A 68,966-nucleotide genomic window follows, 5' to 3' on the forward strand; every position below is an offset into this window, starting at 1 on the left:
ATTTGTCTTTTTGTGACTGGTATATTTCATTTGGCATACTGTCCTCAAGGTTTATCTATGTTGCAGCAGGTGTCAGAGTTCCGTTCCTTTTTAACGCTGAATAATACCCCATGGTGTGTATATACCTCATTTCGTTTATCCGTTCGTCTGTCGCTGGACATCCGGGCTGCTTCACCATTTGGCTGTTGTGAGTGATGCTGCTGTGACCAGTAGCCACACGGGGGGAGCTGGTGGCTGCCATATTGGACAGTGCAGATCTAGAACGTTCCATCATCACAGAAGGTTCTATCGGACGGTGCCGCTAAGGAATTTACAAGATGCATGCACACAAATATATCAGATTTTGATGGCCAATATTGGCCCTGTTTACAGGACAGCAAACTGAGGCCCGGATAGCACGGAGACTGATCTAAGTCATGCTGCCCCTGGGAGGCAGAATGGAAATCAGTCCCCCAGATTCCCGGCCAGTGTGCCATGTTCCCTCCCTGTCACTGAAAGTTCACGTGGAACATGGAGGCAGGTGGGGGGTAGGGGGAGTGAGTAGGTTATAAAGGGTACAGGCTCTGCAGCATTTTTCAGGATTTCTTTTGAAAGAGGAGTAGCATGTGTGTTCATTTCCTGTGTGCTGTGCTAACATTTCTTGCCTCATGGTTTATTAAATGTAATGGGCCAGATGTTCCAAGGATTATCGCCCTCCTAGCCTCGTGGTGCTGACAGCCTTTGGCTTTAATCCATTTCCTGACTGCAGCAGGCCCAGGAGATTTCACGACCTATGTAGCCAATTCTCTCCTCTTGCACAGCAATATGATGTCAGCCTGGCATGTGCCCATGCAGAATAAAGACTACATTTCCCAGCCTCCCTTGCAGCTAGGTGTGGCCATGTGACCAAGTTCTGGCCAATGGGATGTCAGTAGAGGGTCAACAGGGCAGCACCTCGGGGAATCTTTTTTTGACTATTATTTTTTATGTTTATTTTTGGAGAGGGAGAGAGCACAAGCTGGGGAGGGGCAGAGAGAGAGGGAGACAGAGGATCCGAAGCAGGCTCTGCTCTGTCAGAGCAAAGCCCGACGCCGGACTCGAACCCACGAGCCGTGAGATCGCGCCCTGAGCCCAAGTCAGATGCTCAACTGATTGAGACACCCAGGCGCCCCACCTGGGGATCTATTTGAAGGGATGGCTGGCAGGCCTGTGACCTCTGCCTTTCCCATTCTCCCTCATCTCTCTCTCCATACTCTTGCCTTCAGCTGTCACCTTGGTCCCTGTGGGCGAGGTCAAAGGTCAGGAATGAAGGAATGGAGCAGAGCCACCCGTGCAGCCTTGAACTGCTAACATTTGGCCTTTCGTGTGAAAGAGAACCAAGCAGCTGCCTGTTCGAGACATTGTTACTTGCAGGCAAATCCAGTCCTCACTGATGAACAAGGTAAGGACATCAGGCTCTCTCTGTAAGTTGTTACCCTGAGAATTACCTTAATAAGGTAGGGATTGTCAACTGGGGATGATTTTGCCACCAAGGGGACGTCTGGAGTCCGTTTTGATGGTCCTGATCAAAGGCGGGGGCGTGTGCTATTGATATCTAGGGGACTGAGGCTCCGGACCATCTACAAATGCATAGGACAGAATGACACCGTGCTGTGCTGCAAGAATGACGTGGCTTCGAGTGCCAGTAGGTGAGAAAGCTCTGGGTTTCGTTTGGTTTTGTTGCAAAGAAGGACGCTAAAGCCGAAGGGCTTAGGTTACTTGCCTGCAGTGACATAGCTTGTCAATGGCGGAGGCAGGATTCCGACCAGGTGAGGGGTGGGGTGTACCGTGAGCAAGGCTTGGGATGCGTTCATCGTGTCCCTCAGACGCCGCGCCTGCTCCCATCTGGCCTCCAGGAGTCAAGCAGCCCCTGTGTTCAGGTCCTGGGTCTGTCACTTCCTGGAAGATTGCCCTTGAGCTGGTTTCCTCCCCTCTGGGCACCCGTTGCTTCCCCTCGATGAACGGGCGATAGTCATGCCCACATCCCTGCTGAGTGTGTCGGTGAGCCCAGCAGCATGGCACTGGCCAATCAGGGTGGATCCAGGGGGCCGTAGGGTCCCAGAGGCTCCTGCTCCCTGGGGTGAGCCCCTCAGTTCCCCTGGGGAATCTGAGGGGAGGCGTCATGGAGGCTGGTGGGGGGGACACTTGGGGTGGAGGGAGGATGGGCTGTTTGCTAACTGACGTGGCAAGATTTCTATACGTGCACCTCCCGTACGGCCATTCTGGGATGCGTGGGCCACATGCTGGCCTGAGCGGACAGACGTAGAAATTGTTCATGCTGGGAAGGTTCGGAGGAATGGTCCACAGAGCCAGTCTCCCTTAACCTGCAAGCTCTACCCCTGCTGTGGGTTTAAAGAAATAAAACACAGCGACCACTCAGATGAAGGGTTAAGGGGGGGAGGTGATGTCTGTTGAGCTCCGCCTTAGACCAGGGGCTTTGTTTGCTGTTCCTCACGTACTTTCCGCAGCTTTCCCAGGGCGTGTGTGTGTGTGTGTGTGTGTGTGTGTGTGTGTGTGTGTGTGGATTGTTTGCTCTCATGTTACAGATGAGGAAACAGCGACCCAGAGGGACGGGTCCCACTTTGAGGGTTTTGCAGGCATTTAACAACCACCCTGTCAGAGGGCAGGGGCGTGCGATTTGGGGTCTGAGGCCATCTCAGGTTTGTGCAGTCAGGCAGACTCTACCACTCCAGAGAAATGGGGACAGCATCCGGTGTCAGTGCACGTTTGGTTCTGTAAGATTGTTCGGTGGGCCCGGCTCCTGGAGTTCACCAGGGGAGAGCCAGACGCCTCAGGACCTTGACCCCAGGGACCCGCCTGCCCTATTTGCACTCCCAGGCTGGCTCCCTGGGTCAGCACCCACCCTAGGGTCTTTGTGCCCCTTTTCCCCACTTCCTGGCAGAGTTGAGCAGCCTTTGGATTAGGGAGGTGCTAATGATTTGATATCTCAGCCCGGGGATTTAATTGATCCTTTAGCCCAGCTGGAAAAAAATCCCTCCCTCAGATAGCTGTTTTATCTTGTGGCCCTTGTCACCAGTTTAATTATGCTAAGTCCACATCAGATGCCTCGAATGAGAGGGAATTAAAAAAAAAAAAAAAAAAGCCATCGGGCCGGCTGGGTTTCTTTTCTAGACCATTTGGAACCCGATTGCTTGTTATCACCCTGGGAATCAGCAGCTTTCACCTGCAGATTAAAAGGCGTCCCCAGAGACCACTTGAAATGCACAATGAGGGAGCTTAATCTTCTCCATGGTCCTGAAACCTGGGTTTTATGGGACATCGCACCCTCCAGCCTTCCGTTTCCCTTCGCGGGCCATCACCCTCCTTGGCAAAAACGGTGCCCCGGGAAAATTCATGCCTCTACAAAGCGGTTAATGGCGCATGAAGCCATTTCGAAATGTAACTAGAAAGACATTTCAAACATTAACCTTCTGCAGAAGGGCGCTATGGACACGACTCTGGGCTTTGCAAGCTCGCGGGCGGATTCTTTTGTTTTCTCTTTCTTTTTCTTGTGGGTTTTTGGTGTTTTGGTTTTTGCTTTTGATGGAAACTCGACTTTAATAAAATTAAAGACTTGCATTTTTCCGCGTTTGCTATAAATTACAAACTTCTCAACTGTGACTGCTGACTCGACCTCAGGACAATTAGAGAATGACACGTTGAAACGACGAATACACGGGCCAAAGAGCAGTTTCAAGGTAGAAGTGCATGATTAATGTAACTGTTTTGCAACACAGCCGTCCAAGTAACTGTCTCTCGGGGTTTGGAGGGGCATAAAGGGAACTGACTTTCTGCAGGTTGATGTTAAAACTTAGCCCTGTGAGTTCTTCTCAGAAGCTGTCAGTGCTAACCAGCATTCATCGTTAGCAGTCAGGGGTTCCCAGTGTGAATGGGTTTTGGTGAAAGGGGACAGATGCAGGGTGAGAAAGCCTGACCAGCGCTGGCAACACCCATCGTTACTCCCGTCCAGCGGGCACTCAGGAGCCAGGCACTGTGCGGGGTGCTTTCCAACGCCAGAGGTGTTACTATGGTTCCATTTTACAGATGAGTACGTTGAGGTTTGGCGAGTGCGGCCCACAAGGATGTCCGCGGCCGCTCTCCTGGGAGTCGCTCAAACACAGAGGTGCCCGAATGCCCACCAGCGTGGATAAATTGCTCACTGTGTGTTCACAGAGTGGAATCCTCCGCAGCCGTGAAGACTGGTCCCGAGCCAGAAACCAACATGGGTGAAAGAAGCCGGACGTGAAGGAATACACGCGCTGAATGGTTCCATCCTAGGATGGACCGGAACGGGCAAAACTAGGATACTGTCCAAGGTCAGAATCATGGTTTCCTTTAAAGAGTGGGGGGGGGGGGGGGCGGTGGGGGGCAGAAGATGAATTGGAGCATCGGGGGGTGATTGGGACGCTGGCAGGGTTCTGCCTCTCATCTGAGTGGGGGGGGGTACAGGAGGCACTTGCTGAAAATTCATCGAGCTCTGGCCTTTTTCTCCTATATCCTTCCCGTTGTTTGAACAGTGTCGTTGAGCTGTAGCTCTCACGCTCTAAAATCCACCCACTTCAAGGGTGTAAAACTGAGTGGGTTTTCGTGTGTTCGCAGAGCTGGGCAAGCATCACCCCGTCCAGTTCTGGAACCTTCTCATCACCCTGGAAAGTAAACAGGTGCCTGCTAACAGTCACTCCCCGGCTGCCCCCACTCTCCCAGCCCCGGGCAGTCACGATTCTACGGTCCGAGTTACCCACTCTTGCCGCGTGTCTGCAGGTTAGATTTAAACTGAAATGAACAAGGCGCTGAAATAACCACAGGCCACGGGCAGACACTACCCTACGCCCCTCACTTCTGCGTCCCGCACTTGTCTGTGTTCTTCGGTCAATCACCCGCCTGGCCCGGATGATCCGAGGGTGTTTTCCAGTGGGAATATCGCTTGTTTCTCATTTCTCCCGCATGGGAGCAGGTCCGGGTCAAACCATCCTTTAATGGAGACGGGAGGTGAAGATCTGTTTGCCAGCCAGTCTCCTGCATCTAAGCTGCGGCTTTCCCCGGACAGAGATGTGCCTCCGGATGGAGCCATTTCTCCGGACCCCTTCACCGGCCCCCACCTGCTGCTCTGGCCCCATGCCTGTCGCCACCCCCACGGGCCTGGCCAGGGGAGCCCAGCACCAGGCAGGACACAGAAGGACGAGTCGGGGAAGGGAACAGAGAGTTGTGCGTCTGGGCGGTTTGGGGACCTAAGTGCCTGGGCTGGGGTGCAGCGGAAGGTTTGTTCTCTTGGCTGATCCAGAGTTAAAAACCGGCAGCCAGCAAATGACCATTTGCGAGGCACTTGTGCTTAGTCCTTGTAACACTCCCCGAAGGTAGGAATCGGTATCCCGTGTCCCCCGCAGATGGGAAAACCGAGGCTCTGAAAGATGCCCTGAGCCAGGAGCTTAAAACAATTTGTGATTTTCTCACGGTTCGGGGGCCAGCTGGAGTTCAGCTGGATGGTTCTGTGGGTCCCGCCTGAGTCCAGTCCCGCGGCTGGGAGCTCGGCACAGAGCTCGGCCGGGGCTGGAACGTCCAAGGTGGCTGTTCGCCGGGACTCTTCTCCGCGGGGCCCCTCCTCACAGCTTGGCAGCCGGGCTCTGAGAGAGGAGGTGAGAGCGGCTGATTTTTTCCTTTTCACTGTATATGCTGTTGGGTTAACGAAGTCACAAACCAGCCCAAGGGGCCGCTTTTTTTTTTTAATTTTTAAAAAATTTTTAAAGAGTCTATTTGTTTTGACAGCGATAGAACACAGGCGGGGGAGGTACAGAGAGAGGGAGACAGAGGATCCGAAGCAGGCTCTTCACCGACAGCACGGAGCCCCACTCGGGGCTCGAACTCACAAACCGTGAGATCGTGACCTGAGCTGACGTCGGATGCTTAACCGACTGAGCCACCCAGGCGCCCCAAGGGACCACTTCTCGGTGCCAGGAGCATACAGGGTTGGGAAGGATTGTCGCTGGCCACATTTGCAGGAATCTTCCATATGGGATTTATGATGCAGACGTTAGGTGCTCTGCTCAGAACGAGTACCAGCTATGGGGGGATGGGGGGTGGGGGAGGGCTCAGCCGAGGAGGCAATAAGCCTGGACTGGGGTAGATAGGGATTTCCGGAGGGGGTAGGACTGCCTCTGGGGTGGCTCTAGAGCGAGGGAGGGACTCTGGCTGTCCCTCAGAGTGTCTGTTGGGTTTTGGTCCCAATTTCAGTTGCCCAGAGCTCGAGCCAGTCCCTTGAGCTCTCTGCCTCAGCTTCCTCACCTGTAAAATGGGGATAACAACCATCCCTCCTTCCTAGAGTTGCTCTGATGACCCAACAGGCTCTGCCTGTAAAGCACTTAGCGCCGTGACTGGCACATAGAAGTTCTCGGACGTTAGCTCCCGTCACTACTATTCGGGTTAAGGTGAGGGTGTGATATCAACGACGAGTAGGGTTTTCCAGGCCAAGATGATCCGAAAGAATGTCCTGAGCCTCTGCGAAAGCCGGGGGAGCTGAGAGGAAGCGATGGAAAGGAAGCCCATGTAGCAACAGGCAGAATTTGGGGGGGGTGGAGTCACCTGCAAGGGGTAGACCAGAGAGGCCTTGTGAGCCAAGGAGAGGTTTAGGGATTTTGTTCTCGGGGCAGCGGCGGCCTGCTGGGACCAGGTTAAGGCTCTGCTGAGGTCTGGCTGTCTGGCTGCCGTGGGGCCAAGCGGACGGAGCCAGGAGGGGGATGGGGCGGTGAGCGTGGGGGCCCCTCCCTCATCTGCGTCGGAGGGAGGGGACCTGGTGGTGGCAGGGAGGGCGGAGGCGGGAGGGGGGGCAGCTGACACTGGCAGTGGATGGGGTAAGAGGCAGGAGGGAAAGGCTGGCGTGCGTTCCTCCTGGGTCTCTGGGCTGGGGGCGGGGGTGGGTCCTGCGAGGACGTGGACAGGACGGAAGGACAGCCGTGGGCAGGAGGTGACAGCGGCTCCTGCAGGGAAGGGGGCGTCTTTGAGAGCCCGGCGGGGCTGCCGTGCCGCGTGAGCACCAGGAAGGAGGGCCACTCCCAAGATGGAGAGAAGACCTAACGGTGGCTGGCCCGAGAGGACAGCGCGTCCAGGGGCTTGGCGGTCCGGGGCAGCGGGCTGTGCTCTCCAATGAGAGAGGAATCTTCCTGAACGCAACTGAAGAATGAGGCTGGGGAGCGAGGCGAGGCCCAGGGTGCGGAGGACTCGGAGTGGCCCGGAATTTGCACCTGCTCTGGGAGCCGCAGATGGCTCCCCGGCGTCACAAGCAGAGAAGCCATGTGTTTTGGACGAAGGCCACAGCGCAGAGGGGCCCGGCGGCCGGTGGGAGGAGAAGTTAGCGCTCCGAACGGCATGATTGTCAGGGCCGGCGATGAAGCCGCTAAATCGCCAGCCGGGGGGGCCACACATCAGGTGGGGAGGTCATTAAATATGGGTGTTTGGTGATGGGTTAAGACGATTGTGGAGTCTGATTCGGAGGTTTAGGGATGCTGGCCTCGGTCACTTGGCAGCCAAAGTCCCTATCAGGAGGGTGTCGGGTGCCTGTGGGTAAGCCTTGGACCCTTGATTTCGGCTCAGGTCATGATCTCATGGTTTTTGGGATCGAGCCCCACGTCAGGCTCTGCACTGGGCACGCAGAATCTGCTTGAGAATCTCTCTCTCCTTCTCTCTCTCTCTCTCGCTCTCGCTCTCTCGCTTTCTCCCAAGAAAGGAAGGAAGGAAGAGAGAGAGAGAGTAGAGCAGCCCTTGAAACACAGATGCGAAGTGTTTAGCAGCAACAATATCAGCTCAGTCCGGTAGCCTCCTCTTGGGATTTGACATCTTCCCTCCTCCTTTTTTTAAAAAAACATTAAAAAAAATTTTTTTTATGTTTTTAAATTTATTTTTGAGAGAGCGAATGGGAGAGGGGCAGAGAGAGAGAGGGAGACACAGGATCCGAAGCGGGCTCCAGGCTCCGAGCCGTCAGCCCAGAGCCCGATGCAGGGCTCGAACCCACGAACCGCGAGATCATGACCTGAGCTGAGGTCGGAGGCTTAACCGATCGAGCCACCCGGGTGCCCCACATCCTTCCTCCTTCTGTCCTTGTACTCACCCTCCCATTTACCCAGCCAGCGTCCTGTCCCCTCATCCCACCATCTTTCCTTCCACCCACCACTTTCCCACCCATCCATCCCTCTGTCCTTCCTTCCTTCCACCCACCCACCCATCCTTCTATCCACAAATGTACGGATGCCTACTGCGTTCCGAGTTCTTTTCCAGCTCTCAGTGTGCCAGATAGACAAGGTGTTCTCTCATGGAGCTGGCCTTCTTGAGCAGGAGACAGGCAACACACAAAGTAAATAGGGAACTGGGTCCGTGACAGGTGTGGCAGGAGAATTAAAGTACGGCACTGAAAGGGACTGGCTGGCTGCTTTTGCAAGAGTCAGCAGGAATTCTCTCCCTGGGGGGGGGGGGGTGGCATTTGAACCGAGATTTATTTACTTATTTATTTACACATGTTGAAATGCTCTTAATTTTTTTTTTAATGGTTATTTATTTATTTAGAGGGAGCAAGAGACTGAGTGCAAGTGGGGGAGGGGCAGAGAGCGAGGGAGACACAGGATCTGAGGCAGGTGCCAGGCTCCAAGCTGTCAGCACAGAGCCCGACACGGGGCTTGAACTCACGGACCACAAGATCATCATCTGAGCCAAAGTGGGACACTTAACCGCCCAAGCCCCCCAGGAGCCCCTAAACGATAAGGGAACAGGGGCGCCTGGGTGGCTCGGTCGGTTAAGCGTCCAGCTCTTGATTTTGGCTCAGGTCATGATCTCACGGTTCGTGGGATCGAGCCCCACATCGGGCTGTGTGCTGATAGCGTGGAGTCTGCTTGGGATCCTCTCTCTTCCTCTCTCTCTGCCCCTCCCCTGCCTGTGCTCATGCTGCCTCTCTCAAAACTAGAAATATGATAAGGGGACAAACACGAAAAACTTTTTTTGGCAGGGGAAGAGGAACATTCTGGGTGGAGGGAATAGCGCATGAAAGCGATTGGTCTAGGAGTGGCTGAGGTTGTTTGTGGGACAGCAAAGCCAGTGAGGCTGGGAAGGAGGTGGGGGGAGCGGCAGGTGATGGGCTGGAGGACGATGGAACCAGGTGTGAGGGCACCACTGAATCGAGACCCTTTGGATGTATCAATGACAGCAAGCCAGACCGGTGTTCACCTCAGGGCCTTTGCACCTGCTGTGACCCCCTGCCTTAGACCTTCTCTCTGCAGGGGTGATTCTTTTTTCATCACTTCCGTCTTGAGGATGTCGCTTGTTCAGAGACATCTTCCGCATTTTTCCAGGCACACGTGCATAAAAATGCTCTACTTTTTTTTTTTTTTTTTTGCAAAAGCTGAAATATCGTATACATTCCGTTGTAGAATGCAATATGTTCCGAATGCTTGCCCGAGTCACTAGAGTTCTGCACCACTTTGATAGGGGCCTGGAGCGCCAGTGCCTACATACATCTCATTCTCTTAGGCAGTTCTCTCACACCAGGACATTTGTCCCTCCTGCTACCCCTTCCCCGCCCCCCCACGTTTTAGCATTATATGCTCGGCAGCGATGAGCATCCCTGAGCTTGTCCTGCGTCGTCTCTGTTGTGACTTTGCGTAGCAGATCAGGGAGGTAATAGATAAAAGGTCGGCCGGCTCCAGCCAAGTTATGACAGATGTCGTTTCAGCGAGGGAGAAAACTGGTTAACCAGGCCCTCTAGCTTGGAAGCAGGCGCCTGGCTCTTCCGTCCGAGTGAATGCCCACCTTCTTTCTTCGGCAGTGGCTGGCTGCTTCCAGCAGGGGGTGTCGTGAGCCCGCCCCGCATCCGCCCTTGACCCCTGCTAGCAGCTGCCAATTGACGGTGGTTCCAGTCCCCCCTGGGTATTAGCCGGGGCCGCCTCGCTAGCTTTCTCAGTGATTGTTGGCAACCCCGACTCAGATGAATCTCCCTCCCTCCTTCCTCTCCTCCTCCTCTTTTTCCTTCTCTTCCTCTTCAAATTCAGTTGTGTTCTCCCTCTCTCCCCATCGTGGACCAGTTTTCCTAGACGGCTGTCAGTCAGATGTTGCTGCTTGATGACTACATCAGCACAGAGCTTGATGCGGGGTTCGAACCCACGAACCGTGAGATCGTGACCTGAGCCCAAGTCGGACGCTCAACCGACTGAGCCACCCAAGTGCCCCTGGAAGCAGCACTATTTAAAAATACGCTTGAGGCTGGGGCACCTGGGTGCCTCGGTTGGTTGAGCGTCGGACTTCGGCTCAGGTCACGATTTCACAGTTCACGAGTTCAAGGCCTGCGTCAGGCTTTGTGGTGACGGCTCGGAGCCTGGAGCCTGCTTCGGACTCTGTGTCTCCCTCTCTCTCCCTCCCCCACTCATTCTCTCTCTCTCTCTCTCTCTCAAAAATAAACATTAAAAATACATATGAGGCTCTTTCTTAATTACTAACATTGTCCCCCAAGAGTTACAAAAACTGCCAAATTTCACGCAGGGGTGGGAGGAGGGAACTGAGAAAGCAGGTGTGAGGGGGTGCTTTGCCCTTGCACGGCCCTCGTTCGGCGAGCGGGTGACATTGGAGGTGATTGCAAAGTTGTGGTGGCTCGTGGTTCACCCTGGGGCCGAGGGCCTCCCCTCCGTGCCCTCCCAGGAGCCGCCACGTCCTTCCCCCCACCCTGCGAGGGTCTGGGCCCTGACGATGGGGAGTAGAATTTAGTGAGGAGCAGGGAAGGGCATTGCGGGAGGAGGGAAGGGCACCAGCGAAAGCCAGTTACCGTGAGTGTGCCTGGGCTGTGTGGGCACCAGACACACGAAACGCATGGGGACTTCACCCCTGAGCTGCTCAGGGATGGTCCAGAGGCCTCTGCGGTTGTCGGGGAGCAGAGCAGGGTGTGGGCCCCTCAGCCAGGCCCTGGGAGGGAAAGTTAGGCCGGGCTGGCCCCAGGGGACTGGGGCTGGGCAGTTGTGTTGAAGTGGAATCCTTGTTTCAGGGAATCCGGGGTCCAGGTGATTAGAGGTATGTGGGTGGGGGTTGGGGGGGGGCGGAAGGGGGAGTGTCTAGGTCTTGGGCCATCGGGTGACTTGGGGCTCATCTCTTGGGGCAGCAAATGACGGAACCCTCAGGTGACAGAGTTCTGATTATAATGGAGCCAGCACGGTCATCAGGCCAATGGGTGACCTTGGGCCAGCCTCAGTTTCCCCATCAGTGAGGTGGGGATAATAGCCGTACTTACCCCTTAGAGCTAGTACATGGATTAGGTGTGTGAGCGTGTGAAGTTCTTGGCTTAGAGAAAGGCTACCTAAGTGTGATCATTGTTATTATTATTTTTTAAATTGAGTGATGTATGGGACAATTCCTCGTTTGTGTCAGGATAGCCTACACTTTTAATTTAATTTTTTTAACATTAATTAATTTGGAGAGACAGCACATGAGCTGGGGAAGGGCAGAGAGAGGGAGACACAGAACCCGAAGCAGGCTCCGGGCCCCGAGCCGTCAGCCCAGAGCCCGACGCGGGGCTCGAACCCCCAAACTGCGAGATCGTGACCTGAGCTGAAGTCGGACGCTCAACCGACTGAGCCCCCCAGGCGCCCCTGATTATTGTCATTTCTATGACCAGAATTATTGTTATAAATCTGCTCCCCCGTGCCGTTCTCCCCCCCACCCCCCCCACCCAGCGGATGCCGATTTCCCAATTTCCGCAGCAGAGGAACCAGAGGTGGGGACAGCCACAGGGCGGGTGGGGCCTTCTCGCCGGTTCTCTGTCAGCCCGGAGGCTCCGGGGGCCCCACCTGCCGCCCTGGTGGGGGTGGGGGTGGGGCTTCGAGCTCTGGTCAGGGGTGCCGGCTGGTACCTCTGATGTCGACACACGCGTCTCTCTGTCCCAGACACGCTTGTCCGTCCCTCCTGCCTGATGTCTGTTCCTTCTGGCCGATCTGCAGGCCTGAGATCACTCCTCAGCCTTGGATTTTTCCGGTGTCGAGTCACAAGCACCCTGGAAGTCGGTTGTTGAGACTCTCTGTGGTGAGATCACCACAGTTGGCACCTCACAGAAGTGCTGTGGGCCGTGTTCTGTGCGGAGTACTTGCCAGGGTTTTCTGTTCTATTCTGCACGGCAGTCCCGGGGCAGGTGCCGTCACGCACCATTTGCTGGGGGAAGGGGGGGAGGGTGAGCCTAGAGCTCAGGGGACATTTCCGCAAGGTGACAGAGCTGGGATGTGAACCCGCGGCCATCCTTTCTCTTAGTGATGCCTGATCGCTGTAGACAAGTTAGAAACTATTGGTACGATTCCATTCTCCCCCCGTTCTACCGTCCAGAAAACGTCACCACGAGCATTTTTGATGGGAAATCCAAGGGTATACGTGGGGTCCGCTGTGCATCCTGGCTTGGGTCCTGCTTCCTGCCCGCTTGGTGTCCCGGTCAGTGGAGCTGGGTGCCCCCTGACACCACAACCCTCAAATCTACCCCCTCTCGGTTTGCATTTGTTAATGTACTTGGGAAGGGCTTTGCCGTTTTGGTCGAAAAAAGAGAGACGAGCGAAGAAGCTGTTTCTTGTTTAAGCACCGCTAAGTTGAGACCCTTTGACGTTGTCAGTGCCGTTATGATGCTTGCAACAGGCCAACTTAGTGCTCCCCTCAGGGCCTTTGCACGTGCTGCGCCCCCTACCTGGAATATGCCTCGACCTTCTCTCTGCGCAGGTGGTTTATTTTCATCATTCCCACCTTGACTAGGATGTCACCTGCTCAGGGACGTCTTCCTGCCCACCACCCTAGCCAACTCGTTCTCACTGCGCATCACTGGTTTATTTTCTTCGTAGTGCCCACCCCTCTGGGACTATCTTGTTCATTCGTTTGCTTCTTGTTCATAGTATGTCACTTCCCAGTCCCCCCATTAGAACGTAAGCTCCGCAGATCTCAGGGCCTAGAATAATGGCCCAGCACCCAGTAGATGCTCAGTGAATAGCTAGCTGTCGAACAGATCAATGGAGGGGCGCCCGGGTGGCTCAGTCGGTGAAGCGTCCGACTTCGGCTCAGGTCAGGATCTCGCAGTTCGTGGGTTCGAGCCCCGCGTCGGGCTCTGTGCCGACAGCTCGGAGCCTGGAGCCTGCTCAGATTCTGTGTCTTCCTCTCCCTCTGTCCCTCCCCTGCTCACGCTCTGTCTCTCTCAAAAATAAACATCGAAGAAAAACAGATCAGTGGAAGGTTTCTGCCATCGCTTTGGGTTCTATCAGCTTTTGATCTAGTCAGAGGAAGGAACAGAGTAAGTTAGGGATGGGAGACAATGGAGAAGTCACCTGTGTGTGTGGCTGGGTGGCCGGGGGGGGAGGGGGGTTGACGTGACTACCTGTGCTGATCCTGGGCCCGTTTACCCCCGGATCCACCCTCCTCTCCCACTCTGGGGGACGTTCCAGGGGACTGACTCCTGCGGACAGCGTGTCCCCTGCTCCCATGTCACTGGGCTCACACAGCGGGAGGCCCTGATGGGAGGCTGGAGGGCAGAGGAAGGCAGAAGCCAGGGTGTTTTTCCCATCCCTGTGCTGGGGATGAGGCTTTAAGCATTGGCTGTGTCTCATCTGTGGCCCCACTACCACCGGCCTGCCTTGCTGTGGTTCAGCTGCTTCGGGGTGACCCCAGATCCTGGGCCTGAGAAATACCACCCCCCACCCGCCTCCCCACACTGGGGCTGTGGGCAGTGGCTCCTTGTTATTGTCAGTCTCTGAGTTGTTTTGTATACTATGTAACAAAGGTCCTGCATGAATCCCTCTTTTTTTTTTTTTTTTTTTTTTTTTTTTTAATTAGAGAGAGAGGGAGAGAGAGAGAGAGAGAGTACGAGCCAGGGAGAGGAGCAGAGGGAGCCAGCCCGGCGCCCCTGAATCCCTCTGTTTTAAATACCCTTTGCTGTTTCCATTTTCCCCTGATACAAAATCTGTGCCTTGTAACATGAAAGATAAGTAAATAAAAGTCAGGAAAGCAGTGGGCAGCTGATTCCAAGAGGAGGTAGGACCCTGGGCCTGAGGGATAGGCTGTCACCTTCCCTCTCTGCCCGCGGGGACGGGGGCCCTGCCTGCCCGGCCAGGCAGAAGTCACTTTCCGAATTTATGTGCCCGTCACACTGTGATAGATGGCGGGACGGCTTGTTTTGGCCAAGTGATCGATTTATTTGCAGCAGGCACTGCATAATAAGGGTCAAGGATTCTTGCTTTCTGTTCTTTCTCCGCACTCTTGCCGAGCGAAAGCGTTCTGCACGGTGTCTGCCTGGAAGGGTGGCAAGAACCTCGGGGTGTCCTGCTGTCCCCACTGACCACTCCTGGCCAAGTGGCCTGACTCGTTGACCCCGGGGAGGAAGAAGGAAGAAGGAAGGGGGCACGTGGGATTCTGCATGGGTTGTGACAATTCTGCGTGGGCTGTACAATGTGTCTGTACAGTCGCAGGGGACCCAGTCAAGTCCCTAGTCTCTCCCGGTGGGCTTTCGGAAGGTGAGTTTGTGCCATGTAACGGGAAGCCCGGCTAGGATGGCTCCAGGATCGACCGAACTCAACAGTTCGACAAAGTCACCAAGGACTCAGGGGTTTCCCCCCTGCTGCCATTTCAGCGTTGGCCTCATTCTCCTGATTGTCCTCTCATGGTGACAGAATGGCTGCTGAAGATCCTGGCATTGCATCCTAACCGGATAAAGCCCAAGTGCACAGAGGAAGCATCACTTTTCCTCCGTGGCCCTCCGCTTTGAGGACCGCTTTCCCGGAAGTATCTCACCTCATTGGTCCAGACCGGATGGCCGACCCCTTCCTGAACCGATCGCCGGGAAGAGGGCGCGTGGATGCGTGGTTGGCTCAGGCCTGGGGGGAATCCAGCACCCTCATCACTAGATGGCTTTCCTTTGCAGTCCTGCTCCAGCCACCCCGTCCCAGGTCCTCCCCTGATCTCGGGATACGGCAAGGGCTGCCTCCTACCCCTCGGGGCCCCCGTGGGTTTACAGTACAGCGAGCTTGGGGCCAGAGGCAGGTGACCACTGCCTGGAAGATTCTTCCTACCACACCCCCCCTTAACTTGTTGGGTTCCTTCTCATCTCTGGGTTTAGAGGTCGCCCCTCGGATGCTGCTCCTTTCCACCCTCTCTAGAGGGGGCTCCCCATCTGACACGGCACCCCAGACTTCTGAGTCCTTATAGCATTTAGCACCATGTACCGGTGTTCTTGGTCTGGATCGTCCCCTCCCTGACGGAGGGGATCTCTCTCCCGTCTCACCCGTCTCTCGCGCTGTCCCCAGGGCCTCTGTGTCCCAGGGAGACACAACATGAGGCTGCCGTGCGGGGACAGGGGGACCGTTTGCTTCCCTGGAAAGTGAAGAGTTCGCTCCGGAAAAGGACCGCGGAGTCTCCAGCTCACCTGTGACAAAAGTCACAGCTTTTGTGTTCGGGGGTTTTGTTTCGCTTTTCTAATGGCATCCTGAGCAAATGGCACCTCGGATGGCTTTGCCCGGCTCAGGTTTTATGGATTGTCTGACCTTGACCCCTGCCCCCCCCCCCCCCCCCCGCCGTCCCGTGAGGTCGACCTTGAGCCCCAACCCGGACCACAAAGGCAGGAGGCGGGGAGGGAGTGGTCGCTGAGCAGAAGGTTCGGTGACCAGACCAGCCGGAAGAAGCAGGTGCAGGCAGGCGACGGGCAGGCAGGCTTTTCTGCCCCGACGCAGGCAGGGGGTGGAGAACTCAGTTTCGTTGTGTCTCGTCTGGGTAGTTTTGTTTCCACTTTACTTTTATTGAAGTCCAATTCACGTTAAAAAAAAAAATAACCATTTTGGGGACACCTGGGTGGCTCAGTCCATTCAGCGTCCAACTTCAGCTCAGGTCGGGATCTCACGGTTCGTGGGTTCGAGCCCCGCGTCAGGCTCTGTGCTGACAGCTCGGAGCCTGGAGCCTGTTTCGGATTCTGTGTCTCCCTCTCTCTCTGCCCCTCCCCCGTTCATGCTCTGTCTCTCTCTGTCTCAAAAAGAAGTAAACGTTAAAAAAAAAATCATTTAAAAAACAAGTGTTTGTTTGAGTCCCCGTTCTCAGTTACGTCGAGTAGTTCCCTAGGCGTGGAATTGTTGGGTCTCGAGTAATTCTGTGCTCAGCTCTCGGGGGCGCCACCGAACGTTTGCCCAGAGGACATTCCCTTGCTGTTGTCGCCGTCCGCGGACAGGGCTCCGTTCTTCCCCGTCCTCGCCAAGACTTGCCAGCTTCCTGCGCGTGTGCGCGCGGGCACGTCTGGGTGTGTGCGCGCGTGAAAAGCCAGCCGTCCCGGTGGGCGGGAGGGGACCTCTCACGTGGCTTTGCTTTGCCTTCCTCTGATGGCCAATGGCATCGAGCATCTCTCCACGTCCCCGTTGGCAACTTGCGTGCGTTCCTCGGGGAAATGAACGTCTCCCCGAGTCCGTTGACCGCTTGTCACACGGGGTCGTTTGTCTGCCTGTTGCAGGGGCGAGACTTCTTTGAAATACTCTGCCCTTTCACTTTCGTAGACCTCTCTGTTCGGGTGTCCCTCAAGCTGCAAGGAAGCGCGAGAACCTACAAGAGGCGTGTGCGTGCTCTTCACCCCGAATCCGCCGACGGCTGGCGCGTGGCCCCGTGAGCATCGTCGCGGGCTCTGCTCGAATGGCAGGCAGGTCTGGACAAGCAGAACTCGTTCAGAACCGGATCTCGGAGGAGGGCTAGGGGCGGCGGTGGTAAGGAAGCCCCGCCTGCGCCCTCTGTCAGCTCAGTGACCCCATCGAGGGGCGAGGGGCGGCTTGTGCACCAGGCGCGGGGGCCTGGGGGAGACAGAGCGCAGCGGTCCCCAGGCGCTGCGGGAGCGGAGCGCAAGGCGGACCGGAGAGCCCTTCACCTTGGCTCACACTTCCTGCCAGAGTTTATTACGGTGACGTTGGTTTGTTTTTAATAATTTTTTTTGACGTGTATTTATTTTGAGAGAGAGAGGGAGACAGACTCCAAAGCAGACTCCGTATTGCCGGTGCAGAGCCCAATGTGGGGCTCAAGCTCACGAAACCGTGAGATCGTGACCTGAGCCGAGATCGCGTTGGACGCATAGCCGCCGCCCCAGCCGCCCAGGGGCCCCGTTCTTTTTTCTTTTAAATGTGTGTGTATGTGACTTAAACCTACGGAAAAGCGCGGGAAACATATGCGGGCAGTTCGGCAACACCCATAAACCAGCATCCTGACTCCGCTCTCTTTTACTGTGGTCACCTCCGGCGATGACCTCTACCGGGAGGGACTTTGTCCCAGACTAGGGGCCGTTCGGTACCGTCTGGAGACATCTTTGGCCGTCACCCCTGGTGGGGGGTGGCGGGAGAACATCGCTGACGTCTAGTGGGTAGAGGCCAAGCGTCCCCCAGCGCACAGGGCAGGCCCCGCATCAGAGGGCCGTCCAGCCCCAGAAGTCGAGGATGCACAGCTGGCGGGGAGGGGCAGTTGTGTTCCCAGCTCCTAGGACATGGTCTGGCACAGGCGGTGGCCGGTTGACCTTAGGAAGTCCCAGCAAAGTCGTCTGGGCGGTGGCCCTGGCGGGGGAGCAGACACATCCATGCAGCCACTTGGTGGATGTCTGCTGAGCTCCTACTACGTGCTACGCGCATAGTAGGTGAGAACGGAAACACCCAAGCCAATGACGAGACAGTCCCTGCCCTTAGAGCACTTCCCGCGTATTGGGAGAGTCAGGCATTGTCACAAGAAACATCATTTCCACCGTCCTGTCACCTGGGTCCTATCCAGCAGAGGCACGCGGGCCCAGAAAGCCCGTTCTCGGGGGAACCCGGCTGGCCTGGAGATCAGAGAACGTTTCTGGGAGGAAGCAGCCCCGTGTTTTGCCGAGAGTGGAGATGAGAAGAAGCTTGAACCGGTTTCCCCAGCACAGAAAACAGGGAAGGGTGTCGGGGAGAGGGAGAAGCGTATACAGAGGCCTTGGAGCAAAGAGGCAGGTGGTGTGCATGTGTGGGGGAGGGCAGGTTGCTGCAGCAGGAGAAGGGAGGGTGCGTGGAGGGGCGCTGGGGGCCCTTCGGGGAGAGGCCTGCGGTGTGTCAGGGCTCCTGGCCCTGGCTGTTCATCCGGAATCAGCCAGGGACCTCTGGAAACGCCCAGTTCGATCTCACTGATCCGGGTTCTGACTTCTTTGGTCCAGGCTGGACCTGGGTGTGGGCTTATTAAAACCCCCTCCCGCAGGGGATGCTAACACCCAGGTGGAGAGAGTCTAGGTCAGACTGGCAGAGGCTGTGGGTCATGCATTTTTGTCCCTGTCCTAACAGGGCCAGGGCTAGGTTTTTGGCCTAGGAGGCGGGATATGGAGGGGTTTCACAATCAGATTTGCTTTTTTTTTTTTTTTTTTTAATGTTTATTTATTTTTGAAAGAGAGTGAGGCGGGGAGGGACAGGGAGAGGGAGAGAAGGCACAAGCAGGGGAGGGACAGAGAGAAAGGGAGACACAGAATCCGAAGCAGGCTCCAGGCTCCGAGCGGTCAGCACAGAGCCCGACGCGGGGCTCGAACCCACGAACCGTGAGATTGTGACCTGAGCCGAGGTCAGATGCTTCACCCACTGAGCCCCCCAGGCGCCCCAAAACCAGATCTGCTTTTGACAGAGAAACGAAAAGCAAGTGGTCGCGTAGCATGGAAGAGAAGCAAGAGAGGTCAGCTGAGAGCCGGGCCCGGCAGCTAGAGAGGGGCCGATAGGACCAGCGCCTTGGCTGGGGATCACGGGTGCAAAGAGCCGGCCTAGCCCTCAAACCTGACCTTTCGACCAGCGTGCCCGGGCTTTGTGGCTTCCTCCTGCTGGAAAGGGGACGCTTTCTCCTGCAGCAACGCTAAATGGGAAGGAAGTAAGGGAGGTCCCCTGGCCAGGGCCAAGGGGTCAGTTCCTAGGAGGTCTGGCCCTGGGGCCACCGGTCACTCTGGGGGCAGGGGGAGGAGGCGAGGAGCCTTGCTGGAGAGAGAAGCTGAGAGCTCCCTAAATGGGAGGGCATCAGCTGAGGGGGAAGGGGGAGGCGGACAGTGAGTGGAGGTCAGTAACAGGGCAGTGGAGTGAACTGAGTTCAGGGTCAGGCTGTCCAAGAACAAACAGCCCAGGGGACATCTGTTTTCATTCACAGCCCAGAGCAGAGCTGGGCGGGGCGGTTCCTGAGGCCGACGGCCAACCTGAGGGCCTTTTCCCCTTGGGGCCACCCTGCTCGTACAGAGGACATGATGACAAAGGGCACTTCCCGTGCACCCAGTGGGCTCACCCACACTGTCCATTTAATCCTCCCAGCTTCCTGGCTCAGAGAGGGCAGAGGCTCGCCCCAGGTCACGCAGCGCTCTTGGGACCCCGGGGCCATCTCTAGGCACACTGCCTAGGGCCCACGAGACTTTGAGGGGCTCAGGAAAGTGACTCGGTTTCTCTTCAAGCCAGAACCGAAAAAAGAAAGCATTCCAGCTTGAGTTCTATTTGTCTTTTCATCAAGGCACTTGTGGTAGGATCCTTGTCATCCTTGTTTTTGCACAGAGCACGGGCCCAGGAAGGCACAATCCCCGCGGGCCCACAGCAGCGCACTCTAAGCCCGTCTGTCTGTCCCTCCGCATCCTTCAGCGCTCAGGTGTGCGGTCACTTCCCCGGGGCGCCCTCCCAGGGCTCCTCTAAGTCTCTTGCGTGTCCGTGTGACGCGTGGACTGATGTCACCCTGACCCCTTTCGTGGAGCGTTTACTTGCTTGATCTGGTCAAGGTCGGGGTGTCCGATCAGGGCTGCAGGGCGATTTCTTCCTGGACCCTGTAACTGTGACCTTGTCCTCTGCTCTTCAGAGTGGGAGCCCTGAGCACTTGTGCCCTTTATAGTTTTAAAGGAGACCGTTTCCTGTCTTTGCAGAGGGAGAGAGGCCTTGGCAGGCGCCCAGCGGGCCCCTCGCTCGGCGCAGAGGACCTGAAAGGCCATGCCAGCCCCAAGGCTTTCCCAGAGGAAACCTCGCCCCCGGATCCGCAGGAAGTCAGTCAGGGGCTGGTGAGTCCCAGACGGACGGCCCACAAAGCTTGGGATCCGATCCAGATCTCCGGAGCTCGGATACACCAGAAAGACCTCTGCCGCTCGGAACATCAAGTTCTGAGGCTTGGCAGAGACCCGGGCGGCTTTGCCGGCCCCGCGATCCCGGCTGGGCCCCGGGCCCCGGCTGGCCTCCCCCGCCCCGGCGCCCGCTGGGCCGTCCGGCCTGGCTGTCGGGCCGGGCTCCTGCCTCGATTCTGATCAAAGGAAAGCGGCTGGTTCCCCGGGCAGATTTGTTCCGTGTTTACTTCTCTTCCCAGAGCATTTCTCCTGCCGCATTAAGACCTGTAGTTCACGTGTCCCTGGGCCATCACCCCTCCTGTCCTCAGGACTTCGGAGGGTCCCTTTTAGAAGTTAATCTTTGCAAGAAATTACCTGACGGGTCCCAGCTCGGCCCTGGGTCCCTGGGATCCGAATGCTGCCGTGGGGGTGACTCCTCAGCTCAAGAGCCTTTATCGAGTGCCTGTTGTGTGCCAGCCCCACGCCGTGTCCTGGGGGCTAGGAGATGCGCCTGACTTTTGTCCTGCCTCTCTTATCTGCAGACGAGGCCCCCTTCCTCGCAGGGTCGTCGTGACGGCTACATTTGTTCCGTGCACCGACGCAGGCCAGGCCCTGTGCAGGCAAATAAGAGAGGCGCGGAGGCTTGACCTTTTGGAGCTGGCGTCCGCCTCGGGGGTCTCTGAGCCCCTCCTGCCACTGTCGCCAAGACGACAAAGTCAGTGTCACAGGTGAAAGAACTGGGACGCGGGGCGCAGGCTTTCCCAGCAGCACGCGGACACGGGCCTAGCCGGTTCGCCACCCGGGCGCGTCCCTAAGTCTGGGGCTGGGGGGCCCTTCTGTGGTATGTCGTGGGGTCACAGGGGCCTGGGGTCGAGCCCCAGCTCTGCCGCTGGCCGCCGGACAGCGGGCGGTCTTGCACCTGTGTTTCCTCCCCTGCGAAACGGGCGTCACCAGAGGGGCTGCTTGTGCGCAGCCGGCGACAGAACGTTCGTGAAGCTCTGAGCCCGGCGCTTTTCCGCGCGCGGCCCGAACACACGCGGGCCGGCCCCGGCAGGCACACTCATGACGCGTGCAAAGCTTCGCCGACCCCTCCCCAAGGACCCCACGACGCAGCTGTCTGCTCGGCCGCGCGCGAGGCGAGGACGCCGAGGTTTCCGCAGCCGGGCTCGGCCGGTCCCCACTCAGCACCATGTTCCGAAGAAGCTTCCATGGGCAGAGCCTGTCGGCTCAGCTCAAAACTTGGGTGAGGTGGCAGCTGCGAGCCGCCCCACCCCCACCCCCACCCCCACCGGCCCAGGGTCCTCCCCCGCCCCGGGAGCCAGCACACCTCCTCCGGGAGGGGACCGAGCCTGCACGCAAATGCTCATTATCCCAATGTGTCCCGGCCACGTCTCTGGCGAGCCCGTGCCCCCCTCCTCCTGCCTCCACCGTCTCAGCTGCCCGGGCTGCAGACATCTATGTGGCGACTCTGCGGCCAGATGTTATAGGGCAAAGCTAAAAATAGGGCGGGCCGGCCACCGGCAGGGGTGGGGGTAGGGGTGGGGGCATGTGCTGGGCGCCGACACATGATCCGAGGGGCCCGGCCGAGTGGAGCTGAGAGCCCGGCGGACCGTGCACGCTTCTGTCCCCCACTTGCAGGCCCCCCCCCGCTCCCGGCAAGAGGGGCCCCTCTTCTCTGCCCGTGTGGGAGGAAATGCCTTCTCCCGGCCGCGGGATGGGCAGCGGCGGGAGGAAGGTCATCTGGGCTCTGTCCTTCCTGCTGCTTGTCCGCGAAGCCAGTTCTGCCAAGAATATCTGGAGACGGGCGCTACACACCAGGCTGGCCGAGAAGCCCCGCGTAAGTGCCCGGGGCGGGGAGGCCGGGAGGGGACGGGCGGCCCCCAGACTCGGGCGGGCTGGCACGCACGTGTGCCAAGGTCGGGAGGTGGGCAGATGAGCTCCCCGCCCTCGCTCACGGCCCCTGGTCTGTGAGCCAAGAGGCGGAGGGCGCTGCAGAAAACGCGCAGGGGGATTGTGACACGCTTTGGCCCACCAAAGAGGACAGCCCCCGCTTTGAGACTCCCAAGGGCTCGAAACTGAGCGTTGTGTTCTCAACCATCAACAACCAAGCGTTTATAAGATATAATTAGGCATTCGTGCGGTCATTTACTCGTTCGGTAAACATTTAGTAGAAACTGCTCTGCTGGGTCAGGCACTGTGTGCGGTCCTGTGGGTTCAACACGGAGACAGCGGCTCCCACCCTCGGGGGGGGACGTGGTCGAGTGGGGGAGGCGGTCGGGTGATGTGTGCTGGCGGTACGAAGGGATAGGACAGCACAGCAGAGGGCGGGAAGCGTGCACCTTGGAGCCGGGGGTCTGGGTTTGCATTCAGACTCTGCTGCTCACCAGCTGTGTGACTTCAGGCGACTTGTTTGACATCTCTGAGCACCAGCGATCTCACCTGGAAAAGACAGAGTGTTAGAGGGATGCGGTTCTTTCAACACCTGTTGTTCGGTCACCCCTGTTTACCGGGCACTCTTCTAGGCTGTGGGCATATAGACAGCGGTTCTCTGCTTCGGGGAGATCGCGACGTAGTGAGAGAGTAAGTGAGAGATGAGGAAAACAGGTGCCAAGGAGAGAAGTAAGGCAGGAAGGGGACCAGGAGAGAGAGACCGGGGGCAGGAGGGTATAATCTTATTTTTTTTTATTTTTTTTAACGTTTATTCATTTTTGAGAGACAGAGAGAGACAGAGCATGAGCGGGGAAGGGGCAGAGAGAGGGAGACACAGAATCTGAAACAGGCTTCAGGCTCTGAGCCGTCAGCACAGAGCCCGACGCGGGGCTTGAACTCACGAACTGCAAGATCGTGACCTGAGCCGAAGTCGGACGCCCAACCGACTGAGCCATCCAGGTGACCCGGGGGGGGAGGTGTGTGTGATCTTAACGCCCCCCCCCCCTTTCTAGCACAGGGAGCACAGGGGTGGGGAGGAGTCAAGGAGACAGCACTGACTCTCGCAGGATTGAACGAGTCCCCTCAACATAGCAAGTGCTCGGTGCCTCTTGGTGACTTCGTGAAATCGTTGTGAAACTGGGTGGCGCTTGCCACCCCAGGTGGGATATAGGACCCTCGAGGTGAGGCCTGATTGTGTCTCGTTCAGTGCAGTGTTCCTGGTGCCTGGCCAGGCGTCTGCCATTCAGTCGGCACTCGGTACGTTCCTGTGGATGAATTATGGGCAAACTCACTGGAAGCCCAGAAGAATGTGTTCAGCTCTGCTCCAGAAGAGTCAGGAAAGGGTCTTCCAGGGTTGGGGACATTCAACATTGGGCTCTGAGCGATGAGTAGGAGTTTGCCAGGTAGATCAGTGGGAAAGGGGAATGTTTCATGACTCCCGCCATGGTGAGATGCTTGAAACTGTATCGAGGCTAATCTCAGCCTCCAGGGCTCACGTTCTCCAGCTCAGGCAGGAGGCCACCGGGAGTGGAAAAGAATAGCAGCAACTGAAATGACGGTAGGTGTTTGGAGAAGGGAGAGCGATCCCTGAAGGCTTCCTGGAGGAGGGGAGACCCTGGCCAGATCTTGAAGAACTATTAAGGATTAGGAGGAGTAAGGACATCCCTGGAAGAAGACGCAATGTGGGCAGAGCGTGAGGCACAGATCGTGTATCTGGGAGCCCCTGAAGGGGCCCTCACTGCAGGGGAGGGTTTGTGCAAGGAGGGAGAGAGACCCCTCTCAGGTTTGACACCTCCTTGCTCTTTGCTGGCCCAGCGGGATGGCTCATTTAGGACTTTGGTTCTCGGACCACAAAGAGATCTCCAACGTGTCATCTGGGCTGATCTCCACTTTGTCCCACAGTGGGGGGGAGGCTGGGAGGCTGGGGACCCTGGGCACGGGGTTGGCGGGGGGGAGGGTGGTCTTCAGCCCTGACCCCGGTCCCTCGAGGACCGGGGGGGGCAGGTCAGGGTGAGGAAAGGCCGGGTGTCCCGTAGGGTGCTGAAACCCGCTCTGGAGAGTTAAATAGAGCCCTTGTTAAAATTAAACCAGGGGCGCCTGCGTCGCTCGGTCGGAAAAGCGTCCGACTCTCGGTTTCGGCTCAGGTCACTATCTCGCATTTCAGGCGTTCGAGCCCCGCGTCGGGCTCCACGCCGACGGCACGGAGCCCGCTTGGGATTCTCTCTTCCCCTCCCTCTCTGCCCCTCCCCTGCTCGCTCTGCCTCTCTCACAGTGAATAAACTTGAAAAATTAAAAAAAAGAAAATAATCAAAGCATAGAGCCACTGCCCAGCTCCTCGCAAGGCGCCCGCCCTCGAGGTGGCCTCACAGGGCACCTGCCAAGGCTGGTTGTAGGGCCTGGGCCAGCACGTGGCTGCCCCTTCTCCCTTTCTCAAGGCCCAGCCCTGGGCAGAGAGGGCAGAGCGGGCCCAGCGCACTTCCTGGTCGCCGTGTCCACCTGCCTTCCTGCCCGAGGACTTAGAGACACGGCAGAGAGGGAGGCACGGCCATCTGTCCCCAAGGAGGCCACTGGGGGGCTTGTCGTGAGAAAGAGGGTCCCCCCTCTGAGCCTCGGCCTCCCCACCTACAGCGTGGGGGGGCGGGCAGCACCGGCTTTGCCCCTCCTCTTCATGTGCACTATTAAACACAAAACCAGACCACGGGGCGCCTGGGGGGCCCCGTCGGTTAAGCGCCCGACTTCGGCTCCGGTCATGATCTCGCGGTTCGTGAGTTCGAGCCCCGCGTCGAGCTCTGTGCCGACAGCTCAGAACCTGGAGCGTGTTTCAGATTCTGTGTCTCCCTCTCTCTCCGCCCCTCCCCGCCCCCCGTCTCTCGAAAATAAACATTCACAAAATTAAAAAAATAATAATAAACATAAAACCGGACCAGACAAAAAACATGGCACCAAAATATTTGCCAGGCTGGATAAAACAGAGGAAAGATGTTTGTAAATAGCCCGGCCGCCTGCTTTGGGGCGCTCGGTCCATTCGGTAGAGCAGGCGTTCGATGGGAACAGTGCTTTCCTGAGCCCTCGCTATGTGTGAGGACAAGCACTCGCCACCTGTTAAGTCTCAGGAGCCTCCCAATTTACCGGGTGGGGCCCTCTGCAGCCACTATGTCACGGGGGACCGGGTGGCCCCAGTTCTCCGCGTGTCACCATGGCTGAGTCTGGCTCATCCCCCAAGCTCCCGTCCAGGGCAGCTGGAAGTCGCTGGGCAGTTCCCACCCTGCCCAGGGGCGCCTGCCTGGCGGAGGGGACGCTGAGGGGGTGCGGCAGGAGAGAGGGCTGCCTCCCCAAGCTGGCTCCCCTTCCCCTTGTGATTTCTGTGACCTCCCGAGTCTTTTCTTGCATCTTATTGTTGCTTATTTTTTTTTTGCGAAGTTAGCACGAGTGGGAGAGGCAGAAGGGCTCTCGGATACGACCGTACCTCCCTGGCTGGGGGACACGCTCAGCCGACACCCAGGACGGGCCAAGATGCTGGGGGTTCCCACCAGGGGAGCAGATGGGACTCGAAGACAGACCTGGCTTGCTCATCCTTGGGCGGGACACCTCTGAAGAACAGTCTGTAGGGTGTCCCAGAGGTTCCCCTCGGGTCTGAGCGCCAGCTGCCCCACCCCCACCCCCGCCTGTCAATTGCCTGCGTATTAACGCCCCCTGGATGGGCTCTGCCCCTTCCCGGCCCGCTGGAGCTTCCTGGGACCCCTCCCAAGAACCCGCCCTGCCCTGGAATCCTGGTCTCGGGCGTGCGTGGTGGGTTCCACCGTGTCCCTCGAGAAAGAGATGCTCAGATCCTAACCCCTGGTTACCTGGAAACGGGACCTTATCTGGAAACAGGGCTGGTGTAGATGGGATTCATCAAGACGAGGACACTCGGGAGTGAGGCCGGCGCTCCCCGAACCCAGTGTGGCTGGTGAGGAGAGGGGACCCAGAGGCAGACCCACGGCGGGGAGGCCAAGTGAAGACAGAGGTGGCAAATGGAGAGCTGCGTCTCCAAGCCAAGGGACGTCAGATTGCCGGGAGCCACCAGAAGCCGCAGACCGGATCGTCCCGCACAGCTTGCAGAAGAAACCAGGCCCCCCCACCCCCACCCCCCACCTTGATTTCCGCCTCCTGGCCTCGCGCCCCTGTTGTGTCCAGCCCCAGCTTGTGGGGCTTTCTCAGAGCGGCCCCGGGGACACCCCTGCGGTGTCCAGTTTCTGCCAATTTCTACTGCTTGCCGCCAGCAGCCCCGACGACAGACATCGCCCGGATGAGGAACTCGAGGCCCTGGCGAGACGTGACTCACCCCCAGGCCGTTCCGGCCGGGGACGGGCGAAGCGGTCATTACACCGTCGGAGTCCCGGGGACTCGCCTCACTCCTCGGAAGATGTGAGCTCGCACCCCCCGCGGGACCCCATCATCGGGACCTCTAAGGCGCCTCCGTGCAGAGGAGCGAGGGCTGCTCGGGGGCCCTGGGGTGTTCAAGGCCAAGGCCCCGTGGGTCCTACCTGGGGGCGGGAGAGGGGAAGTGACGTGCCGAGGGGAACAACCCCACGGTTGGCCGTAGCCCGGTGTCCCGCACGTCACGGGCACGCGGAAACCTCTTCAGAATGGGGGATGGCGGGGGTGGCGACGAGCTGGCCGAGTCACTTTCTCCTCCCTGCAGCCGGCTTCCCCATCTGAGGTTCCAGGCCTGAAATCAGTCCCGGGCGGAAATGACCAAGGGAAGAAGCATCCAGGGCAACCGGATGGTTATCATCGGGGAGCATGCCCGCGGGAGGGAGGTGAGAAAGCAGAGAGCTGGAAAGGTCCGGAAGCTCAGAAGGAAAAAAAAAAAAGAAAGACGACCAGTCCATGCGGTGGAATATTATTCAGCCATAGAAACGGGAGTGGGGTCGTCCCACTTGCTACCGGAGGGATGAACCCTGAAAACATTCTGCTAAGCGGAAAAAGCCGGCCACAAAAGGCCACATCCCGTAGGATCTCTTTGCGTCGGCTTTCCGGAATAGGCAAGCCCCTAGACACAGACGGTCGGTTAGAGGTGCCGGGCGCTGGCGGGGAGGGAACGGGAGCAGAATTTCCGTGTGGGTGATGGGCAAGCACACCCACGCCGGGTCGTCGTGGTCTTAGTTTTCGGTCTTCTCCTCGGAAGGCGGTTCCCTTAAGTGCTTTCATATCACCTCGACTTCTCCCTAGCATTCAGCCCCTTTAATATGATGTGCATGCTTTTTTTTTTTTTTTAATGTGGCTTTAGTTTTTCATTACCCGATTTTGCAGATGGCAGAAAAAAAAAAAAAAAAGGCAATATGCTTGCGGTCTCTGTGTGACGTCTGGTTTGGTGTTTGTCCCTTGTCCTGGAGCTGAGCCCCGTGAAGGGAGGGATGTCTTCTGGTCCGGCCCAGCATTGTTTGGAGCCAGCCCGCCTGGCACGTAGTCGGCCTGGGGACTATGAATGTACCACGAAGGGAATGGATAAGTTACGTTAAAACCTTCCAGAACAGGATGGAAGGGGATAGAAAGTTCCAGAAGACTTCCTGGTGCGCCGCGGTGCCCGGGGGGCCCCCCGGCTAAAGGAGTCGGTCGAGTTTGCCGGCAACATGCGCTGCGATGAGGTCACCGCTGGTGTGAGATCTGGGACTTTGCGTGCCTCTCTGAGGAAGTCCCTTAGCGATGCACCCAGTTCTGCTCCCAGAGCCCAGCGCTGAGGTCCCAGGGCGTCAGGAAACGGCATTCATCAACGCGCGCTGAGCTGTAAGCCCCTGCTCCAGGGACAGACGTATTTTTAGACTTTTTGACGTCCAAATTCCAGAGGAAGGGCAAGTAACGCTTAGAGGAAAATTGGCTTTCTTCCGGCACCAAGCAAATCAGGCCTGGGGCGCACTTTTATTGGTCTGGCCGTTAAGTCGCTGGAACATTCCAAAGAAGGGTAAAGCTCTTGCACGCGGAATGAAGTGGGTGGAGAGCACAGAGGGAGGGATGTGGGTAAATCGGGGCAGCTTTGGAGATTGGATTCTTTCTCCTTAAATGGAAACGGTTCAAGATTGTTTCCTGATTATACAAGTAATGTTTACTGCAGAAGAAATCCAGGCGATACCGAAAGTGGCAACCGCGTAAAAAAGCTCGAATTCTTCGTCCAGGGCGTAAGCCCCGTTGGCATTTTGGTGTGTGTGTGCCCCAGCAATCCCGTGAAAACAGGTGTACTCACATTTTTTTTTCTCTTCGTGGCATTTATTCACAGTGTGTGAAAGATGTCTTATGGAGATGAAATTCACGTCACGTGAAACGAACCATTTTTTTGGTTTTGTTTTAACGTTTTATTTATTTTTGAGACAGAGAGAGACAGAGCATGAACGGGGGAGGGGCAGAGAGAGAGGGAGACACAGAATCGGAAGCAGGCTCCAGGCTCCGAGCCGTCAGCCCAGAGCCCGACGCGGGGCTCGAACTCACGGACCGCGCGATCGTGACCTGAGCCGAGATCAAGGGTCGGACGCTGAACCGGCTGAGCCACCCGGGGCGCCCCCCGTGTCCTCTTTTCAAAGGCCTCTGTTGTGTTCCGCGGTGCAGATGTGCCATTCTTTCTTCAGCCGGCCTCCTTTGGTTGCACACGAGGCTGCTGGCTTCAGGAGAATCCACACTTGAACTTGAAGGATTGGCGCTTTCCGCCGAAAGGGGCCAGAATCGGTATTTCCTTAACCCGCTTCCCGGGGGCACCGGCAGTAGAATGGCCCCGCAGATCCCCAGGGGCCTCCAGAACTCTCTCCCAGAGGAGTGAAAAAAACCATACCCACCTCGTGGGAAATCTTAAGGGGGAGGCGTTTTTATCCGAGTAGGGCACACCGCCCTGGAGAGTTCTTGTCTGGGCCGTTCCGTAAATGTGCGTGCAGCAGCTGTTTGGAAACAGACTTGCAATACAGCCCCTTCGCAGGCATGGAAATAAAAGCTGGAAGTCACCGGTTGCCCTGGGGTTTTCGCGAAGGGTGTTGTCGTTCTGGGGTGAGCCGCCTCGTCTGTCTGGGCGATTTGACGTGCCGTTATTTTCTTTTCGGCCGAGGGGCGCTGGAGGGCCGGGCCGACTGGGGTTGCGAAGGGTGGAGCCTGGGACGAGTTCTCTCCAGAATCTGTGCCCGGGGGAGGCGGTTCTCTGACTGTGTCCTGAGCTGGGGCTGGCGCACCGGAGGCGGGCAGGGGTGGGGACGGGGGAGGCGGGGAAGCCCCAGATCCAGACAGACCCGACAACAAGAACAGTAAGCGTAATTCCAAGAGGCTGGAAGGTGCCTGCGGCACAGGCGCGACCTCATCGGCTCCCACCACAAACGCCCGCAGCACACGCACCTCCTGCGCCCGTTTTGCGGAGGAGGAAAACAGAGGCTGAAATAAGTCCGTGGCTTTCCTGCCTGATCACAGAGCTACAGGATTCAAACCCAGACTTGTCTAGTGCGTTAGATCCCTGCCGAACTCAGCCTCAACAGTTGACGAGGTCACGGGCCTTAGCCGCATCCATCTTGCTACGCTCAAAAACCAGACTCAGCTCCTAAGTTCTTGCCCCAAAGAAAGAGCAGCAGTCATCTGGGGAAAGTTCTGAGCGGAGGGAACAGTGTGTGGAAGGCTTCAAGGCAAGGAGGAGGAAGGCGTCTGAGCAAACCTTCAGAAATTGAGGCTGCTGATTCTAGATGTATAGTTTGGATCCATTACTGGGGCCTCTGGAGAGAGAAGCGTAGACTTGGGCTCATGACCCTTCTCGGCCTGTGGCCTTGGGCACACCTCTCATTCTGCAGGTCTCAGGGGCCTCATCTTTAGTGAGGATAACAATAGGACGCCCCCCCCCCCCCCCCAGCTGGCCTCATGCGACCAGAGCAGGTGCTGAGGCTTGGTAAGAGGTGCCGAGTTGGAGAGGGGCCCCTGTTCGTGGAGACCTGGGGGAAGTGAGCGCGCGGCCAGGCTGGCATCTCAGGTGGGAGACACAGCCCGTGCAAAGGCCCGGAGGTAGGACCGCTCCAGGGACCTCAGAGAAGCCAAAACGGCTGAACAGGGATGCACAAGGGAGGGGTGAGTCTGGGAGGCAGAGGGGCTGGGGGCGGGCACCAGCCAGCTTTGGCTGACCTTTACCCCTTTGTCCTCCACGGGAAGGGGCCCCACTGAGGGTGATGTATTTCTCTCTCTGATAAAAGTTCTCTCCCAGAGCTCCTAAAACTCACGCTTTTTCAGGACCCTCTTCAGGCATCACCTTGCATGATATGAAATATTTTACAAAACATTTAATCCTTTAATCTGGGCCCCTCGGTGACATCGGTTCTGTATCACCCACGACCATCTGTTGTTTCGGCTGCACCGTAAATAACTCGGGAGATTTGACTTCTAAGGCGCTTATCTCTTTTGTCCTTTCCAAATTCTGGGAGACGACGTCTGAAGGTCCCTCAGAAAGCAGGGGCATATCTAAAATTGATCTCTCTGCACACCCCTGCTGGGCTGCCATTAGGAAGTCACCAGACTGGGAGGCAGGGGCTGGGGTGGGGGTGGGGGGGGGGGACACAGGATTTCACTTCTGATCCGCAGGCTGCAGTCAGTCCCATAAATGAGGCCTTGAGTCCGAACAGGCCATGCGGAAGCCCCCCGCCCCCCACCCCAGCCTCCCGACCACGCGCGGGCCTTTCCTCATCACCCTCCCAAGGAGGCTGGGCGGCTGCCACCTTGCATTAGGATCACAGTGGTCAGGCCCCAACAGGAGTCCAATTTTGTTCATTCTGAGGAAAACGAAGTAAGAGCTAACGGCGCGGGGTTGAAAATTATTCACGATGATACAGGACTTAGGGGACCGGCCTGAGCAGGGGGTGGTGAAAAGGCTGAACCAGTTTGCGAATCCGCGCTCTGGTCTCCCCTTTGTTTTGGGGGGAGAACCACCAGTCTTCTGCAGCCTTTGTTTCCTTATACGCCAAATGTTGGCTTCATTCTTACATTTCACGAATTAAATGGCAGACATATATATATATAGGAGAAAAGAGGACTTCTCTGGGCGAAGCTGGGGAGGGGCCGGGAGCCCCGTCCTCCCCAGGCTGCCCCTGCCTCACTTGGTCCCTGCTTTCTTCTCCCTCTTGCCCTCCCTCTAAGCCCCACGGGTGCCCTGGGACGTAGTTTGAAAACCGGTGGTCCTTGGGATGACACTTCCAAAATGCACCTGCTCTCGGGACCCATCCTCGGTGACCCGACGCCCCCTACAGGGCATTGGAAGCAGCGCATAGACTTTGCAGCCTCCGCAATAGCTGGGGCGGGTGGGTGGGGGGCAAGGATGTGGACACATTTTTGAGCTTCCCGCCTTTTTTTTTTTTTTTTTTTTTTAACTCCGTTGAGGTCAGAGGGCATATGCCATTTTGCTCCTTGCTCTTTATTTTCCCTAACATATCATTAAGTGTTTTTCCTGTCGTTAAACATGCTTTCATGGGGCGCCTGGGTGGTTCCGTCGGTTGAGCGTCCGACTTGGGCTCCGGTCATGATCTCGCGGTTCCTGAGTTCGAGACCCAGGTCGGGCTCGGTGCTGACAGCTCGGAGCCTGGCGCCTGCTTCGGATTCTGTGTCTCCCTCTCTCTCTGCTCCTCCCCTGTTCACTCTCTCTCTCTCTCTCAAAAATAAGTATTAAAAAAATTAAAAATGCTTTCATACGTACTTCTTTTTCAAATGTTTGATCGTCTTCTTAAAACTGAAAAAATACTGTGTGCATGGCAAAAATAATATTGAAGCAGGGCAAATGAATACCCAGTGAAGAGACACCCCCTTGGCTGCTTCAGAACTGAATTCTTCTCTCCAAAGGCCATCTTTGATAACAGTTTCTTGCGTATTCTTGTGTATCCTTCCAAAAATGTTCTGGGCAGGCATATACATATTACATGAGTGTGCATATGTGTATTTTAAAACGTAGGCGTGTAGCGTACAAACTGTTCTGCGCCTTAATTCTTTAATGTTTATTTATTTTTGAGGGGGGGGGAGGGGCAGAGAGAGGGAGACACAGAATCCGAAGCAGGCGCCAGGCCCCGAGCTGCCCCACGCGCGGGGCTCGAACCCACAAACCATGAGATCCTGACCTGAGCTCAACCGACTGCGCCACCCAGGAGCCCCCTGCACCTTCATATTCTTCACCAACCACCATATGTTGGCGATCTTTCATCAGTGGGTTAAAGGCAGATTTAATGGCCACACACTACTCCAGTCCGCAGACAAGCATTATTTGCTTGTACAAGGGGGCAGGATTTTGAAGTATGGATACATTTGCAGGGGAGCGGAGGCCAGGGGCAAATAGGAATTTATTATTTTTTTTTTTAATTTTTTTTTCAACGTTTTTTATTTATTTTTGGGACAGAGAGAGACAGAGCATGAACGGGGGAGGGGCAGAGAGAGAGGGAGACACAGAATCGGAAACAGGCTCCAGGCTCCGAGCCATCAGCCCAGAGCCTGACGCGGGGCTCGAACTCACGGACCGCGAGATCGTGACCTGGCTGAAGTCGGACGCTTAACCGACTGCGCCACCCAGGCGCCCCGCAAATAGGAATTTAGATGGCAGGAGCAGTTGAGGAAGGGGCCAAGAGGTGGGGGAAGCCTGGGTGGTTTTTCCCAATGAATCTATTCTGTGTGTGTGTGTGTGTGTGTGTGTGTGTGTGTGTGTGTGTAGGGGGGTGTAAGGCATGCTGTCCGCATAGCCCACTTTCAAATCCAGAAGCAGAACAGTGTTCCCAGCATGGATGGGGGCTGGTGTTGAAGGGACCCAGTGTGGGTTGCCTGGGGTGACAAAGCCTCCCGGCCTCACCTCTAAAGTGCTTATTTTATTCGTCATGTGCCCATATTTCCTATATGGTAAGTACTGTATCTTATTTTTAACTTTCTATTGAAACATAATCCTGAAAAGTAGGAAAATCACGTGTCCAGCTTCACGACGTGAACACACAGTGTAACCAGCACCCAGATCAGGAAGCAGAATAGGGCGGGCCTCGGGGCCCCTCCTGGTCCCCACCCGCCGGGCGGCCACTCTGCTGACTTCTCACACCAGACATCACCATTGTCTGTGTTTGAACTAAAAGTATCAAAGGAACCACACTGTGTGTTCTCTTTGGAGCTGGCTTTTTCCCCCCTCCGGTTCAGTATTCTGTTTGTGAGATTTCTCCAAGTTGTGTGGGTTTATCCGTCTTCGGTGTGGGTTGTAAATCCTCAGAGCTCTGCGTAAACATATGGGTTGTAAGAGAGATATATGTAGAAATCTATGGGTGTATATATCCATGTGTGTATACGCAGACACGTGCACACACGCACACGCATGCACGCACACGCATACACACGCACACGCGGACACGCATGCACACGCGCGCGCGCATACGCACACACGCGCGCACATACACACGCACACGCGACACGCATGCACGCACACGCACGCGCACACGCGCACGCAGATCCGTATCCGGAGCGGGCGCAGGACAGGGTCGCCTCTCCAGGCCGGCTGCCGGCACGCGCCCACCTCCGCTGGGCGGCGACGGGGACCCGGGGGCCGGGTCCGCGCCGCTGACGCGCGCTCTCCCCGCAGGCCGAGGAGGCGGGGGGCCCCCGGCAGCCCCGCGCAGACCGCTGCCCGCCGCCGCCGCGCTCGCTGCCCCCGGGCGCCTGCCAGGCCGCGCGCTGCCAGGCCGACTCCGAGTGCCCGCGGCACCGGCGCTGCTGCTACAACGGCTGCGCCTACGCCTGCCTGGAGGCCGTGCCGCCCCCGCCAGGTAGGCGCCGGGGCCCGGGAGTCGGGCGGGGACGGGGGGCGCCTCGGGGAGGGGCGTCGCCTGCGTGCGAGAGGGGCCCGCGGAGCAGGCACCCCGGCGCGTGCGGACACGCCACTGCCCTCGGCGCGCACGGCCTTGGAGAGGCCGGTTCCGGGGACGACGCCCCTTCCTAAGGAGATGCGGAGGTTTCTCCCTAAAACAAAACATACACACGTCCGGCTCTTCTTACAAACACGGGACCGCAAGCCCTGGGCCACCACCTGCTGGGGCCCCAGGTGCCCCTAGAAGGCAGCGGGGCCCTCCGGTTTTCCCCGGAACCCCCACCAGACCCACTCACCTTCACCTCCTGATCCCCGCCCTGGGGGTATTGGATGTGGAGACTGACCTCAGCAGTCCGGATGGGGTGTGCCCCAGAGAGGCAGGGGGGATGCAGACTCCTGGGTTCGAGTCCATCGGCTGGCTGGGCAGCCCCTGAAACCCCCCCAGCTGTAAAACGGGACTGAAACGCAACTCCTGGAGGGCTCTGAACGGGGTGGCTGCGGTGGCAGGGAGCAGATCTTTCACAAGGGGTTTGTTAAACCTTAATGACGACTTCTTTGGCAGAAAGAGCCCTCGGGAGCTCGTTCGTCTTTGAAGGGAAGGAGTTTTAGATCCCTTCTGGACAGGTTGGGGGGGGGGTGTGGGAGGGGAGGGAGCCTGCGGGGATACTGAGGAGTGGGTAGGCAGCTGCGTCCCCCCAGCGTGGAGAAAAGGTGTCCCTAAGTGGGTAGGATGGGGACGCAGTATAGTCTCCTTCCCTCTCCGTTCTCCTTGGGGCTGAGGCTTTCGATGACAGCCTGCCTGTGTGGACTGCCCCTCTCAGGAAGAGGCGTCCGGGTCCCATGGGCCTCGACTGCTGAAGGCCGCCTGAGAAGGCAGCCCAGCCCTTCCTCCCAAGGCCAAAGCAAGAATGACCACACTTTGTTTTCTTTGGGGTGAGGTCACGGCGATGACAAGGGACTCGGCACCCTTAATTATGCTCATAATTACAATCTACCCTGTGTTTAAGCACTGCCTCTTGTCCGGGGACTGGGCTGGTACTCAGGGCCAGGAGAGCTCCTAGAGGGCCCTTTATTAAAAAAAAGACAATATGCCCCCCCCCCCCCCCCCCCGCCAGTGGAAGGAAGCACAAGGAGGTACTTCCCTCTGGGTGGGTAAGTCAAAGAAGATGCCGCTTGCTTTGGACTGTGACAGCGTGCAGGTGTTCTCGCCTCGCTTGCCACTTACACCAGGTGCTTTTGAGCAGTGCGCAAACTATACAACTGTTCACGACACTCCTGACGGCCTTTCCATACATTATCTCGTTTAATGCTCACGCGGCCCTGTTTTACAGCTGAAGACACTGAAGCTCAGAGACGCTGAGTTGCTTGCCCAAGATCACACAGCAGGCAACGCTGGGAGTGTCCACTGCCTTACGCCCTGAGTGCAGGGCTCTGGGGCCCCTACTCCAGCATCTGGGCCCGTATGTGGGAATCTCTCACTGCCTGGAACATCCTTCCGCGGGACACCCACACAGCTCCTTCCGATCTGTGTCCAGAGGTGGTCATTTTTCAGGGAACATCTCTCTCTCGAAATGGCAAGCCCTCCTCCAGCCATTCCTCGCCCTCCTTTCCCTGCTTAATTTTTCTTTATAGCACAGTCTGGAACACCGTGTTTTATTCACTCATTGACTGTTCTCCCCACTTGAAGGTCAGCCGCATAAGGCAGAGATCGGTCTGTTTCCTTCACTGCTGGACGTCCCCCATCTAAACTAGACTCTAGGCATCTGAAAAGTACTCAGTGGAAATGAAAAGAATCAACGCATCAGCGAGTGACTAGCTTTCACTGGCCAGGCAGAGCGGTCCGATTGTTCGTTGGTCGCAACGACCAGCAGCTGACCCGTTGAGGCAGGGAGTGTCTCCAGTCTGCCATGGCCCTACCTGGCCGGCTTTTCTTACTTATGTTACCTGCCTGCACCCTGGAGGCATTTGGGCGCTCCACCCCTGCTTTGGGATTTTGAACACTTTGCAGCCCTACGCGTGGGTTGGTCCTCTTGTTAAACATGTATTGGTCACAGAGCAGGCCGCGATGCTATGACAGAAAGACCCATAAGCCCAGGAGCCCAAGCTATTTACTCCTCCTTTGGTTAATAGGCCCGAGGAGATGGGTGGTCCATGGCAGGTAGGTGGCCCCGGTCCAGTCATCCAGGGACCCAGGTTCCTTCCACTTGTTGCTCTGCAAGGTCAGAGTGGCTCCCAGGCTGCAGGCAGAGGGACAGCACGGAGCAAACAGGCACCAAACCCCGGGCGAGAACAGAAACTTGCGTCATCGCCTCTGCTGACATCCTATTGGTCAGAGCTCAGTCACGTGGCCACACCTAGCTGCAAGGAACGCTGGGAGATGTAGTCTCCAGCTCGGCCCCAGTGCCTAGGCGAAACTCAAAGTTCTGTTACTGAAAGAACTGGGGGAATGTGCGGCAGGGAGCCTCTGTGTTTCATCGTGAAATGTAGGCACCCCCCCCCGCCCCGTTCCCAGAGGCTGGGGTGTTTCTCAGCTGCCTGGGGCGGGGCTCAGTGTAACCATGTATCGTTTTGTTAGTTTTAGACTGGCTAGTGCAGCCGAAACCTCGATGGCTTGGTGGCAACGGCTGGCTCCTGGATGGCCCTGAGGAGGTGTTGCAAGGTGCCTACGGGGAGAAGCCCACCCCAGCGTCAGAGTCAGGATCCCTCCTTCTCAGGCTGTCTCTGCTGCGGCAGGCTGCCTGCCCTCCAGTACCTCAAATACTCGACCTAGAACGGTGGTGACGGGGGCTTGGCCAGACTCTCAGAAAACGCAGAACCGTATAGGGCTCGACTTTCCCTAGGACTGGGGGCCTCCTCCTCCCTGGGTGGAGACTTGAGAGGGAGGGGTTTGGGGTGGCTTTCAGATCCCCAAAATCATAATAAGGGGTCCACGGCTCCGTGGTGACGACTCCTCCGGGTGGGTGGGGAGCAGGCAGGCATGCCCGGGGTCCCCAAAACTGGAGGGTGGGAGTGTGTGCTTGTGTGTAGGTGCGGCTGTGCCTGTGACTCTGCACGCATGCGTGTGCGCGACTGCGTCGGTGAGGCGGCGCGGCACCCGTGTGTCTGTCCTTGCGCTGGGTCTGGATGTTTGCGCGTCTCTGTGCATGCAAATGTGTGTGACCGTAGGTGTGAGTGTGTGTGTGTGTGTGTGTCTGTGTGTGTGTGTTAAGAGCCATGGGTGGCGAAAATATGTGTGTGTCCGGAGTTGTGTATGAACGCGTGTGTATGCCTGTGGCTGTAGATGTGAGCGCACGTATGCGTGTGTCAGGATTTGTGTGTGTGCACATGTGTGCATGTGTGAGTGCGTGCGTGTGTCAGGCCTTTTTGGGTGAAGTGTGCGCCTCTATGTAGGTGAACGTGTGTGTATGTGTGTCACGATGCACATTAGGGTGTTTGGGATCACGTGACTTTGGACTGTGCGTTGGTGTGTGTGCGCGTGTGCACGAAGGTGCCACGGTGAGCGAGACGCAAGGCACAGCCCGGGATCTGGGGGCAGATGGTCCCCTGCGTCCACCCAGCACGGGGCCTATGTCCCTCCCACAGCCGAGGCCTGCAGCACCACGGAGGACGGGGCGGAGCCCCTCCTCTGCCCCTCGGGCTACGACTGCCACATCCTGAGCCCCGGAGATGTGGCCGAGGGCATCCCCAACCGCGGGCAGTGTGTCAAGCAGCGACGGCAGGCAGGTGAGTGTGGGCGCCCAAGCCGTGCTCTTGGCGCCTGCCCCACCCTCCCTGTAACGCCGCGGGGGGGGGGGGAGGACTGTCCCAGAGAAAATCACCAGCGCCCCCCCAAGCCTGGCCGAGAGCTCCTCCTGTCCTGCCTCCCCTCTTCTGAGTTGTCTCACCCTGCAGGGGACACAGGCCTTGGAGCCCTGCCACCTCCTAGCTGGGAACGGGTGCTTCAAATCTCTGAGCCTCAGTTTCCTCATCTGTAAAATGGGCTGATAATATGCTACCCCAGGCTCTGTCATCTGTGTCATAGAAGAGGGAGAACTCGAGGTCGGAAGCTTCTCTACACCGTCTGCACCGTAGAGGGGGAATTCTGAGCCTGTCCTCGGGCTGCAGAGCCCGTGTGGGGTGCATGTGCACGTGCGTGTGTTCTCCCCGCCCCCAGGGATGGTCGGAGCCTTCCGGATAGAAATGTTAGTGAAATTCCTCTTAGCCTCGTTCCGAGGGGGCTGTCGGTTAGCAGTAATTGTTGGTGATTACGTGGGAGTTTGGAAATGTCTCGATCTCCAACGGTGACCTTTGGAGCAGGAGCCTCGGGGAGGAGTGGGGGCACTGTGTCCCAGGATAACCAGCAAAAAGCCGCTTATTTAAGATTTATCTTTTTAAGCTACATATTTGAAATGATTTGAGACTTCAAGGCAGTAGTGCCTTGGCCCCTCCATCCCGGTGACCCATTATGGTCTCTCTCTTCCCTCTCCAGCCCCTGCTGTCTCTCCTGGGGGACTCTCTGAGAGTAGGTTGCAGATCTCATGCCTACACCCAAGATGCAAGGCTCCTCTGAGAGCCAGCTTCTCGGGCGTGCCGGTGACCGTTCCGGTTTTACGGTCCATCCGCCTGGAGCCCGACATCTGAGGGGTTCATGTCTTAAGAGGAACGTGAACTTCGACACAGGCAGGAAAGCTGACTCTTCGGAGAGTAGGGTCTGGGCAGTCAGTGCATTTCTCTGGGATGGGTGTGAGGTCACTCCGAGGCTGAGCGTCCTGTGTCCTCCAGGCTTGCCTCTGGCAAGGCGACCCTGCCGGTGCTGCGTGAGGACAGGGGATCGTCGTGCAGCCGCGAGCAGGGGAGATCTAGTTTGTAAAAATGATATGACGGTGCGTGGAGGGTGTCCAGCTCCAAACATGCCTCTCTCTTCTCCCTGTGGTGTGGCGGGCCAACACTTGTCCCCAAGGAGGAGGAAGGCCCGAGAACGCTTCATCGCCGCCAGCCTGGAAAAACCCTGCCATTTGCTTCAGAAAATAGTTTTTGCCCTGGTTGCTGATAAGCTATCAGCGTGAGGGTGTGGATCGGCCCCTCGGGGTTCTGGCGCCCTGTGTGTTAAATGTCAGTGCTGGCCCTGAACACCCTGACGCTTTTTAGGACGGCCGCAAAACAAGGAAACCAAATGTCTCACTGTTGCCCAAGGGTGATCTTTAAAATGGAGATGAAATTGGCGAAACAGTATGTTAGTTTCCAGTGTGTGAATGTGCTTTGTTGACAGTGCTGATGCCCTGGGGGGGGGGGGGGGGGGGCAGGTGCTCACCCTTGGCGGTGTTGCCCAGAGAAATTTCTGCGGGACCTACCAGACGTCCTTGGCACAAATGTTTCCCCACAGTGATAGGCTGGCGACAAGGGAGGGGGCGGTGGGGTCGATGACCATCAACCGTGGGAATCCTCAGTAATTTGAGACGTCTGAAGTTCCCGAGTCAACCGCTTTTTAAAGTTCTTTTATTTTAAAATTCATTTATTTTATTGTAGGGGCGCCTGGGTGGTTCGGTCAGTTGAGCGTCTGAATTCAGCTCGGGTCATGATCTCGCGGTTTGTGAGTTCGAGCCCCGCGTCGGGCTCTGGGCTGACGGCTCAGGACCTGGCGCCTGCTTCGGGTTCTGTGTCTCCCTCTCTCTCTGCCCCTCTCCTGCTCACGCTCTATCTCTCTGTGTCTCTCAAAAATAAACATTAAAGGGGCACCTAGGTGGCTCAGTCGATTAAGCATCCGACTTCGCCTCAGGTCATGATCTCACAGTCCGTGAGTTCGAGCCCCGCGTCGGGCTCTGTGCTGACAGCTCGGAGCCTGGAGCCTGCTTCGGATTCTGTGTCTCCCTCTCCCTGTGCCCCTTCCTCATTTACGTTCTGTCTCTCTCTCTCTCAAAACTAAATAAAATAAAAATGAAAATAAAAAAACATTAAAAAATAATTTAAAAAATTATTTTATTTTAGATGAGGGGGGAAGGGCAGAGAGAGAGGGAGAGACAGAATCCCAAACAGGATCCACGCTCAGTGCGGAGCCCAAGGCAGGGATCGATCCCACAACCCTGGGATCATGACCTGAGCTGAAATCAAGAATCTGACGCTCAACTGAGCTCCCCCCCAGGAGCACCCCCCAACACTTTTTTTACATACAAAAATGTCAGTTTCGTGTGGTTCCTCCTATCATTTGCATGTCTATGGTTTAAGGGAAATTATTTGTTTTAACCCTCACAATAATTTTAAGAGGTGCCAATTCTCTGCCCATTTCCAGGTGAGGAAACTGAGGCTCAGAGAGGGTTAGCGAAGCAGGGCAATGAAGATTAGCTACTCAAGTTACTTTGTCACGTGCACTGCAGACATTCAGGTCTCCTGGGAACAGACTCACAAAAGCACCGTGTACTCCCCATGCGAATTGCACACCTCGTCATGACCTTTGCTGAACGATACGTTGGACTTCTGCTCCCGGTTCCTCTGTTAACACAGTGGTTCCCAAACGTTTTGGTCTCGGGACCCCCCCCCTTACACTCAAAAACCATTGAGGACCCCACAGAGCTCCCCCTTGTGTGGCCACGGATGATGACCACGTTAGAAACTAAAGCCCAGGCGTGAGAAAGATTTGTGTGTTCATTCATTTAAAAACGACGACGATAAACGCGACGCGCATTCAAAAGAAAGAGCGTTTCCTTTAAAGGTCACTGTACTTTCCAACACACGTACAAATTGAAGCTGGGCATTGGTTCACGTCTCTGCAGTTCTCTCTCATTTGTGCCTGGGGAGCAGAGAGACGCTCACGTCGGCCCCTGCACTCGATCCGCTGCGATATTGCCCGTCACGCAGCGTCTGGAAACTCCATGCACACCTGGCAGGGAACGAGAGCGGACGCACAAATAATGCCTTTGTATTCTTAGGAAGATAGTTGTGGCCTCTTGAGCTCACTGGAAGGAGTTTCACCCTCTCGCTTGTTTTTCAGATGGGCGATTCCTACGACACAAGTTTGACAAGGAATACCCAGGTAGGAGAAGAAACCACTCTTCCTTTGCAGAGGGCACTAAACGGGGGCACTGAGAGTTTCTTGGGTGAAAAAAGAAATCTAGAACCCCATTGACTCTTTTGAGGGCTACGGTCTGAAGCTGCTGTGAGGGGAAATCCCCATTTCTGCCCAGTCGCTCGTGTGCCATCAGGTGGCCCTTGGGGGTGAGGTGGTGGGATGCCAAGCCACTTCCGGTGTGAAAATCTCTCCTCCACCCCGAGCAGCCCTCCGGGGGCACCTGACACGGCAGGGGCCGTTCTAGGCTGCAGCCTGGGACTGAGGCAGCAGTTCAGGGATGTCTCCCCCGGCACAAATTGAGAACTAGGATTAGAAAAGAACGTAGAAGCCCTGTTGCCTGGTGGTGAGAGGAGGTGGGAGCCAACGAGGGGCTCATAGAAGACAAATGGCTTTGTGTTAAATGTTACAACTTGGTACTGGGTGTGTTTTAGTCCTTCCTACTTTCAGGGGGTTGGAAATATGGCTGACACCCTTCTATCTAATCCTTCATTGATCTAGCCATGATGTATCCATGCATCGATCTAGCCAATACTCTGTTCTTCTATCCATCTTTCCGTCCTTCCTTCTATCTGTCCTTCCTCCCTTCCTTCTTTCCTTCCTTCCATCCATCCATCTATCCATGCATCGATCTATCCAATACTCTGTTCTTTTATCCATCTTTCTATCCTTCCTTCTATCCATCCTTCTATCCTTCCTTCCTTCCATCCATCTATCCAATACTGTATTCTTCTATCCATCTTTCCATCCTTCCTTCCATCCTTCCTTCCACCCATCCATCCATCCATCCATCCATCTATCCATCCATCCATCCATCCATCCATCCATCCATCTATCCTTCCATCCTTCCTTCCTTCCTTCCTTCCTTCCTTCCTTCCTTCCATCCATCCATCCTTCCTTCCTTCCTTCCATCCATCCATCCATCTATCCATGCATCAATCTATCCAATACTCTGTTCTTCTGTCCATCTTTCCATCCTTCCTTCTATCCATCCTTCTATCCTTCCTTCCTTCCTTCCTTCCTTCCTTCCTTCCATCCTTCTTTCCATCCTTCCTTCCATCCATCCATCCTTCCATCCATCATTTCTTTATTAAGAATTTACAGCACATATTTATCAAGCATTGGTCTTCATCCTGTGCTAGAGGTTGGGGCTACATTTGTGGACATGACAGACCCAGTCCTTCCCATCAGGCGGCTAACGTCAAGCAGGAAATAAATACAAACCCAAGTAGTTACTTAGTAAAAACAGTGATCAGGGTGACTGAAGTCACACTGAGGACACTAGGGAAAAGGATACCTTGGACTAGGATACCAAGGAAAGCTTCTTGAGGAGGGGCCATTTGAGCTCAGCCTAGAGAGTAAGAATTAGCGGGCAGAGGAACAGCCAGTGTGAGAATTCTGAGGTTGGAAGCACCTTGGCCATCGCGGCAGCCGGAGTGTGCAGTGAACAAGGGGGACAGTGGCGGGAGACGGGGCCAGAAAGGGAGGCAGAGCCAGACCGCACGGGGGCTGTGGCCACGATGAGGAGAGGCGAGAGGCTGCAGGTGGGCCTTGGATGACCTCATGTGGGGGGGAAGAAGGCACAGGGACAGGGAGCCAGGTGTCCCGACTCCACGTGGCAGTGGCTGGTGAGCCGCAGAAGACTCGCCCGCCCTGACAGAGCTCTGCTCTCTTTGCAGAGGGCGACTCCAAGAATGTGGCCGAGCCCGGAAAAGGACCCTTGAGGCACTTTCAGTGAGGCAGTGGGGCAGGTCAGTCCGGGGAGTGGTGGCCGGTGGCAGGGGAGGGTTCGGGCGCAGGTGTCCTCGGTAGCTTTACTCACCAAGGTGACCGGCGGGAGGGGGAGAGTGGGGCTTTACCCGGGGCTAGAATTTCATAACTCCCTTGCGGTGTCCCAAGTAGGCGTATACGAGAAGTGGCTGTGTCACCAGAAGTTTCCAGACCACCCGGACCTAAATCCAAAGACTAGGCTGCAGCCTTCCTTTCCATGCCTGGTTTTAGGGCCTCCGTGAACGGCCGACGAGTCCCCCGCTGCCCCCCGGAGTCTGTCCCTCTGTCCCTCCCTCGGTCACACGATACGGTCAAGTGCCAGCTCCGAGACAGGCGCGTGCCGGGCACTCGGTTCCTCAGCAGCCCTTCGGGACGGCCGGGCTTCCTGCTCCTAGGGGCCTCCCCCCGGCAGGAGACCACACAAGTCAGCAAGGAAATCGGCCTGCGATGCGTGTCGTGAAGGGAACGGACGGGGGCGTGAGGGAGAGTAGCCAGGTCGGGGAGGGGCCGTGCGCGGAGCTCACGTCTGAGCCAAGATCTGAGACGGGACAGAAGAGCCGCCTTGGGGCGGCCTGGGGAACGGGGCCTGGTCAGGGTAGCTGGAAGAGTAGGAGTCCCAAGGGCAGGAGAGACCGTGGCTTCGAGGAGCCACGGGGAGGCCACCACGGAATGACGGCGGCGAGGCTGGCACCAGAGGGGTCCCCGGGGAAGGCCCTGCTCTCAGATGAGATGCTCCAAGGCGAGATGTGTGCCTGTGGCCGGGAGCATCTGCTAAGAAAGCCTGAATGCCCGCCCCACCCCGTGAAGGCCCCACACGTGTGCCCACGGTAAACAGAAGCCCTTGAAAGCAGCCACCGCCCCCCAGAATGTCCTTGAAAGGCAAACATCAGGCTTCAGATTCCAGAACATTCTGGCGCGAGTCCTCCGGCAAGATCTCGAGCCCTCGAGGATTGGTGCCAGCGTGTCTCTTACCTGCTGATGCCAGGAACGGTCCTTGGGGTGGGTCTGACCCACCTCGGGCAGTGGCCTCCCAGGGGGATGCGCGGGGGGTGCGGGGAGGGCGACGGGGTAGCACGGGGCGTGAGAGGCAGTTTGCGTGATGGAGAGGGATGCGTTGAACTAAACAAGATGATGCCCAGAGAGACTGATGGTAAGTTAAGAATTCAGTCCTAGGGATTGGGGCGCCTGGGTGGCTCAGTCGGTTAAGCATCCGAGTTCAGCTCAGGTCACGATCTCGAGGTCCTTGAGTTCGAGCCCCGCGTCGGGCTCTGTGCTGACAGCTCAGAGCCTGGAGCCTGTTTCGGATTCTGTGTCTCCCTCTCCCTCTGCCCCTCCCCTGTTCATGCTCTGTCTCTCTCTGTCTCAAAAATAAATAAAACATTTAAAAAAATTTAAAAAAAAAGAATTCAGTCCTAGGGAAACGGTATCTTCCTGGTATTGGGGCGGGGGGGGGTGGCACAGACCGTGACCTCTGTCCTGCCCCCAGCAGCGGCTCTCATTCCTTCTCTGCTTCTCTTCCAGCCAGCGCGCAAGAACATTCTTCCACTTTCTGCTAAGCCTTGGAAACCGTTGGACCAAACACGATTTGACCCCCAGAGGCCATGCCCAGCTCAACAGAGATACTCAGACACAGGACACCCGGCTCTCGATGCCAGCATGACCCGCCTGGCTGGGTGACTTTGCGGGAGCACTGGGTCCCCGTGTGACCATCCGGGGAACACAGCACACCTATCAGCCCCGCTAGACCCGGAGACCCCACGGAGCCCCTGGAAGAGGTCACTGCCTTTGTGAGCTGTGTCAAGCCCCCTTCCGTGTCTGTGTTGTTACGCATTTCTTCCAGATTTGTCTCTGGGAGGCATGTCCCTATGCCAAATGTTCTCAAAATAAATCGCCCCTTACAAAACAGAAACGAACTTACCTGCTCCGGTAAGATTGGTAGTTTTAACAGCCCCGCCCCGTGATCTTAAATCACATGCGCTCAAGCCCTTGAACCCTGGAGACGGGTGGGGGCGGGGGATTCTGGGGTGAGGCGTCAGCTCAGCTCGGCTTCTGGAATATCCAGCCTCGCGCTCACTGCTCTGGGTCTGGGTTGGATGCCTCTGAGACAGACCCGGGGAGGAGGGCTTGTTGAAAGCGCTTTGTTAGGAAAGTTCCTGGGGGACACTGGCCGGAGGGTAGGGAAGCTGGGCGGGAGGAGGAAGTCAGGCAAGATGAGGAACAAGGGGTAGATGCTCAGAGGGGCCCCCACTTGGCTTAATGAAATTCTTAGCGGTGGTTGACCAAGGGGCCCGCGTGTTCATTTTGCAAATGGTGCCGGTGGCCCTGGGTCACACCGTGGACGCGGCCCCACTGGGGCGCGTGGAGTCCGGAAGGCTGACGAGGGAAGGGCTGCCCTGCCAGGGTGGGGACCCCGGGGGCCTCTGTCACACACATCTCAACGGTGGCCGTGCAACATGGGCGCCCACACGCGTAGGCTTGTGGAGAGAAATGCTCCTGTGCACCAACAACTCATCCCTTTCGGAACAGCCCCACGGTGACGGGTGCGGGTCAGTCGTCGGGAGGGCCTGGCCTCTCGAATTCCAAACTGGGCTTGCGTGGGGTTGACCCCCGAGTCCCCATATTTTAAAAACAAGCAGCCCTCCTTTCCCCGCCTCCACGACCGCGCACTCACACCTTCTCCCACGAGGTCCACACGACTCTATCAGAACGTGCAGACTGGGCGTAAGCAGGCCTGGCGGAAACTTCCAGGGAAACGGAGGAACGGCCTTCTGGGAAATCCCGCATCGCCAGCGCTCTTGCGCGGGCAGAGGACCGTATTGGCAGGAACACTCGGAGGCTGGCAGCCCGGAGTGGAAAAGTGATTTGGAAGAATTGGATCTGTCCGTGCTGACCTCCTAGGAAATACTTTATTCTATCTATTTCACTTCTTTTCTTTTCTTTTTTTAGGGAAGGCGAAAGAAAGAGCCAGAAGCTCTCCCAAAGAGGGTAGGGGTGGGCACCAGGAGGGGGTCTCGGGAAAACGCACGCACGAGGGGTGGGCAGACTGTCTCCTAGATGTCCACACCAGAGACCTCCTTTTACAAAGGAGGACGGCGGACCCCAGGACGTCTTGTGACCTGACCAAGGTCATTCGCCGCCCGGCAGTGACAGGTGGGCAGTTAATCCTTCCGAGGAGGTCCCTCTGTTCCTGGCCGGTGCCCTATGTTGTTACATCACGCCTCATGGCAACCGTAACACGGGAGCCAGCTCCTTCGGACCACGTACCGCGTTCCAGGCGCCTCTGTGAGCCCTTTAAAGAAAACCAACAGGTCATCCGGGCTGTCCCAAGCCGCGAGGAAGACACTATGAATACCCATTTTACAGATCAGGGAAACAGAGACACAGAGAAATAAAGTCACTTAGCAAGTGTCACACAGCTAGTCAACGGCAGAGTGAGGTTGCAGACCTAAATAATAATCCGATGGGGGGTGGGGGTGGGGAGGGATTTTTTTCTTTTTCTTTATCGACGAGAAGAAGCCTTTAATTTGTGTAGCTATATGAACGCGTGTAGGTACCGAATAAGTTTGGAGTAAAACATTGGACTCGATTATGGCATTCTCCTACCTACGGTCATTCAGAGCAAAGAGATATCACATACTTATTGTTGTGCTCCTGGGAACCACGGATTCTAGGAAGGTTTTCCGGAAAAGATTGTAGAAGGGGAAGAACACATTTGTTCTCCCCCGCCGCTAAGTGTCACAGTCAGATTAGACCTTCTACCAAGGTCGTCTACCCCCGTTTGTCTTTTTAAAAAATAATTTTTAAACCCTTCTTATCTGAAAGAATGGTGCCTTTACAGGACGTGCAGAGAAATGGACAGGGGCGCCCACCTTACCCGCAGTAACGTCTTGCGTAACTTAGCCCAACAGTGCAACCAGGAAGCTGGCGTCGGGACATCAGCAGAGCTCGTGAGGTTTTCTCTCGTTCCACGGGGTGAAGCCACGCCCCCAAGGCCTCGCTGCTTGGAACTGGCCAGTTGGGAGCCCCACCCCCCATCTCCTTCTTCCAGAACTGCCGGAGGCTGGCTCCGCTTCTCGGAATCCACACGGCCATCTCTGTGGCTGCCTGGGGACAGGTCCACGGCCACGGGGGGCAGAGGTGGCCCAGCCTCTGAGGACTGAGTCCCTCCTGACGGCAAACGGGGGCCTCGAGGAGGGGCACCGGAAAGCTGGGAGAGGTGGGCCGGCCCACGGGCTGCTCCAGCCCTGCCTGCTGGATACAAAGGGCTTCATGCAAGACCCCGGAAAAGTAGCTGGACCCTGGGGGCACTTGGCCGAGGGCAGGGCTGGCGAGGGACCTAGCCCCCTTAAGAAGGCTGTTCCCTAAGCGCAAACTTCATCAAACCATCCACTTGTTCCTTTGGGTTGGCCAAGTTAGCCCCAGTCTTTCCCGGCACCATTTTCCAGCTGGGCTGCTAAGATTAACCGATTCTCCCACCCCAAGTATTTTTCTAGAAGAACATTCACATAGAGATCAGCAAGGTGGTCTAGAGAAGGAGGCAAGCGGGGCCCTTCGGGGAAGACAGTGCAGGTGGGACAAAGCCTACTTTATAATCCCTTGGGGGCCACTCTAACTCCAGGATGATCTCGTCTCAAGAGCCTTAATTTAAGTATATCTGGAAAGACCCTATTTCCAAAATAAGGCCACATACACAGGTTCCAGGGTTCTGGTTCTGGGGGTTAGGAGGTGGGCCCTCTTTCTGACTGAAGGAGGGGCACAATTTAACCAACTGTAGGGAGCAAGGAAGTAACTTTGGAGAAGTCTTGGGGTGATGGTGGGGTGGTCCGGAGCCGATGGCCAAGAAAGAATTCTCGGACGTCTTCGGTGCAAAAAGGTGATTTTATCAAAAAGGGGTGGTGGTACTGTTAGCCTGTACTTTGCCCTCAACTTGGTCCAAGCTCCCTCATCAACTTAGCTCGGGGAAGTAGAGGAAAGGCATCTCAGGCAGAGGGAACAGTAGCTGCAAAGCACAGCCCACGGAAGCTCAAGGAACTGCAAGCAGTTGGGCGTGGTTGGTAAAAGGGGGCCCTCTGGGACAGGACAGGGGGTAGGTAGATCGCTAGCCAGGTGCCCGCAGGTTCACGGCTGGCTCGAACTTGACCACGAAAGCAATGGCGAGCCACTGAAGGGTTTGCCTGGATTATTACCTCATTTGATTCTCCCCACCTCTCTCAGAAGCTAGGATTCTGATCCTCATTTACAGCTGAAAACACTGAGGCTCAAAGAGGTGAAATCGTTTGCCCAAGGACAGACCGTTAGGAACCCGACAGAAGTAGGATTGGAAATCAGGCCTCGTCTAACCCCTTAGGTGGGAAGACGAACGCAGCAGGGCTCTGTGCGTTCACGTAAGGCTATTCAGGAAGAAGGAAGGGCACAGAGGGAGGATTTTGCAGGGACCAGGCATCAGGGCCACCGCCCTGAGAACGGCTTTCCGCCGCTGCGCCTGGGGGACGCCATGTTGGTAGGCTGGGATCCCTCCCTGGCCACAGCGGATTGGTCCAGGCGTGGGTCACCTGACTAAAGGTAGGCCAATCAGACTCCCCTATCCCACTCTGCTGCCCGGTCTTTTTGACGCTGGGAGGTGACCAGGCTCCCGGCTCAGGGGGAGGAGACCTGTACATCCCGCCTCTGCAGGTGCTTTCCTCCATGGTTCCTATTGGGATAATGAGAAATCCTGGTGGTGAAGCTTCCTGCCCAAGGCCTGGCACGAAGGGAAGTCCTGGGCAAACATCAGCCAGCTCTGCGGGTCGTGTGAACAGAGAGAGGGGCTCTTAGCTGTGCAAAGGCCACCTACCGCCTTGTGTATGAGGAGGAAGAGGAAGGCGGAGAGAGAGACAGAGACAGAGACCGTAGATAGCTCTTGACAGTGTCCCAGGACTTGAATCCGATTGACGTGAGGCTTGGAGGCCCTCCCTCTGCTGACGTTCCAGGAAAGACTCGGTGGCCCCCAGTCGTCCCGACTCAGGTTGGCATAAATGGGTTTCTGTGATGGGCCATCAAAACCGAACCCCGAACAAAACAATATAAAACACCAACTAAAACAACAGACACCTTGACTGGGACATCTGAGCAAGCCGGGGGCCCCCTGGGATCCGCTGGGACAGCGTTTGGATTCCTGCCCCATGCTCGGTTGCCACATAAAGAAACAGTGTGGGGCCACCGCCAAGGCTCCTGAGAGGCCACATCCTGCCTGTGACCGCCCGGAGGCCTCACCTGCCGAAGCACTCCCACGTGATCTGCCGCCCCGCATTCCACACCCACACCTCCGGCTCTGAGATCGGCAGACGTCTGGCAAGTTCCATCTTCAACCCCGGAACTTGTTGAACAGGTGCCTTGAGGTGGGCGAGTCCCCTGCCCGCGAGGCCCTACCCCGCCGGGCCCAGGCTGGAGCGTGTGTTGTGGGGGCGTCGCTTGGGGCCGTTGTGATTTCCCGAGTCACGTGCCAAGGCGAGCGGCTAACATTCGCCCCTTCCGCCACCACCCCGTTGGAAGGATGCCATCGTCCGCATTGACGGCAAAGAGAGTTGAGGCTCGGTTACTGCTAGCTTCTTGCTCAAGGGTATCCAGTTTCTACGTGTGGGAGCCAGACGTTCTTTTGCATGAGGTCGGCAAGGCTGATCATGACCACCTTCAAATATAAACAGGGGGCAGAAAGTGGTATAAGGAACCTCTTTGGACTTGCCAGCCAGCTACCATTGTTCATCTATACCCTCAACTTTTTTGCGAGGACAGAGGCTGGCGTACTTTGTGTTTTATTATCATTTTAAAAAGTTTATTTTTGAGAGACAGCGTGAGCGGGGGAGGGGCAGAAAGAGAGGGGGACAGAGGATCCGAAGCGGGCTCTGTGCTGACAGCAGGGAGCCCGGGGCAGGGCTTGAACTCACGAACCCCGGGATGACCCCCTGAGCTGAGGTCAGCCGTTCAACTAACTGAGCCACTCCAAGGCTGGAGTACTTTAAAGCAAATCCTAGACGTGCTATACATCCCCTCTGAAGGCTCCAGAATGTATCCCTAACAGATGAGGACTTTTTTTTTTTTTTTACCTAACCGTATGCTCATTGTCATAAGACCACTGGTCGGGAAAGTTCGCGTTGGAACTACCCCTCTGTGTAACCAGGGAGGAAGCAGACAGTTTCAGCCCAGTCCCGTTCTTCCAAGGTGGGCAGGTTCATTACAGCAGCAGGTCCCAAAGCAGGTGCCCCAGACCAGCATCCCTGGGGACCTCGCTAGAAATGCCCGTTCCCAGGCCCACCCCAGACCTGCTGAGTCAGCAACTCGGAGGCTGGGCCAAGCAATCCGTGTTTGAACACACCCTCCCTGGGATTCTGATGCCAGCTCAAGCTTGAGAGCGCCTGACCGATCTCACGCGGCTGCAATTCTGTTCTCGCATTTACTCGTTTTATTATTTACGCACGTTCTGATCCTTCCCCGCGCGGGCTGCTGAGGGGCTGGTCTTCAGTGGTATTGTTTTCTGGTCAGAATCAGCGACCCCCGGAGCCGGATGGTTAGCGGGTGAGACCTGGCTCTTCCTCTCACTTCTTAGGTGGCCCCGCGTCCGAGCCTCTCCCTCCGTGAAATGCGCGGCTGGTGGCACTTGTCTCCTGGTTAAAGTATATAAAGCACCTACAGTGGTTCCTGGTTCCCAGCCCCTGTTACGGAAGGACCAGCTGTTCTTACAAACGGGGGTGGCGAGGCCGAGCTAGGATGAGAAGGAGCCCGATTCTCAGGGGCAGGGCTGGGAGTAGGCCTCTGGGGAGGGTGTGCAGGAGATCTGGGGGCCTGCTGGGAAAACCAGGGACCCCCCCCTTGAGGCGGAGAAGCTGCCAGGCAGTGACGTGGCAGGAGATGGAGGGGAAGGAACTCACGGTTGCCCAGGGCGATGGGCTTCTCGAAGTCCCAGAGGGAGGACCAAGGGGGCCGCTGTAAGAGCTGTGAGGCCTCCGGGAGCCCCAGGAGGGTTCCCCGGCCCTCCAGGGCCCAGCCGGGAAACAGGGACAAACAACCAAGGAGCGAGGGGGGCGGGGGGGCCCTGGACTCCGGGAAGGCTCGGGGCCAGGAGGTTGGGGCTGGGTTCAGAGCAAACACTGAGGACAGCACTACCCCAGCCCCACCCCCCAGGGCTTGGAAACAGGAGTTCTGTATTATTATCTTAAATAGGACAGACTCTCAGACCCTTCCTTTAGATGAGAAATCTAACAGGGGGATAGAAATCTTGTTTCCTTTTCCATCGGAGAGAAGAGTCACTGGGTTTAATGTGTGAGAGGAGGGAGGTGCCGATCCAGGAACACAGGGCACGCTTTGCCGTGATTCCGCAGACCCACCGGTGGGCATGAGTGAGGGCTCACGGCATGGACTCACCAGGAATTTCATATTTTCCCTTTCCCCTGTCTTGCTTTTCCTCCACTCCCCTCCCTCTGGAAGCCATAGTTTGTTCTCTGTACTTAGGAGTCTATTTTCTCTGTTTATTGTTTGGTTGGTTTGGTTTGGAGTTTGGGGGGCTTTGGGGGGCGATCTACATATAAGTGAAACCATATGGTGTCTTTCTCTGACTTATCTCACTTAACATATTGTTCTCCGGGTCCATCCATGTTGTTGCAAATGGCAAGATTCCATTCTTTCTTGTGGCCAAGTTTCCATTGTATAAATATGTACCGCCTCTTCTGTATCCATTCATCTACCGGTGGACACAAGTGGCTTTTTAAAAAACGTTTACTTATTTATTTGAGAAAGAGGGAAAGAGAGCAGGAGAGGGGCAGATAGAGAGGGAGAGAGAGAATCCCGCGCAGAGCCCAACACAGGGCTTGATCTCACGGTTCGCAAGATCATGACCTGAGCCGAAGTCAGGAGTCAGACGCTTAAGTGACTGAGCCACTCGGGAACCCCAAATTGCTTAGTTATCTTGATTATGGTAAATAATGCTGTAATAAACAGGGATGTATATATCTTTTCAAATTCACGTTTCCATTTTCTTTGGGTAAATACCTAGAAGTGGGATGACTTCATCATATACTTCTAGTTTTCATTTTTTGAGGAGCCTCCAGACTGCTTTCCCCAGTGGCTGCACCAGTTTGCATTCCCACCAACAGGTTCCCTTTTCTCCATATCCTTGCCAACACTTACTTCTTGTCTTTTTGGTAGCCATTTTGAGTGGTGTGAGATGACCCCTCCCTGTGGTCTTGATTTGCGTGTCTCCGATGATGAGCGTTGTTGAGCATCTTCTCATGTGGCTTTTGGCCATCTGGATGTCTTCTTCGGAGAAATGTGTGTTTGGGTCCTCTGTCTATTATTTTTTATTTCGGACCTCCTTAATTTCTTTTATTTTTACTTATTTTTTAATTTACATCCACGTTAGTTAGCATATAGCACTATATGATTTCAGGAGTAGATTCTCATGATTCATCCCCTACGTATAACACCCAGTGCTCACCCAACAAGTGCCTTCCCAATGCCCTTCACCCATTTAGTCCATCTCCCCACCCACAACCTCCCCAGCAACCCTCAGACTGTTCTCTGTATTCAAGAGTCTCTTACATTTTGTCCCTGTCCTTGTTTTTGCATTATTTTTGCTTCCCTTCCCTTATATTCATCTGTTTCGTGTCTTAACTTCCTCATAGGAGTGAAGTCATATGATTTGTCTTTCTCTGACTGGCTAATTTCGCTTAGCATAATACCCTCTAGTTGCTAATTTTGCTTAGCGTAATACCCTTCACCCACGTAGTTGCAAATCTTCTGCCTATTTTTTAAAATCAGAGTATTTGTGTTTTGGCGTTTGAGTTATAGGAGTTCTTTATTTATTTGTATAGTAGTCCTTTATGCAACATGCGAATATTTTCTGCCATTCTCTATGGCCACCTTTTTGTTTGGCTGATGGTTTCCTTCACTGTGCGGAAGCTTTTTGGTTTGATGTAGTCCCATTTGTTTACTCTTGCTAAGGGATTTCATTAAAAAATATATTTATACTTGCTATAAAATTTACGAATCTACTGAAATCTGTTTTAATTCATGGGTTCACAAAAAAACTTTTTAACTCTAGTGGATCTTCTTCAGAGGATGATGAGGAGTCAACTTGTTACCTTGGAAACTGCTAAACGGAAGGGGTCATGCAGCCATTCTGCCTTTCCCATTCCAGTTGGAAACCCAGTTGGAGTTTCCCTCCTTAGGAAAGTATTCCAGCTGATACTTGGAAGGAATCTGGGGATTAGAATACCACGGCTTTGCCCAACGCATTCGTGAATCTAGACCTTGAGAACCAGTGAGTCCCAACATCACAAAAAGAGACGGGCAGACATTAGGAGCCAGGGGGATGGTGCCCGAGCCTGATCCAGCATCTGGATCACACCCCCAGTTCGCAGGGAGTTCAGAGCACAGAGGAACATGCAGAACTGAACTTGGAGTGTAGACAGTGGGGGATGCTACCTACCGGCCACTGGCCTGGGTTCCTCAACACGTGAATTGTAAGGGGGAGGATGGGGTGGCAGACAGGAAAGTGGCCCCTAACAATATCCATGTCCTAATCCCCAGAGCCCAAGAACATGTGACCTCACGTGTCAAAAGGGACTCTGCAGATGTGACTGTGTTAAGGATCTTGAGATGGGGAGGTGCACCAAGTGTAACCAAAAGGTCCTCATAAAATGGAGCAGGAGGGTCCAAAGAAAGGTGACTCAGCACGAGCAAGACGCGACCAAACATTTCTGGTTTTGAAGATGGACAAAGGCCTCCCGAGCAGAGAGATGCAGTGGCTTCCAGAAGCTGGAAGAGGTAAGGGAATGCACAGTCCCCCCCAAGCCTCTGGGAGGGTCACAGCCCTGCCAGAGCCTTGATCTCAGTCCAGTGTGACTATTGCAGACATCTGACGTCCCGAACCGTAAGGAATCAGATTGGGCCATTTTAGGCTGGTGAGTTTGAGATTATCTTCGACCATAGCAACGGGCAATGAATGTAGAGAGGAGACCTGTCGGTTAAGGAAATTCAAAGCACACGCCAAGTTAGCAAAATGCACAAGAGCACACTAGAGTGCCACGTAAGGAAGCGAAGAGCCTGCGAACATCAAAGTCAGGAGAATGGGCCCATCCGTGCGGCGGGAGGCGGTCGTCGTCTGAGGAGGGCACGTGGCAGGGCTCCTGGGGAGGGTGGCCCCCTCCCCCCTCTCTGTCCCAGCTGGCTGGTGGCTTCAGGGGGGGCACCTGATAAGTCATGAAGCCGCACCTTTGTTTGGTGTGGTTCTTTAAGAGCGTTTTATGTTACATCTAACGAGGTAAACATAGTAACAGTTGCGAGGATGGTTTTGTAGTGTAGAATCAGACCTCCTTCGCAGCCACAGGAGACGGGCATTTTCTCCCGGTCTTGCTGAGGTTTCTTTGGCCGGCGACGCAGGAAGTGGCCCAGAGAGAAAAGGAAAGAGGTCTGCGGGGCTCATGACTTACATTACGCAAAGGAGCGGGGGCAGGGCAGGCCTGTCAACCAAGGGACCAGGGGTGTGAGAGCGGTGTGCCCGTGTACCTACAAGCCTCAGTGGCCTTGCCCCCAGCTGCCACTCTCTGTGCTGTCCCCTGCTGTCTCCCCATTTCCTGGCAAGACCGGGCTCCGCGTGCCCAGCATGGCGACGGGCCCCACGAGGCTCCCTTTCTTGTTTCCTTCTGTCCCCTGCATCATTTCCCCGCTCCCTCTGCCAATGTGTCCTGGGGTCCCCTCCCAGATGACTGGCACTCGAATCTTTGTCTCAGGGTTTGCTGCTGGGGAAACCCCAAGCCAGACACAAAGAGAAGGCGTAACTAGGTGGGAGGAGATGTTAATCGAAAACACACAGATGTTGACGATATCTGTGCCCTGTTTACGTGCCCGGTTCTGCCATTGGCACTGCCTGGCCCCTGGCTTCCCATGAGCCCTGGCGCATGGAGGCCCTCGATAACTATTTGGTGGACAGACCCATGGGCACACACAGCCGATGTCCCACCTCCCGTTAGAGAAGGTGAGAGGGACCGATCTTTCTTCCTCCCCTCGCAGACTCCTGGCAAAGCTGATACCCTTCCACTAAATTCCCTTTTTTGCTTAAAATAACCAGAGTCGGTTTCTGCTGCTGGCAGCTGGGTCATTTCTGAGACACCTAAGTAACGCTTAGCTCTACCTGAAGGCAAAACAGAGCCCGAGCCCCCGGGCAGCTTGGGCAAAAAGTTTGATACGAAGGGGCGGGCGCCTGGCTGGCTCTGTCCGTGAAGCGTTCGACTCTTGATCTTGGAGTTGTGAACTTGAGCCCCACGTCAGGGGTGGGGTTTACTTTTAACAAGTATCTTGTTTTTACAGTTCATTATGGAGAGAGAAGTGAACAGCTCCTCAGCTTTTTTTGTTAATGTTTATTTATTTATTTTGAGACAGAGCAAGCAAGCAAGCAGGGGAGGGGCAGAGAGAGAGAGGGAGAGAGAGAGAATCCCAAGCAGGCTCCGTGCTGTCAGCACAGAGCCTGACTCGGGGCTCGAACTCACGCAATGAGATCATGACCTGAGCGGAAATCAAGGGTTGGACGCCCAACCGACTGAGCCACCCAGGCGCCCCCAGATGTTTTTTTAAGTTTTCCTATCCCCTGATGCTCGCTGAGCTCCAAAGAATAAATAGAATTGTGTTCTGTAACGAAAACAAACGTATTTAAAACTTCAACAAAGAAAGGAGAGGAACACAGTACCTCGGGGGACATGGTGATATCATGGGTGGACCCGTGTGGTTGCACACGTGGTTCAAAGTCATGGGCAGGCATTGAAGAAGGTACCGTCAGCTGCCTCGTTCCCCGTCATTTCAATCAGTCCTTAACAGCCCCTGTAGGGTCCACCTTCTTCTGGTCTGGCTGGTGAGACACGAGGCTCGGGAAGTGGGGCACGTGGTGGAGGGTTCCGGAAAGCGGTGGGAGCGTGAGACCCAAGCCCGTGTGACTGGTTCCCCAAGTGTCTGTGCCAATCCTCTGTCTCCGCAAGTCCTTCCCGCCCTCCCCACTTCCTCTCCACTGCCCGGCTTGGCCCAGAGACCCGTGGGAGAGAGCGTGACGCTCGGGCTCCCGTGAGCTGCTCTCCCCTGGGGCCAGCGTGTGAGCAGCAGAGCCCCCCCTCCCGCAGGCAGGTCCCAGAGGTGGGACCCTGCGAGCGATGGCAGCTCCCACAGCAGCCCCGCTTCTAGCCCCCGGTGACTTTGACCGGGGGGGGGGGGGTTCTGAAAAGGGAGCCTGTCCTCGGCCAGGAGCACCTGCAAATCCGCAGGGGCGTGGCTTGGCCCGCTAACCTCTGCCTCACCTGCCCGAGCCCGCCTGGCAGCCTGCTGGGTCCCATCCAGGGTGCACTCGGGGCCGGGTTTCGGGCTTCCCACGGGCAGGGGTGATGCCAGGCCCTGGCTGCGGGCGGCAGGGGGCCACCTCCGCGGGCGTTTCCTCCTGCGCCAGGCCAAGAGCGCGACTGTTCTGATTACGTGTCGGCCAGGAGCCGCAGACGTTGTGCAAACACCCCTCTCCGGGACTAGCTGTCTCCTCCCCTTCTCCCCAGCCAGGCTCCTCCGGCCCACCTCCTCGGGGGTCCTGCCTGCTCTCCCGGGTAGACCGTCCCGCGCCCCTTTGTGGGCCCCCACCGGGTCCTGCCCGCGGGGACATTGTGACACACGCCATGTGGTCTGCTCCTCCCCCACCAGGCCCAGGGCTCCGGGAGGACAAGGACTCTGTGGAACCCACATCTCCCTCCCCATCTATGGCGCGTCGCAGGCACACGGTAGGTCCTCAGTGTAGGATTATTGAATCAGTGAACGATCAAATGGGTGAGGTTGCGTCTGCCTTCGGAAAGAGGCGGAGAGCTTCTGAGGCGGGGCCTGGGCCTCCTGCGTGCCCTCGTCGGCCCGATGCCTGGCAGCACGGGGTGGCCAGAGCAGACCTGTGAGCCAGGGAATGAACGAATGAAGGAAGGAAGGAAGGCGTTGCTGTGTAGCACGATGGGGATGTGCGCGGGTTCCGGCCCCAAACTCCCGGGACACGAATTCCGTCTTTCCCTCTTCTCTTGGCGGTGTGGCCGTGATCAGATCACCCAGACACGCTGTGCCCTCCAGCCCACAAAGCTCTGCGGGTGCCGATCGGTAGAAGGGGAAGTCACCCAATGGGGAAAACGGATCCCCAGGGATCTGGGTGGGGGGTCCACACCAGCCGCTCCGGTTTCCTCGTCCGTGGAACGGGGGTGCCGGCGGCTGACAAGGAAGGTGTGCGTTTGGAGGGTCACACGAGGGCAAACACCCGAGTGAGCCCGGACCCTGGACCAAGTCAACAGTTCTGTTCGCCAGTGTTGTTACTCCCCTTCGGCAGACAGTCTCTCTCCTCTGTGCTGGCTCTCAATAAATATTTGTCCGACGAACGAGCCAGCTCTGCCGGGTTCAAGGTGCCTGCCCCTTCTCCTCCCGAGCATGTTGTCCAGAGCCTCTGGGTCCGGGCTGGCAGGTGGAGAAAGCTGACCATGGCAGGTGTCGCCACAGCGTGTCACCCACCCCCCTGGGAGCACCCCTGTCTTCCGGGGGGCATGGCCATTGTCCCCCAGCCTCCCCCTGCCTCCCTTCCCTGAGCCCGGGTGGCTCAGTCGGCTGAGTGTCCCGCTCTTGATTTCGGCTCAGGCCCTGATCTCACGGTTTGTGAGTTCGAGCCCCATGTCCAGCTCTGCGCTTAGAGCCTGGAGCCTGTTTGGGCTTCTCTGACTCCCTCTGTCTCTGCACCTCCCCCCTTGCCCCCGTCTCTCTCTCAAAACTAAACGTTAAAAAAAAAGGATAAAGACTTTTCCTAGACCCAGATTCTCATCCAGAATTACACATGCATTAGATTGCTATAACTCTTTAGTGTCCTTTGATCTGGAATATTCCATGGCCTTTCCTCGTCTTTCACAACGTTGACATTTTTGGAGAGGACAAGTCCGTTGTTTCCCAGGATACCTGTCATTCTGGGTGTGATGCTTCCTTCTGATGGGCTTTGGGTCAAGCGTCGCAACAGGAATACCCAGGAGTGAAGTGCACGTCCCCTGCTGCATCATATCCGGGGTCACACGGTGTCACCTGTCCCATCACTGGTCCTGGTAATGCTGGTCGCTCGGTTAAGGTCAGGTCTGCCAGGTTCCTCCACGGTAACGGGACTGTTTTCCCTCTGTAATGAATAAATGTCTTCTGGGCACCTGGTGTCAGACTGTGTAGATATCTTGTATCTCATGAAGCGTTCACCTGCTTTTATTTGGATTTTAACAGATTTTTCTTTCCCCCTGGAGCAAAACTTACCTACAGAAAAATCCACAAAGTGCTCAAGGAACTATTACAAAGTGAACAGGGCAGGGGGGCCGGAGGGGGCCTTTAGTGAGGTGCTCTGGGAGGGGCTCAAGCCTGGGGCTGAAGGCAAGAAGGAGGCCCTCTGAGGAGCTGGGGGGGGGTGGGAGTGCGGGGAGCGGGGCTGGGGAGGCTGGCTGGGGTGGGGGGGCTGCTGGCAGAAGCCAGTATAAGTCTAGTTTTCTTGGGAGGGCTCCAGAGCCCAGGGTGAGGTCCCACAGTTTCTTCCTTTCCTTTCCTTTCCTTTCCTTTCCTTTCCTTTCCTTTCCTTTCCTTTCCTTTCCTTTCCTTTCCTTCTTTTTGCAGGGTCATTCACCTATGGGACTGGACTGGTGTGCTGGCTGCAAGGAAAGCCAGAATGGGAACCAGAAGACCAGCCCCTCTCTGTTTCCTGGGCCAGAGGGATTGCAACCCCCTTCTGAAATTCTCACTCTCCGGGGCACGAGCCCAGGCCAGCCTGCACCAAACCAGGGGAAGGAAGGCCCGGCCCCTTTCCAACAGCAGCGTCCCTGAGAACTGACCCTCCCCCCCCTTCAGGGACAGTCTCACTTGGGAACCCTGGGCCCTAGGAGTTTTCAAAGGGAGTAACCGGGAACTTTGAACTCTTTTTATTATATCAGAAGCCAACAGAATTTGTTCATTTAACGACAGTTAGGTTTCCCAGTTTAGCCACATATACTCTCATCCGTTTTCTGTTCAGTAAATACGTATATAGGGTCTCCTTTTAAAATACACCTTTGTTGAGATCGAGATCGTTGAACATCAAGTTCGCTATGTTTTTTTTTTAACTATTTTATTTCTCTCTGAAACGCATAAACGTCAGAAAGTGCCAGGAGTTTGTGGGAAGCTCAGGGCGGGTGGGGATGCCCCTGATTCCCCATCACCCTTGGGGAGGAGCCCCAAGTGAGTTAAAACCTGAGGGGTGAGTAGGTGTTAGAGGAGGGAGGGTTGGGAGTGAGGGGCTGCCGGGGAGCGTTCCAGGCAGCCAGGGAAGAGCCTGTCCCTGGGGCCCCGGGGAAGGGGAAGGGGGTAGCCAGGGAGTGGCAAGAGCAGGTGTGAGTCTCAGGACGGTGGCTGGGGTGGGGGGCAGGGAACTAGCCGTGCAGGTTTTGAGGGTTGTTCCAGGACACCAGCACTGCTGTTCCAGACTGGGACCATCCCAGCCAAACAGGGGTGGCCGCCTCCCAGTGACCCTGGGGAGTACAAACATAGGGTGAGCTGAGACATGGAAGGCCTTGGGCCTTTTGGTCTGGGACTGGAATTCTCTCAGACTCCGGGTGACGGGTCTGGATGCTTGTGAAGTTTGTAAAGGAGAGTAGTTTTTGAAAGACAGTCACATCTCCGCTTACAAGATAGTCTGAAAAAGCACAACTATAGGAACAGTGAAAGGATCAGTGGTTTCCAGGGGTTGGGAGGGCAGGTGGGGCCCAGGGGAGTTTTCAGGGCAGCGAAACCATCTGTATGACACTATGATCGTGGATTCATGACGTTACACATTTGTCACAACACACAGCATGAGCTGGTGGCTCAGTCTGTTAGGCGTCCGACTTCGGCTCAGGTCATGATCTCGCGGTTCGTGAGTTCGAGCCCCGCGTCGGGCTCTGTGCTGACAGCTCGGAGCCTGGAGCCTGCTTCGGACTCTGTGTCTCCCTCTCCCTCTGTCCCTCCCCTGCTCGCGCTCTGTCTCTCTCTGTCTCTCAAAAATAAATACACATTAAAAAACAATTTTTTTTTAACCCACAGAATACACAACACCAAGAGTGAACCCTCATGTACACTATGGACTTTACCCATAGAAATCTCTTTCAGCCATACCATCACCTTCTAGAAGGTTCCATAACACCTGCTGCCCAAGATCATTCCTTCCTCTTCTGGAAACCTTTTGGCGAATAGCTCTATTCACGTGCCAGGTCCAAACAATTGTGGCTACGGAGAGAGATAAGGGGAAGGGTTCCCAGGCCTGGCCCGTCCAATGGGGAGATGTCACCCCACGCACGAACGGTGATGTCTGCTGTGGGCGTGTAGCAGGTGGGAGCCGTGGCCTCTCTGCTATGTATTTCCGCCTGGGGACTGAGCGAGTCCCATGACACATTCACCCAGCAACTGGCGTCCTGCGGTCACCTAGAGGCCCAGAAACGCTCGCAGCAGCCATAGGAGTTGCTCAGCCAATGTCCGCCATCATTTGGCAAACAATGACTATGGAAGAAGTGACAGTGAGGGTGTGACCCCAACAGTGCCTGAAGAGGGGTTGTGTGTGTGTGTGTGTGTGTGCCCATGGTTTTGGTGCAAACATGTGACTTGTTTCACTGTGGTGACACCAGCTGAGCACACGCCCCCTCTCCCCCCTCCCCGGGGCCTTCTCTCCACATGGAATATTGTCCCCCCAGTGAACACCTTGACCCTTACCTTGTCCGGGTCTCTGCTCAAGAGTCACCTCTCCTGCCTGCTCTGGCAACAAGAGTCTCTCTCTCTCTCTCTCTCTCTCTCTTGGGTCCCCACTCTGCTTACAACAAATGACTGCGCCCTGGGGGTGGGGGAGGTGCTGAAAACAATAGAAATTTCTCGTCTCACAGTCTGGAGGCCAGAAGTCTGAAATCCAGGTGTGGGCAGGGCCGTGCTCCCTCCGAGGGCTCAAGGGGTGAGCCCTTCCTCACCTGTTCCAGCTTCTGGCGGCCCCACATGTTCCTTGGCTCATGGCTGCACCCCTCCCATCTCTGCCCCATCTTCATGGGGCCCTCCCCCTGCATCTGTCTCTCTCCTCTTCTGTCTCTCTTTTCTCTGTTTCTCTTTTTGAAGATTTTTTAAAAAATTATTTTTAAGTAACTCCTCTACCCAACGTGTGGCTCGAACTCACAACCCCGAGATCAAGAGTTGCACACTCCATGGACAGAGCCAGTCAGGTGCCCCTCTCCTCTTCTGTCTCTTACAAGGAAGGACGCCGATCACTGGACTTAGCCCCCACCCTCCCCACCCCCAGTAAATCCTGAGATCCTTAAATTAACTTAATGATGTCTTCAAATTTGCTTTCCCAAAGAAGGGTACATACATAGTGTCTGGGGGTTGGGATGTGACATAGGCTTATGGGTGGCCATTACTCAACCCACTATGTGCCGGCCTCACACAGCATTACGCATTGATTTATTCACAGCCTATCACACCTGCCAGGAGAGAAGATACAAAGTTCGAGAAGAAAGTCTTCTGTGTTTGTGCTTAAAACTATTTGCTGAATGAATGAATGAATGAAAGTGGCTTTCTCACCCTAAATTCCAATTTCTTCATCTATAAAATGACTATCTTCTTTTTAATGTTTATTTCCTTTTGAGAGACAGAGAGAGACAGAGCACAAGTGGGGGAGGGGCAGAGAGAGGGAGACACAGAATCCGAAGCAGGCTCCAGGCTCTGAGCTGTCAGCACAGAGCCCGACGCGGGGCTCGAACTCATGAGCCGTGAGATCATGATCTGAGCCGAAGTTGGACGCTTAACCGACTGAGCCACCCAGGCGCCCCTAAAAAGATTATCTTATTGCCTGTGTGCATGGCCATTAAAAACAAACAGAATTGAGAGTTTACGTAAAGAGCCATAATTTCAAAAGAACTTAAAATTAAATGTGCGTGCGCACACACACACACACACACACACACTACCCCTTGTATGGCATATCCCTTCAGAAAAGGATGCCTTCAAAATACCAACCTTATCATTTGTGAGTGAGGTTTATTACCAAAAAAGTTTCAGGTGCCTTAGGATTGCATCACATCTTTCCAACAGGGCGTATTGTTGGGAGATAATTTATGGGAAATGAAATGACACCACTTTCGTATAGTGAATGGGAGTTGAAGAGCGTGACCTCATCGTTCAAGGTGCCCAGAGCAGATATTTCAGGAAAGGCAGGATGCTTGTGGCTGCACCCCACCCTTGACTCTCAATACCAGCCAAAGCATGAACATCCCCATCAGAGCTGCAGACTCAGAAAGTTTCCCAGTGAACCACCTTGCCTGACCTGATTCCTTCAGAGCAGGTCCCAGAAGTTGGCCAGCTGAAGGCAGAAAGAAAACTCTTGAAGGAAACAGTCTTGAAGTCAGTAGTGATGATCACGGAATCCAATCAAAGTGACTGAGGTAATAAAGCATATTCAAAAACAAATATAAATAGCAGGTGTGATTCTGGGGGAAAGTGAAGAACGCACAACAGCAACGAAAATACCAAAACAATAAGGTTTATGTAATCAGATTAAATCCCTAAGATTATGGGGGAAAAAAGCAAAGATTTGAAAGAGAAATATGAAGCTGAAAAACCCTATTATATTGTAGAAAGCAATCAAAATAGATGGCATAATTATTTGTCTCTATGTCTGAAATGCTTTCAGATAGACCCTGATAGAATTTTCAGTTTATTCTGAAATCAACATAAAAGATGACAGCATGTAGGAGACTGCTTGCCTCAAAAGGCACGGAAATAAAACATGAATCAGGATGATGGAAGCCAGTCTAATGATAACAACTCCAACAATGTAGACATGACCCATTTCCCCAGATTAAAGCAAGTAGCCTCAGATTGGGAATACATTTCAGGGACATCTGGGTGGCTGTCAGTTAAGTGCCTGGCTCTTGATTTTGGCTCAGGTCATGATCTCGCAGATCGTGAGATTGAGCCCCCCGCCTGGGGCTCTGCACTGAGTGTGGAGCCTGCTTGGGATTCTCTCTCTCCCCCTTGCTTTCTGCCCCTCCCCCACTCACGTTCTCTCTCAAAATAAATAAACATTAAAAAAAGAATAAATTTCAACAAGCTGCTGTTGATGAGAGAGACACATCGAATAAATATTTGGGGACATTTACCATGTTTCAGGAAAATTATTTTCCATGGCAGACACTGAACAGATGCACAATGATGAAGATATAATAGTCCCCTGCTTCACAGAGTTTATATTCTGGGGGGGAAATGAAACCAGACAGCTAAAAATAAGGTACCAAGTTTGGATTCCACAGGCTAACCCATGGAGAAGAAACAGTGGCAATAATTAACTCTACAAAGTGTAGTTTAAGGAATACGTTTTAATGAGATACAGGAGGCATTAAACATTTAGAAGAGTCATCACGAACAGGTAACTTATACGCACCAATCAACAGGGAAGTGTAATACAAAAAGCAGAAATTCAGACAACAAGGAAACAAATGGACGGGAAAGCAATTAGACTGGGAAATTTCAACCTCTTCATTATCTTCCTATGTGAGATCAGTTAGTCAAAAGTAAGAACGTGAACAATGTCACTAGAAAGTTAGAATGAACAGATACTGGACTGATTTGCCAAGAAGAGTGCAGCTCCCCAATACCCTTTCAAAGAATACACCAACTTTTCGGGCGCCACTGAAATATTTACGAAAAATTGCATACAACCCAGGCACCAAGTCCCAACAAAGTGAGAGAATTAGCAGACGTGTGTGCGGGCTGATCCCAACACAACACAAACAGAAATTACACTTAAGCCTAAGGGTACCCATTCAACTGCTTCCAGTCCCATGGCTTTAACTGCTTTCTCTGTGGTCCACTCCATTTTTTGTTTTCATCCCAGTAGGTCCGGGTGTTCCACAATATCCTCCACCCAGAGTTTCCTTCATGAATGCTCTGGGTGTTCTTAAACTGGACCCACAAATTCTAGCCTGGGCATCTCCGAACAGAGGCCACTGTGACGGGATCCAAGAGGTCGAGCTTTAAGGGAAAGGCACCTGGCCAGCACATCACTCCCTGTTCGCGGAGGCTGCCCCGCCTGGAGAAACCACGCCTGAGTGACACTCTTGGGAGAGCATCAGATTCTATGCCAACAAGACATTCTTCCTCCCTGGATCCAATACTGTCTCAAAATCTCAGAATGCCAGTTAGAAAGAACCTCAGAAATAATTAAGCTGAGTTCCCATGTATCTTTTATATTAATAATAAAATTTACTGAGGACCTACTACGTCAGGGACTGGAGAGTATTGTTAGGCACTCTACAAATGCAAACAGCAGCCCGGATCTGTACAATAGGACTGTGAGGTTGGTTCCCAAGATCTCCTCTTTGCTCCCCCAGACCCACTTTCCACCCTCCTGCCTTCTCCTTTGGATTCTCAGCCCAGAAGTCTGCATCGGTGGCTTCTGTTCTGTTTCTCTCCACTTTCTGCTCATGCCTTTCGAAACAGTCTGTGTATCGAACTCTCCCCAAATTACTCAGTTTGAATGTGCCAGCCGTTTCCTGCTGGGACCCTGACTCAAAGGGAGGTAGTGCCGTCCCCATTTCGGGGATGAGCAAACTGAGGTGGAGAGAGCTGAAGTTGCCCAAGGCCATGCATTTGGAAGGAACAATCCTGGGATTTCAAATCTGTACTGACTCGCGCCACAATTTTGCTCTATTATTCCTAGGCCTCTGTTGACATTGGTGGAGACAGGCAGGCATGACGCTGGTGGTCTCTTCTATTTCGGTCGGGAGAAAAGAGATGGGAGAAACAAGGGCCACCAGAGCTGCCCATCAGGTTGAGTGGGGCTGAGGTGGACACCCTTCGGGGAGCAGGTGGGGCAGGTGGCATGTATTTGCTCAAAAAGGGCAGCACCATTTAACGGAAGAACGTCCGTGTCGCACTCTAGAGTTCTTACATTTAAGAAGCCCACTCTATAGACGAGGAAACTGAGGCACAGAGGAGAGGCACAGCCTTCCCCGAAGCTACCTCCCTACTCAGTGGTGGGTCTTGTTATGGATTCTAGTCCCACGTGAAGCCAAAGCCCTTACACTTTCAATAGGGCCACTTGGAGGTGGGGGGGGGGGGGGTGGGGACCATCTACCCTGCACTTTCAGTCATGTGCCCCGGGAGCCATCTGACTCCAGCAACTTCCGCGGGATGATGATGGCACCGCCACCAAGCCCTCCCTCCATCTCACTATGAAGGGCTCTCACGGTGGGCGTTTTACAGATCAGTAAACTAAGGCTCTGCACATCTAAGACGCCCGCCCGAGGTCCCAGGGTTAGCGAGCGCAGGAGCCCAATCTGCAGATGAGAAGAAAGGGCTCGAAGATCATCTACGACCACACCGAACCCAAAGGGGGCCCTGGGGTCCTCGAGCCCTCCTCCCCATCCCGGGACGCGCTCCCAGCGCCCTCCCTGGAGGTGAGATCTTAGGCTTCTCCTTCAATTACGGACCGGGAACCGCCACACCCCACATGCCCTGCGGGCTCCGGACCCGGCGACGCAGGGTAAGGCGAGGTCCGGGAATCCGCACTCGCAACCGGCGTTTGCTCGCCCCCCTCCACCCCGTCCCCGGCTGCAGCTGGTTCTCCTGATCTGGCAAGACTGGGAAACGGCCCACGCCCTCCGGCGCCGCGGTTAACCCCGCGGCCGGCTCCCGGGGCGGGGCGGGGCCAGGTGCGCCCGGGGCGGCCCGCGGCGTAGCTCCGCCCCGGGGGCGGGGCCTCACCTGCGGCGGGCAGGTGGGCGGCTACCAGGTAACCCGGGCCTGGCCCGGGAGGCTTGGGCGCGCGCAGCCGGCCGCGGCCACGCCAGGGACCCAGGGACGCGGGCAGGGGCGGCCGGCGGCGGCCGGGAGGCTGGGCGAGGGGCACCCCGCCTGTTCACCATGGTCGAAAGACGCTTCTCTCGGTTCCTGCAGAAGCTCGCCTTCCGGGGCGCGGGCCACCTGTACGAGCCGCTGGAGAGGAGCGAGTTGGAAATCTTGGTGAGTCTGGGCGACCCGGCGCGGGCCGTCCGCCCCGCCGCACCCCACCCTCCCCCGCGCCCCCGCCACTCGCCCTCCCCACCCCGGGCTCTAGAAAGAAGCCGTCTTCAGAGCAACGCCAGGTCGCGTTGCTGCCCCGAGCCGGGCACGCGCCATTTCACCACCCCCCCTCCCCGAAAACAGCCCATTTTGTGGATTTGAAAGCGAGGCAGAGGGAGCTTCAGCGGGTCCCCTAAGAGGCACCCGGCCGGCAAACGACCTAGCTGGGCACTCCAGCTAGGTTTCTCCGACTCCAGAGATTTTAAATTCCTGGGTCTCTGCACACAGGCTGCTCTATGGATTGATGGGTTGATTTTTAAGTTACTTGAATTGAAAACAAAAAAACCCAACGCGATGTAAAGAAAACAAAAACATTTGGCGAAAATGTTTTAGCAGTAAGAGTGATAATAATAATAATAATAATGGTGAAAATGCTTCCCGCCTCTCCAGCGCGCTTTTGAAATGTACTCAGATGTGTATGTTGACTTTGTAGCCTCTAGGGGACCCTCTAGGATAAATCTACAGGATTATCAGGCCGGGAGCATGGGTGGGGGGAGACTGGGGTGGGGGGGGAGGTAAGGGAGGGGTTACTAGGAGCCGAAATGACAAAAGTGTCCAAAAAAGCCCGTGCACTTGGTGAAGCCAGCGTGGGTGGGTGACCCAGGAACTTTCTCCGGAGCTTTGCAAGAGCGTAAGCTTTGCATCCTGCATGGTAGGAGAGCAGAGAGCGCTGGATTCTTGCAAAAGCATCCTGGGGTCGTTGCACTTTGTTTGTTTGTTTCTTCCTTTCCAGCATAATCAGTCATTTAAGAATAAAATTCCCCGAAACAGTGCCCTGGGCGAGCTCAGGAGAATACAACATTGCAGTGGCCTTCCGACTGGGGAAGGGGAACCTCACAGTTAAATTCACGTCTTCATGGAAGAGATGGGATGAAAACGCTGGACTTAAGCGATTGATTTTTCCTCCCAAAGAATGACAACAAGTCCAAACGCTTTGGTTGTATGTTGCTTAAACGTTTGCGCATTTACAAAGTAGCAGTTTGTAAAGGAACATCAGTGCGAGCGTTCTGGCACCCGCGTGGTAGACCGCAGAGCCGGGTAACTAGCAGTCCTCGCGTAATCTCTGTCTTTCTGAAGCGACGTGTGGCTTCAGCGTGGATTGGATGGGTGTAGGGTTTGGTTAGTTTGCTGAGGTCCGTTTCTCTACCCACGTGCCACGCAGTGAGTCCTGGGAAAGGAGTTGGAGGTGGGTTTGCCGACGCTGTGATTCCTTTTTCTGTTTTTTCTTTCTTTCCATGCTTTGGTTTTTTGCATCAAGCTGGGTGTTTTGCAAACACTCCTGATGTGTAGTTGGTTGTGATTAGGTTTTATAGGCTGTCCAGGTGTGGCTGGTGGCCACGTGGCCAGGTGTGAGGATGATGTAACAAACAGGTGCTGGGGGGAATGTGATCTCTGCATCAAAGCGGACTTCCTTCCTCCAGATCTTTTCCGAGGGCGCCCCCCTCCCCCAAGGGCACAACAGGTCTTTAACCTGCCTGTAGGTATGTTGGGGGGCTCACCCACCCGGTTGTGGACCGGGATGTTCTCAGCAGGACCCTGAATGGCGTGCGATGGGTGACCTGGAGGTGGGGAGTGGCGGGGAGGCTGGCGAGCCAGGCAGCCGGCGGCAGAGCCTGGCTGAGAAACGGAGGGTCTGGTCTCTGAAGGCGCCCTGTGCAAACCCAGATTACATAAATGTAAATGGGGGTGTGATGAGAGTGGAGGCTGGCAGGCGAGGCGGCCTGTTGACTGCCAGCTCGGCTCAGAGTCTGAAGCCTTCTTTGCTCTCACACTTACTCCCCCCCCCCTCCCCGATTTTGAACCCCTTTTTTTTTTTTTTTTGGCCAAGAAAAATTGAAAAAGAAGCAGAATGTGTTCACAGCGATCATTTCCACGCTATTGTAACTGTCTTTTATGAGCACTTGTAGGCAGCGTTCTGGACGGCCGCCGAGCCTCCCGGCCACTTTGCCCAGTCACCTCACCTATGATACTAATTATCACTGAGCACTTGCTGTGCCTTCTTTCGGGTCTCTCTGCACTGAGGTCAGCTTTATTACTATAATCATAAGAGAGATGATCGGTTAAGTGTCTGACTGTCGGTTTCGGCTCAGGTCATGATCTCACGGTTTTGTGGGTTCAAGCCCCGCATCGGGCTCTGTGCTGGCAGTGTGGAGCCTGCTTGGAATTCTCTCTCTCCCTCTCCCCCTCCCCCACTTGCACTCTCTCGTTCTCTCTGAAAATAAATAAACTTAAAAAAAAAAATGAGATAGATGAGGACATCGAAACTCACAGGGGGAGCCAGGTGCTAAGGGTTAGGGGTGGAGGAGAAGACGTACACACTCCCAGCTCCCCTGGCGCCCCCTCCTGGTGGGCAGAGATGGGCGGGTGGGCGCTTAACGGCGGGTGGGTAACACCCGGGAGGGAGAGGGATGCTTACTTTCCTACGAGTGGCCGAGATCAGAGTGGTGTGCCGGGAGAGGGACAGAGCTCACAGGGGCTCTGGGCAGAGCAGGGCGAGGTGCAGGGGTTGGTGTGAAAAGGGTGAGGTCGCAGAGGTGAACCACGAAGAGCCTCTGGGCCCTCGTGAAGAGTTTGGGCTGTATCGCTAGACAGGGAACCGCTGAAGGGTTTTGAGTCAGGGCTTGACGGTCGTTCATTCATTCACAGATGAGCCAAACATTAGGAGCTCAGCAGAGAAAACACGCGGTCAGGCTCGCGTTGTGACGATATCACCCTTGGGTTGCGGGAAGACAGTGCGCAGGAGGGAGTTCTGAGGCGCACGCGCACCCACACAGATATACGTTAGTGTTTCCCAAAATAGAACGAGAGGACTTGTTGAAGAAACGTCCTACAGCCCTCCGGTGTCATCTTAAGTCATTTGTGCCACAAGGCGGCTTAAGTATAAGCATAGGGGCGCCTGTGTGGCTCTGTCAGTTAGGCATCCGACTTTGGCTCAGGTCATGATCTCGCAGCTCACCAGTTCGAGCCCACATCGGGCTCTGCGCTGACAGCTCGGAGTCCGGAGCCTGCTTTGCATTCTGTGTCCCTCTTTCTGCCCCTCCCCTACGCGTGCTTGCTCTCTCTCTCTCTTAAGAATAAATAAACATTAAAAAAAGTATAAAACTTGCATTAAACATAGCTGTGTGCATATGATGTAACTTGACAAATCAAACGGAGTTTATAATGAAATCATAAAGTACAAATGAAGCAACTGAGGTTTGATGTGACTG

The 68,966-nt window shown here is 55.6% G+C and overlaps 2 protein-coding genes and 2 long non-coding RNA genes across 5 annotated transcripts in view; all 4 read left to right on the plus strand.

The window, feature by feature from the left end:
• LOC122208428 overlaps nt 1-4,331 on the plus strand; it is a 6,827-nt gene extending 2,496 nt beyond the window's left edge. Inside the window, exons 2-3 of the long non-coding RNA XR_006197229.1 lie at nt 1,245-1,420; nt 4,192-4,331. This is a non-coding gene — a long non-coding RNA (uncharacterized LOC122208428). The remainder of the gene's footprint in view (nt 1-1,244; nt 1,421-4,191) is intronic.
• Nucleotides 4,332-21,642: 17,311 nt separating this feature from the next.
• On the plus strand, nt 21,643-44,519 carry WFDC1 (WAP four-disulfide core domain 1). 2 transcript variants are annotated; one of them, XR_006197254.1, is made up of 7 exons: nt 21,643-21,902; nt 33,573-33,756; nt 36,373-36,456; nt 37,380-37,520; nt 37,798-37,913; nt 40,762-40,803; nt 42,516-42,555. XR_006197254.1 is itself a non-coding variant. In XM_042919607.1 (7 exons), exons 1-6 carry the CDS (start codon nt 21,759-21,761, stop codon nt 42,572-42,574), a joined length of 654 nt encoding a protein of 217 aa, XP_042775541.1. In that variant the 5' UTR covers nt 21,643-21,758; the 3' UTR covers nt 42,575-42,587; nt 44,128-44,519. The 2 variants fall into 2 exon arrangements, 1 of the variants encoding a protein (XP_042775541.1); XM_042919607.1 differs by lacking the exon at nt 37,798-37,913 and adding an exon at nt 44,128-44,519 and having other exon boundaries at nt 42,516-42,587.
• An 8,286-nt stretch (nt 44,520-52,805) lies between these two features.
• On the plus strand, nt 52,806-57,780 carry LOC122208644. The gene is made up of 3 exons (XR_006197311.1): nt 52,806-53,403; nt 56,308-56,384; nt 57,575-57,780. It is a non-coding gene; the product is annotated as an uncharacterized LOC122208644 (long non-coding RNA).
• Nucleotides 57,781-65,559: 7,779 nt separating this feature from the next.
• ATP2C2 (ATPase secretory pathway Ca2+ transporting 2) overlaps nt 65,560-68,966 on the plus strand; it is a 62,659-nt gene continuing 59,252 nt past the window's right edge. The window contains exon 1 of the mRNA XM_042917930.1: nt 65,560-65,658. Within this exon, the coding sequence (XP_042773864.1) occupies nt 65,560-65,658 (99 nt within the window). The remainder of the gene's footprint in view (nt 65,659-68,966) is intronic.

This window comes from Panthera leo, chromosome E2 (assembly GCF_018350215.1).
Source record: "Panthera leo isolate Ple1 chromosome E2, P.leo_Ple1_pat1.1, whole genome shotgun sequence".
Classification (NCBI taxonomy): Eukaryota; Metazoa; Chordata; class Mammalia; order Carnivora; family Felidae; genus Panthera; species Panthera leo.

Bases quoted from the DNA above. Each gene is read 5' to 3' on its own strand.
- WFDC1 (XM_042919607.1), top strand. From the start codon at position 21,759: ATGCCTTCTCCCGGCCGCGGGATGGGCAGCGGCGGGAGGAAGGTCATC. The intron at 21,903-33,572 runs GTAAGTGCCCGG...CTCTCCCCGCAG, and splicing joins GGCTGGCCGAGAAGCCCCGC to GCCGAGGAGGCGGGGGGCCC. The intron at 33,757-36,372 runs GTAGGCGCCGGG...TCGTTTTGTTAG, and splicing joins GGCCGTGCCGCCCCCGCCAG to TTTTAGACTGGCTAGTGCAG.